The sequence below is a fragment of the Triturus cristatus genome, chromosome 6, assembly GCF_964204655.1.
Source record: "Triturus cristatus chromosome 6, aTriCri1.1, whole genome shotgun sequence".
Classification (NCBI taxonomy): domain Eukaryota; kingdom Metazoa; phylum Chordata; class Amphibia; order Caudata; family Salamandridae; genus Triturus; species Triturus cristatus.
Window position 1 is genome coordinate 1,847,936,567 of NC_140589.1, and position 60,948 is coordinate 1,847,997,514.

The window sequence follows — 60,948 nt, forward strand, 5'->3', positions numbered from 1 at the left end:
AATGTAGGGTGAGTACGCGTCATAGCAGGCACCGGCAGGCAGCCTCAGATGTACATGGCGCCACCACTGTTGTGGGCCTGAGCTACAGCCAGTGTCCCAAAGTAAGGAGAATAAATCTATGAAGACCAAAAGGGTGATGAGGGCAGGGGGAGGAGCTTCGACTCACGGGGGGGGGGGGGGGGCACACCCACCCTTGGAGGGAGGAAAACAGCTGCTCCTTCCCACTGTCTCACCTCTGGCTCCCCCTGCAGGTGTGCTGATCACAGAGGGTGGCTCTGCCTCTGCTACCACAGTGCTAGCCCCGCCCCTTCTTATCAGGAGGGGGAGTAGAGACCCAAGAGACCAACCAAACATAGAAAAACACAATAATGCGATTATGTCCATTTTTCTTCTGCTGTGTGGCACTTGGGGTTGCTTTCCCTCTCAGTGAAGGAAGAGGTGGGGCTGGCACACCAGGGCATCAAAGAGCGAGAGGAGTTTTTGTGATCTGAGCACCCACACGGGCATCTGGAGCTGCAAACATTAGAACAATGTTTTACTGCCAGCCTGGGTGTATTGAGGTCTTAGCTTCCATGCTGAAGGGGATACATTTATATGTAGGAATGTGTTGTGTACTTATACCGCGCAGACCTAGCCAAAAGGCAGCAAAGTACACTAGAGGGTCAAAGGCAAAGATACAGTCAACATGTGATGGGTGGGCAGCTGGTATGTGCAGTGTCACCACATCATGGTGCAGGGTTCTTTATAGAAGAGAGTCAGGGACAGGCCTGGACAGGTCAGATGAGTGCGGGGCATCATTCCACACCCTAGGAGGCCTGTGGCCTTGTTTTTATTCTTCTTTGCACTCCTTTCTCTCTGGTCTGGAGTTCTCATGGCTGCTGGTGTGCCGAGGGATGCTGGTCATTGTGAGTTTGTCAGCCAGGCAGGTAGGTGTGCCAGGCGTGATTAGGGGTGTGTCGAGTTTGTGTCATTGTTTTCTCATAATTATGTGAAATTCCAGGAAAGCTATAGGGTATTAGGCTTAATTACACGAAATGCAAACCGGTCATGCAGTGCTGTACTTTAGCTCAAAGTGAGTCACTGCGTCAGTTTTAGGAACAACTACACATCACAAACTAAAAATGCAGAGCGAAAAGCGCGCGTGCTGCGAGCAACAGCTGCTCTCACCCTGGTTGTTATTATTGTATGTCTTTTATGAGCTTTTCTCAATCCATAGCAGTAATCTGCAGCTCTAAAGCCGTCTCCCATTTGACTTTCAAAGCTGCTCTCATCCTGGTTCTTAATATTGTATGTCTTTTATGAGCTTTTCCCAATCCATAGCAGTAATCTGTAGCTCTAAAGCTGTCTCCCATGATACTTTCAAAGCTGCTCTCATCCTGGTTCTTAATATTGTATGTCTTTTATGAGCGTTTCTCAATCCATAGCAGTAATCTGTAGCTCTAAAGCCGTCTCCCATTTGACTTTCAAAGCTGCTCACATCCTGGTTGCTACTTTTCTTTCCACGCTGCTGTGCTATCATTGTGCTGCAAACTGTGCCAGTTACTCAACATGGCCTAATGGTTTCATTTCAGAGATGTTGCTGGTAAGCATTATGCAACATGCCCAAGATTACGCGAATGATGTCAGTATAATTTACATTTTGCTCGTGCGTAGCCATGATGGCTTTGTAGACGAAGTTTGGGAGATGTTGCAGGCCAGCATGGTGAGCCGGTGGAGTTCACCAGGGTGGGGGTGATGCGGTCATATTTCCACAGGCCCCGAATGAGGCCGCGTGGCACATGGGACACTGTTGAGAAGGGCCCTGCCTTCATCCAGATACAGCAGGAGGGGGACTTGAACCCAGTCCTGAAGTCACTTTCAAGGAGGAACGGTTTCCCTTTGGTAAGGAGAGCGATGGGACCCCGACACCGCGGTCAAGGGTGCGTCCGAGTGACTTGGCATAGGGTGAAAGTTGGGTTTGAATCCGTCCAGGTTCATTTCAGGGAGCCAGGCTTGGAATAGTTGCCACTTTCTGTTCTTGGCACATAGCAGGATTTCTGCTCTGGTGGGTTCAAGGTTCAGATGGGTGTGGAACATAAAGGTATGGATTAGATGCCTGCAGTGTTTGAGGAATAGGATGTCTGGAAGAGGAAACTTTCAAATACAGTTGTGTCACTGGCGTTTTGGTGAATTAGGGTGTTTTTATCTGTAACTAGAGCCCAACGGGCTCAAGAGAGGTTGTCAGAAAATGTGTTCCTAGTTGGGGAGGATGTGAGTCCTTCCCAAGCAATAAATCAAAATATCCTTGCAGAGTAGACAAGCTTAACTCGAGGAAAATGCATTATGTATTTAGTAGTATGAAAACAGTTAAAAGGTCACAAGACCACACAATAAAATCTCACAACCAGTTTCTAAAAAACAAAAAACACTGGCACTGAATGATTAAAATCCATCTGGGACCCGGAGGTAGGAATGTTTCTTCCTCCCCTCTCTGGGCATGCTCTGGCGATCAGTGCTCCTGGAAGCAGCTAGGCACGGCTCCTGTGGATAAGCTTGGGGAACAACCTTTACAACGCAACTTTTACAACGCACTACCATTACAACGAAACTGTTACAACGCGAGTGCATTGACAACGCAGGACATTACAACGCAAGTCTTTACATCGACTTGCACTAGATGGCGTGCTAACATTAAAAATAGTGTAGTTTACTATCCCAACACCTTCCATACTGTTACGTGGACTGGAGTTGGAATAGTAAATTACACTTTTTTAATGTTAGCACGCCATCTAGTGCAAGTCGATGTAAAGACTTGCGTTGTAATGTCCTGCGTTGTCAATGCACTCGCGTTGTAAAACTTTCGTTGTAACAGCATGCGTTGTAACAGCATGCGTTGTAACTAGGGTGACCAACTGGCATTGGTGCAAATTCAGGACGGTGAGTGTAAAAATTCAGGACAAAGGGTCAAAATTCAGGACACAAATTCTAGACAGGAGGTCAAAATTCAGGACAAAACTTCAGGACAATAGGTAAGTTTTACAGACACATCAGAGGAGGTCGCGCAATAGTATATAAGTAAGCCCAGCCATATCCAAACATATTCAACCATGCAAACCTATCCATCATGTATCCTTCCATCTGTCATTTCACTCATCCATCCTTTCACTCATCTATCCATTATCCATCCATCCACCCTTTCACCCTATCCATCTGTACACTCATCCATCCACTCTTCCACCCATCCATTCACTCATCCATCCAGCCATTTACTCTTTCACCCATCCAGCCATCCTTTCACTTACTCATCCATGCACTCAGTCACTCATCCTTCCACCCTTTCAGTCATCCATCCATCCACCCTTTCTCTCTCCATCGACCCTTTCACTTAGCCATCCTTCCTTCCATCCACCCACCCATCCATCTACTCATCCACTCATGAATCCATCCATTGACCCTATCACTCATCCATCCTTTCTCTCATACATTTATCCTTTCACTCCTTCACTCATCTATTCATCCTTTTGTCCATCTACCCTCCCTTTCACTCACTCATCCACCCTTACAGCCAACCTTTCACTCATCCGTCCATCCATTCACTCTTGCACTTATCAATTCATCAATCCATCCATCATTTCACTCATCCATCCACCCACCCACTCACTCACTCATCATCCACCTTTTCACTCATCCACCTTTTCACTCATCCATCCTTTCATCCATCCACCCTTTTACCCATCCAGCTACCCTTCCACCAATACATCCAGCTATTTACCTTTTCTCTCATCCATCCTTCCATTCACTCATCCATCCATCCTCTCATTATCCATCTATTCAATCTTTCATTCATCCATTCACCATTACACTAATTCATCCAGCCATCCACCCACCCATCCCTTCACTTACTCACTCACCCACCTTTTCATATTAATTTGGAGCTGAGCCTTTTTGAGAAGAGGCCCATCAAGAACTTCACCCTCGCTGCAGGAGCCATTCCAGGACTGGGACAGAAGCCACCCAGGGCAGAGACAGGATCCACCAGGGGGGGGGGGGGGGCAGGAGCCATCACAGGCGAGTGGGGGGGCAGGAGCCGTCACAGGAGGGGCAACAGGATCCACCAGGGTGGGCAGAGGGGTGGGCATGTAGTATTCTAGTATCATCTTGGTCTCTTCCAGGGTGGGGTAGGGCTCCTCACCCCCTCCTGGACATGACACCGAGAGGACAGGCTCTCTTTCTAAAATGTTAGTTTTGTCATCCCCCACTGTGATGTACAGTACTTAAAGGAGATACTCCAAGAGAACTGATTTAACTGATTGTCCTCCATACTTTGTTAATCAGTGTGGGTGCGATTCTGCCATTTCTTTATTTTATTACATTATAGACTGCATGTTTGAAGAACCGAGGTTTGCTTACAATTTAGTGACAGTAATTAAGCTCTGTGAAGAGAACCACAGTGCTGCCTCGGGGTAATCAGGGCCGGTTCTAGGGTGTTTGGGGCCCTGGGCAGAAAGGGAATGTGTGAGGCTCCTCTAAATTACAGAGACATGAGGCATTCAGGGCTGTTTGCATCTGAAGCTGCACCTACCTCTCAGTCACCTTCAAGCACCTCTTAACAGCTCATCAAGGGCTGAAGGTGTGAGGGTGGCCATCCCGCTGTGCCTCTCCAATGCTGCCGGGTATCTGAGCGTTGGTGCTGCATCGGAGTCTGTTACACCCGACCTCAGCAGCATCGGAGTCCAGCAGGGAGGTGGGTGGAAGCTGTGCCGGCTTTAGGGTGGTGCGACCGGTGCCCGGTTAAAATTACGGACAAATGGTGTCCGTTAAAGAATCCTTCACGGACTACGGACAGACGGACGAAATTACGGACTGTCCGTGAAATTTACGGACGGTTGGTCACCCTAGTTGTAACGTCATACATCCATAAGCTTTCTTGGTCTGTGGAGGGCCTGTTTAGACTCACACAGAAACTAGGCCATAAACCCCCAAAAGAGGTTTTGACCATATAGAAAGTCAAATGTTTGTCAGTAGCCGCTAATGGCGCCGGAGTCTGGGGGACTCAAGACTTGAAAGCTGAGCAGGTGGGTGAGAACCACTGTCTGGAGAGAGTGTTGGGGGCTGCAGTAGCTCTGCGGGTGATCCGCGCCACGCAGGACTTTGCCTGGATGGTTTCTGACCTCATTGGAACGCGCGCTCTTGTGCTGTGCTTGGCACCCTGGGGCAAGCTGACGTACACTTCAGTCGCCGTCTGATCGGCGGTTGTATGACCCTTAGTAAGGTAGGTCACATTCCTTGGTTCAAGTCTATTAATAACTGGGCTTCCCTGACTTTTATATGCGCCTTGAGTCCCTCCCGCCAGCTCCCCAGCAGAAAATGAAGGACCTTTTCTGGAACTGGACAAGGAACCGCAGAGCTTGCACCGAATCAGATAAAAGCAGAGTCCGTTTGCACTGTCGTCTGGACACAGGTCCGGGGGTTGAACCCTGTCCTATCTGGACCTTACTGACCCGGTTGAAACTCCGTTCTCTGCATGATCTGGTGGCTTTCCCGGTCTCTGCAGAGCATCCCCTGGCTCTCGCTCTGTGTCCTTGGGACACTTCATCTCTGCAGTCAGCGCCGCCTCTAATGTTCTTCCGCAAAATGTGATGCTTTTATAAGAAGACGTTTTTGCTCCCTCTCTTTAAGGAGAATAACATTTCTGGCCTCAAGACAGCTATATTTTAGTTACAATGCTTGCCTACTTTCAGTGCCTGTTTCTGCGTTGTTCGTTTCATTCAAGGTGTTTTTAGATTCAGGAGAGCTGGCATGTGAAACCATTTTTTTTTTAAACACAGCTTAGCTTACCTGCTGGGGCATGCGTTGAATTAATGCTTTTCTCCTTATGATGAACTGACATGTTATATACCTGTGTTTTTACACTCGGATGGTGATTTTCTAAGGATTAACTTTTATCTGTATTTACTTTGTATGTCTTTTTTATCCATCGTATATGGCTTTTTCAGCCAAATAAAGTGTATTGGGACTTTTGACTTCGAATGTTTAATGTTGTTTGGTAAAAAGAGGTAAGAAACGGCCCATCGTCTATGGTTGTGGTAGACAGAGGCGAGGCAGAAGTCAAGGCCAACCCGATGCACCAGAGGCCAGATAAGCCTACTGGGTAGACCTGGTCAAAGATTTTACCTTCCGATTTACACTTCGTCATGAAAGAAGAAATCCTCAAGCGGCGCAAGGTGGACACATGTATCCGACAAGGTCCATTCTAAGTCAGATACTCGATGGGCGAGGTCCCCCTAGCGTCATTGGTTTTGGCGGGTTAAGCTCCGAGTGGGTAAATTCAAATATCACACCTGCTTAAGTCCCCTCGCTGGCACAATAGTTTTCAATCCTTTGTCTGACTAAGATTTCTTCATTGGGACTTAGGGCTGCATTTGGAGTTTGGCGGAATGGAAACTCAGTCACAAACATGTCCCGTGTGCGGCATTACTAGAGCATTATAGCCTATGACACCTGTAATATGGAAGGTCAGACAATAGTCATGTTTGTGACAGAGAATTCACCTACCCAACTCTAAATTAAGCCCTGGGTCTCTGTTTTGGAATTCAAAAACCTCTATTAGAGAGAAGCCTGGCAGCTGTGTTATGTTTCATATAGGACCCCCGATATAGGCTCAGGTAGCAACTTCACCTTTCACCCATTTTCTACCCTACCATTACACTACATAACGGTTCTTGGAACTGACCTTTTACACAGTTACGTTACTGAATACAGGATGTGGGGTTTTCCCTGAAAACTGGCCTTCCATCCCTTGCGGGGTGTCCATCTCGAGACCAAGACGGGGTCCCACAGTCTCTCACTTCAGGTAATGGGGTTGACTTTATCCTAAAGGGATTCTTGGTTTTACACCCACGTACATGCTTGGTACACTTAGGAGCATCTAGTTAGGGCCGCATCTTAGGAGTACACATTCTACTGTCATGTATTTTATATATTTGCCTGTATTCATTGTTTTAGCGCAATGGTAGAAATCTACCATCCTTTTACTCTGTTAGTGCTTATAATCATTTCTATATGTTACTGTCTTAAGGTTGTCTCAGCACACCTATTTTACACTAGAATGACGCTGGTTCAATAAATGCTTATTGAAAAACGTCCCCACCGTTTATTCTGTGGATCTCTCTGAGACGAAGTAAGCACGAGTGACTGAGCGAAAAGTATCGCACTGTTTTCATGATCCTGAGGGATCAGGGTTGTCATGTTGATAGTTGCCAAGAACTATTCTCTCCTTGGTAAGAGGGGTTTCTAGTGGCACTGTGAGCTAGCTGGTACACAAGCTAACATATCCAGGAATCAGTCCAGACACCAATCATACAGTGTATGTTGTCTAAACACGCAGATCCTATATAGGTTTATAGGAACTACACAACAGCAGTAGCTGGCAGGTTGCCCCAAAGTCAGACATCTTAACTGCAAGGGTCTGATGAAATCTTCTTTCGGGTGTAAAAGGTTCAGAGCGGAATCCGGATTTTCTTAACCACTGAGGTCGCGCTTTGGGCAAATAGCATTGGGTGGGGCTCCGGGTACTCCAGGGGTCAAATGTTTTCCAGGTTCAAGCCTCTTCTTCTTTTTGGAGCAGTTCCTTTTGGTCGGTCCAAAGGCTCCTGGGACCTCAGAAACATTACTCAGGGCCTGATTGACAAAGGTAAACGTACAAGTTTGTCTAAGTTAACTTTTTTTGCGATTCACACACTCCGAGCTCATAGGAGGTTTACAACTGTGGAAACAGTCTCCAGCATAAAGAGATAGAGCTGTCTTAGATTTTTATGTGAGGAGTTCTCCAGTCGTGAACTTACTATTAACTTTGAGTCTGTGAACAGCAAAATTATAGTAAACGTACAAAAACGTGTACGTTCACCTTTGTGAATCAGGCCCTTTGAGTCCAGGACCCACTCAATCAGAGGGCACCTGCAGAGTCCCGGGCTCACCATGCAACTTGATTCAAGCTATGCTGGCTCATGAGCGGTGATACCCTGAAACCGGTCCCAGGCAGTGGGGAAACAATAACTCCCTTAGCCCTCGCGGTCCGGGGCAGAGCTCTAGGGGGCGCGCGGCATTATACACCAGTGGTGGGGCCCCTGGCCTGAAAGCTCCGGGCTGAGTCCATAGTGGAGGCCCCCCCTCCGTGAACTTTGCAGGGGGCCCCCTCAAGTTTTGTTATGCCTCTGGTCCCTGGATGCTTGTTTCTGGTCCAGAGAAGTCCTCGTCTGACAGTTCGCACTGGACTTTACCCATGGGAAGCCGGGTCAAAATTGATTTGCATATGGCTGGGTCCAAACTGGGGATGCATATTGAGCCAAACAACAATGGATTTAGGACCAGATATCTGTCCTAGGGGTGAGTGTTTGACATTGTTCAGCATTACGTCTACCAATTTATTTTTTGCACCTTTACAGTCCAGTCGAGGATCATTTGCTGCTGGTTAAATGGTCCCTCCAAGAAAAGGCCTCTTGCAATGTTTGATACCCCTGTAACCACACAGAAGATAAACCAACTAACTCTTGGAGTCCTCTTCTCAGTCGTGGCTACACGTGAGTGCAGGTCCAGCCCCTCAGGCCTAAACACAGGCCACAGTAAGCACGCTTCTTCCTCTTCGGATCAGTCACTTGTCCAGTTGTGTTCTGTGAAGCTGGGAGTGAGGGGGCACTTTTGAACAATTTAATAGGCAATGGGTGGTGGTGAATCCTAAACACTCCCGAATCAATGGGCACAATGATCAGAAGAACAACCCCTTCCTCATTTGCAGCACATCCTTCTTGTGTTACAGTAAATTATCTCACAGATCATCATGCCTAGCCAAATCCAACATGGCGGAACGTTCATGCCCCCAGAAGAGTCCGGGTGCCCACCCAGAGGTGTGTCTAGGGAAATGACCACACTAAACTGGTTCTGGAACAGGCTCCCTGTCCTACTGGGATGGAGCCAAGATGTCTACAGTATGCCCTGGGAACAAAAGGCCTCTCTTTCCCAGATCTCCCTTTACACTTAACCATGAAAGAGTAGGATACACCCTTTCAAGGCAATGAAGTTTCCCAAACTTTCCTCAACTGCCCTACCTGACAGAGGATGAGTCACAAACCTCACACCCAGATCTTCCTACCAAAAGTCCCAAGCCATTGTCTCTGCTCTGAGAGCACATTTTACTGGCCTATTAGAGCTTCAGGCAGAAAAAAAAGTAGTCTCTATAAAAGTTTCTTATCTTATAGATTCACAAAAATCCAACTTCACCATTAAACTGGATCTTTAATAAATAATGAAAAAGTTGTTCAATAGACTAAAACTTATTCTAAATCAAATTTACAAAAATAGCATTTTAATGTATTTTAGTTTGCTATAGAAACAGCTACAGCTTGATACAGTCAAAATAGCTTTTTTGGTAGTCACTGTATCCTAAATACTTAATACATATCTATATCTATTTCTATATTTAGATATATATAGAGATATAGATATATATTTGATATATTATTAACTTTTTAAAAAAATCTGTAAATTATAATATAAATTAAAATTAGTATTTTAGTTATAGTTTTAAATTACATATATCTAAATGTTTTTTGGTAAATAAGTATTACAGTTATATATATTTTTAAATTGATGAAATATATTTACTTTACATTATATTACTGCTACTATTTAATTAATTTTATTACTGTTACTTTTTAATATAGTTAATATTTACTATTTATATATATATTAAAAAATATATTTTTATTGCGATATTAGTGACAGCTATATTTGTTCCCGATATTTTTGTTATTTACATTATAAGTATAGGAAAACTATATTTTTATGTTCGATATTTTTGTCAACATTTTTTTGGATCATACTATTTTTGTTGTCAATATTATGTCAGTGATCCACCTTGTGGGCTACAAGGCCTCTTTACTGGTGACTTGCTTAACACCTTGACCACGGCGCAAATTCCGCCGCGGTGCTGGTGATTTATGGAGTGGGTGGGGTTCGGACGCCCCCCTGCCATCGTCCGCATACGCCCACTGTGACGTCGGATGGCTGGGGGCCGTCAGAGGCATGGAAGGGGTTAATATTTAAAATTAGGTTTGCATGCAGGTTTAGAATCTGCAGCAATCAGGCAACGCATGTAGGCCTGGAGCCATGTTTTCCTAATCAGCTTGGTGGATGGCACAACATGTGCTACAGTCCACAAGTGACATTTAACTTTCACCTTATCAATCAATCATTCAATCAGGTGGTTTGCAAAGCGTGACAACTCACTTGTAACGGTCTCATGGCACTGGAAGTGGAGCTGTTAGTCCGTTGTGGTTCAGTGGAAGAGCCAGGTCTTGAGGTCCTTCCTCAAGTGAAGAGGGAGGGTGTTCTTGGTCTTTGCTGCGAGGTAGGAAAAAGATCTTCCTCCAGCAGCAGTTTTGCGAATATGTGGGACAGTAGCCAGAGCCAGTTGGGTGGAGTGGAGGTCTCTGGTGGGTGCGTGGAATTCGAGGAGGTGGTTGAGGTTTGCAGGTCCTCCATCATGTAGAGCTTTGTAGGCGTGTGTGAGGAGCTTGAAGGTGATTCTTTTTTTGACCGGGAGCCAGTGGAGGTCTCTCAGGTGGCCGGCGATGTGGCTGATGCAGGGGATATTGAGGATGAGTCTGGCGAAGGCGTTATGAAAGTTCTGCAGTATCTTGAGGAGGTTCTGGGGGATGGCGGTGTGGCGTGCGTTGTCATAGTTGATTCTGCTGCTGATGAGTGTGTGGGTGACCATGTTTCTGGACTTGGTGGGGATCCCCTTGAAAATCTTTCAGAGCAGGTGTAGCGCGTGGAAACAGAATGATGAGACAGCGTTGACCTGGCAACTCATGTTGGACGATTAGTCCAGGGTGATGCCCAGGTTCGTGCGTGGTCTGGGGGTGAGGGGGGTTCCTAGTGCTGCAGGCCACCTGGAATTGTCCCAGGCAGAGGGGGTGGAGTCCATGATGAGGACTTTGGTCTCCTCTGAGTTGAGTCTGAGGCAGCTGTTCTTCATCCAGGTGGTGACAGCCTTCATCCCATCATACAAGTTGTTCTTGGCGACTGTGGGTCCATTGGGGAGAGTATCCGCTAGGTGTCATCCGCAAAGGAGACTATGTTGAGTCTGTTGTTCCTGATGATGGCTGTGAGTAGGCCATGTAGATGTTGAAGAAAGTGGGGCTCATGGAGGAGCCCTGAGGCACTCTGAAGCAGATCTCTGTCGGTTCAGAATGGAATAGTGGTAGTCTGACTCTGCGTTCGGCCGGTGAGGAAAGAGCAGATCCATTTCAGGGCTTTGTCGTAGATGCTGGTGTTGTGGAGTCTTGTGCTTAGGGTGCGGTGAAAGATGGTATCAAAGGCATCTGTGAGGTCCAGGAGGATGAGGGCTGCAGTTTTGCCTCAGTCAAGGAGGGTGCAGACGTCGTCTGTGGTGGCGAGGAGGGCGGTCTCGGTGCTGTGGTTGCTTCAGAAGCCGGATTGGGAGAGGTCCAGGATGTTGTTCGATGAACTCTGAGAGTTGGGCGTTGATGACATTCTCAATGACCTTGGCTGGGAAGGGGAGAAGAGAGATGAGTCTGAAGTTCTTGAGGTCTGTCGGGTCACCAGAGGGTTTCTTCAGCAAGGGGTTGATCTCTAGGTGTTTCCAGTCTTCCAGGAAGGTGGCGGAGTTGATGGAGCAGTTAATGGTGCGGCAGAGCTCAGGGGCCATGGTGGTGCCAGCTCTGTTGAAGATGTGGTGTGGGCAGGGGTTGAGGGTGCTCCAGAGTGGATGCCCTTAATGAACTTAAGGGTGCCATCAGCGGTGAGGGGAGTCCTTCGGAGTAGGGTCTGTTGGCGTCTGGTGTTGTTGGGTGCAATGGTTGCAGGTGGGGTGGGAGGGTCTTAGGTATCGAGGCCGTAGAAGCTATTAATCTTGTGGTGGAAGAAGGTGCTGAGGTTGTTGCAGAGGTCTAGGGAGGGTGGGATGTCTGCTGTTTCTGTATTTGGCCTGGTGAATTCTTTGACCATGGCGAACAGGTCTTTAGTACTGAGTGCGTTGACGTTGATCCTTTCTTGTAGGGCCACTATCTTTGTTGTTCTAATGAGGTGGTGGTGTGCGGTGACAGTGGTATTGAAGGCTGAGTGGTCTTCTATGGTCTTGCTGCTCCTCCATCTCTTCTCGAACCATCTACTGGTGCATCTAGACTCATGAAGAGTGGGAGAGAATCAGCTGGCTTTCTTGGAGTGTCATTTGCCTGGGGCTTTCTTCAGGGAAGCCAGAGCGTCGGCACAGTTGGAGGTTGCCTGGTGAGGTATTAGCACCGCTGGATGTCAGTGGAGGGGTTTGGCTGAGGGAGGTGGTGAGCCGTTCTTCTATGACCTTGTTCCAACTTCTGCAAGGGTAGCAGTGGGTGTGGTGGTGTACGGTGGGTTTGCTGAAGGAGAAGTGGACGCTTCGGTGGTCGCTCCACGGGAGCTTGGTGGTGTGGCTGATGGTGACATTGTCGCTGGCGGAGAAGATGGGGTTGAGCGTGTGTCTTGGTGTGTGGGTTGGGGAGGTGACCAGTTGTATAGGCTATTTCTCACAGAAATGATGCATTCCAATTGCTACCGGAAAATCCCCTGGTTAGTGGATGCCAAGAAATTGTTATTCAGGCTAGACCTTGCAGCTCTGTGGAAATCTCCTGCTGACGCTACCTTGTGTCTAAGTCAGTGATTATAGAGAGAGGAAAGTCTATCTTCTGGGTTGAGGACCTGCATAGCTCTATGCTGGGCAGGTTGACAACTAGTTTTTAGAGCACAAAGCTATGCCATCTTTTGAACCCTTTTCTGAAAAGATTCAATGTCCCTTGGCTTAACAGCTGTATATAAAGTTTGGACATGGAATTTTAACCGTTTTTGTATTTTCTGGATTGGCAATTATTGCACGAGCACTTTATGTCCGTCATGCCATCAAGAGTCTAAATCCTTGAACCATTTCCTCTTCTTTTGCAATGCTCACAAAACACGCGGCAAGAAGTGGATAAAACTGGTTTGTCTTGTTTTAGGAGTCAGAAAATATGAAATTGCACTGAGAATCCTGAGGACTGATACGAATTAAATGATTTTTATCAGTGTTGTCAAATATTTATTTGCAGCTTGGATCATACGTAAGAAGTTTTTAGATTCCAACCCTAGTCAGCTACCTAATGATTTAGACATCTAGTTGTGGCTCTCTTCTGCACTGTGCACTTTATTGTTATTGCTTTATAGCACTTTATTATCCATGTGCAATATTCTTGCTGCTTCGTGGTGTTTTCAAGGGATACATACATTCTGTTTCTGCTGAGGTGTCCTTTTTTGCTATTCTGTTGCTTTTATGATCCGCCGCGCTGTTTTTATTGATTGTACTGTGTCACTGGATTGTCTATTTCATTTTCTTCTTTGTACAGTGCTGACTGTGAAGATTTCTAACTTGTATGTATGTTTTATGGATCTATAGATCCGAAATAAATTAAACAGTTCCTATAATTCTGAAAACTAAACCCACAAAGAACGAGAACCTCAAATGTTCACAAACAATTCTCCTTATGACACGTCTCCCTGTAACTCATAAGTACCTCAAGCTCCACCACTATGCACTCGCTGTGGAAGATGAGTTGTTGTTTCTATTTGATTCTTGTAGGACTGGGAGGTCGCCAACCATTGAGGGACTCTGTTGGTGCACAGTCTTGGCAACTTGTATGTTCATGGTAGAACTATCAAACCTTGACATTCATGCATAACAAGAACAGAGCCCAGCCTCAGAATCAATCGTGTTCTATCACAGAACTAATGTAACAGCCCCAGTCATAGAAGAATACATTTTCAAAAAGCAGCTCAAAGTTTGTTTCCACCAACAACATAACTTTCTGAACATGTCTCTGAATTGCCAATGCCCTTTAATATAAATCCTTAGGAAAGCAACGGATCTGGGAACGTAAACCTGAGATCCGTGTAGCAAGGTGCTGGCTGCAGAAACATGGAACCACAAATGCCAAACAAACACACCCTAGGCCAGGAGGGAAGTTATCCAAGATGGCTGCCATCTTTCCAGAAAATGCAAGAACTCATGGCCTGCTGGGAACTGAAGTTCATTGTTGCAAAGCTGCAGTGTAGCACATTCTTTGATGACTCTCTGTGATGACTGCCAGCTTTCCCCTCCCTCACAAGTGGGTTTGGAGTATCGCTCCAACATGCTCGTCCAGCGTCAACCGGTAAGCAAGACCTCCCACCCACTTCCTGTCACCATCACCCCTCTCTTTCTTGCCTCCTCTTCTCTACTTTCTCTCTCTAACTCCCTGTCTTGCTATTGACATCTGTCTCTATCTCATCAATAGCTAAACCATGTCTTTCTCTTTAACTTTATCTAGCCCTCTCCCTGTCTAGGTTAATGCCACCTCTTTCAACGACTCTTTACCTCCCTTTCTCTGCCTCAACTATCTTCACCCCACCTCTTCTACTACTCCCCTCTCTCTTTACCTCTCTCACTGTGCCAGTCTCTGGGACCTTATCCGCCTGTTCTCTGTTGTCTACATCAGTACTCCTTCAGAACTGTTGTCTCTGCCCACCTCTATCTACCTGTCTCTTTCAAACTCACCTCTCTATCACTCATCATACCTACCTCTGCAGTTCTACCCCCTCTCTATATCTCATCTCTTGGAACGTTGTGTCTCTCTCTCTCACACACTGTTCTGTATCCTTCTCACCTCCCTATATCTATCCCCATCTACTTCAGCTCTCAACCTCATCTCTGTTCACTTCACTTCTCTACATTTCTCCCCATTTTTCTATATCTTATCTCTATTTCAAACTTTCTCTCAACCTTCTCTACACGTCTCCACTCTTAACTCACTTCTCACTGTACCTAATTTCTCTCTTTCTATCCATTTCTCTCTCTCATGACCTAACCTGACATCTCCACACCTTCTCAATTCCTGCCTTTTCTCTTCTACCTCACCTTTCTCACTACTTTACATGTTAGCTCTCTTTCTCTAGTTCTCCTTATTGTTCTCTATCATAACCTTCTCTCTTATCACTCTCCTTACCTCCTTCCCTATTTTGGCTCACCCTCTCTTCTTCACATCTCTCTTTATGACTTTCTACATCTCTCTACCTTTTCCCTACCTCTCTCTCTGTATTTTCCTTACCTCCTCTCAAAACCATTGTATCAACCTCACCTCTTTCTCAACCTGTCTCTCCAAATCACTTCACTTTTCGCTCTCTCTCTAGTCTACCACATCTGTTTCTACCCTTCACACATCTTGCTCTACCTTTCTCTCTGTTTCTCTACTCTCTTGCCTTTATAGCCATCTTCTCATTTTGCCCCCTCCCTGCTTCATAATTCTCTTTCAACCTTACCTCTCTTGATACTTCTTTCACTACCTCACCTCTCTAGCTCTACCGCTCTTGTTCACTGTGTCTCTCTGACTCATCCCAGTTCTACCCTACTTTTCTCTCCACTTCATCTCTCCCTGTACTCGCATTCTCACTACCTCTAGGTCTGTCTACATTCCTACCTCGCTCTAAAACCACAGTTGTCAGTTTACATATTTTCTTTACCTATCTGTTTCTCTTCCTACCTCCCTGTATCTTTTCCATGGCTTCTTCACCTTTCTTAGCTTGTATCTGTCTCTGTTTCTCTTCTCCATCTACCGCCCCTCTCTTGCTATACCACTGTCCTTGCCTCTACATCCTTCTTCTGTCCCTGCCCCTTCAGTTTCTCTTACTCAGCAGGGCCAGAGGTCACTTTCTAGTCAGAGAAGTGTACACACAGACAGTGGAGAGGAGGCACAAGGCAGGGGAGGGATGTAAGGAGAAAGGTATCCTATTTCACCCTATGGGATGGTGAAAACTCTCATAGCAGTGTTTTATTTTTCTTATTGCAGTGTGAACACCAATTGTGATAGGGGATTTGTTTGTAATTACGAATATTCAGCGTTTAAAATAAAAATTTCAAGCGCTGTTTGCATAGATCTTACTGTAAAAGTATGCCCCAGTCCACTACTCATCCGCTAAGCCGCTCTTACCACGTATTTCCTCCGATGGGAGAAGCAGGCTGGTTCACACTGAATTTCATGTAAAATACCAAAAACACCTAGAGCCAAGAGCAAAAAGCAATGTGTTTCTCATTGCTCGCTCGGGGTTTCATTTGGTCCTATTCAGCTATAAAGCTACTTCATGGTCACCTCGATGCGTGATTGTCTGGCCCTGTTTGTGTTATTAAATGTACGCAAAGTGGACATTTTGGAATGCCTATCTTCACCATGATGCCAGAGTGAAGGCACATGATGTGAGATACTGGTTTCCATGGTAATGTACTGCACCTACTTGAAGATCTGGTGAGCATTGATTGGTGTCCTACAAACCTTCAAGTGTGTCCTTTAACCTGTCCTCTTACTTGTCCTGACACCAAATGCTGCAGTTTCTGGATACACATTGTCTCTGGTAGCCAGGTCTGCATGTCCACCCTGCACCAGCGATGGGTTTGCCCAAGCAGCGCTGTGTATCAACCCGCAGAGGAGGTGGCTGAACCGGGCAGCATATGTTTGACTCTCCACCGTGGTGGAGCATGGTCACTATCCAAGACCAAGGAACAAGTGTCTTAAAATTGAGGAAAAGGAAGACTGCCTGGTGAGGTTGGAAACATCTTCACCTACTTTAAAAAGCACCAGACTCAAATGATGTCAGCACTGCCGAGAAGACCCCTCCAGAGAAGGACATCTGATGAAGACCTTTGTTCCCTGCTGTTCACACCACCGTCCCTGCTACAGGTGACACCTGGGTGTACTCCACAGCTTGGGAATACTGTTGATTGTGGAAACAGGTCTGCAGAAAATGTTTTTCCAAAACAACTTCCCTTAAAAAAAATTATTTCCTCCAGAGCAGCATCAAACTATGCATTCATACCTTCACCCACACACAACCTCCCCATCAGTTCAACACTGCACCCACCCACTATTCATCAGTCCATCCATCCATCCTTCCATCCACCTTGTCAACCCGCCCACACGCCCATCTAGCTTTCCATAAATCTATTTGTATCCAACCTTTCTGTGATTGTATCAGTTCATCCATCTGCCCATCACTCATAGACGATTGACCAGGCTTTCCCAAACCTTCACCATGATTCATCAATGCAACAGTCACACCCACATTCACTTCACCACCACCCAGTTAACCATCGCTAACCCACCCGCCCATCAGCCAAGAATTCATCATCCATGGCAATTCAATCACCAACCCACATCTATCCATTTACATCCACTGACCACTGATTAACAATATATCACCTATTGATTTACCATCCGTCCATTAACCACTACATACGCAGCTTCCAACTATTGGCACAATACTCCCGATGACCCGGCTGGTACTGGACACAGTATGGCAGAAGTGCCTTCCTAGCTAGACACGTGACTCCAGATTTGCCCCTCCACCTACCCCCAGCACAACTGGACACAGTACAGCAGAGGCTGGCTGGAGAAGTGGACACTCCTCTCAAGCGGAGGCCGTCCACTGGAGGCATAATATGGAAATGTGGCCTCCAGTCTGGAGCACAATGTGCCAAAGTGAGCTATAAAGGTGAGGCATTGATACCTGCGTATGGTACTCCAGTTGGGACTTTAAGATCTTAGAACAACACACCACAGATAAGAACTGTAGAAAAGGTGACACCTCTCCAGATGTGGCCTTAAATCTGTGCACAAGATGCTGAAACTAGCCTCCAAAGCCAGCAGCATTTCAGGTGGTTAATCTAAATCTAAATATAATATACTAGCCAAGTACATCTATAGGGCTCCTGCTGACCCTTGAACAGTGAAGCGTCCCTTGAAAAATTGTTACCCAGCCTCCCTTTTCCACTGGTTTTCAATCTCTCCCTCAGCAACACAATAATTGTTTTGCTCTCCCTGTGTCTTGCCATATCCTTTACCGCCACTCAGTTCACCCAATATGAGAAGTTCGAGATGCTCAAGGACCTTTGCCCCGCTGCAGCCATTTATCTTGTAAATATTGTGTGCGGGAAGCTTGCACTGCTGCTGTCATCTAGCCTGTAATTATTTTGTGTAAGTGAGTAAAGTTTCACTGCGGCTGCAACCTATGCTGTAATTATTCTATGCATATGAAGGAAGCTTGCAAGGCTGCTGTCAGACCTGCCCGAATGCAGGCCCAGACCACTTGGGACCCCCTAAGAGGAGGAGCGCGCAGCTTTTAAGGCTACATGCTGCCCTGCAGAAAGTCGCTCGTCGTCAGAGTGACTTCCCGCTTAATTCTGCAACATACCTGATGTAGCGTTCTGGCCCGCGTCTCTTCACGGATTCTTCTGTGCTCCTGATTTTTGGGTGTTGTCGCATCTCCTGTCGTCTCGGCGTTCCTGTCGGGTGGGGACTCACGATGCGTGGTCTCTCCTGAAGCGTCTCCTGTCTTTCTTCATCTCGTGCTGGATGCCTGTAAACACAAGGAGATGATGGACGGAGCGCTGAAACTTTTCAGACACTCACCCCCAGTCACAGATCTGGGTTGAATCCATCGTTCTTTGCTCACTTCACCACCCCAATTCAGACCCAGCCATATGCAAATCAGTCTGACCCTGTGCCTCATGGGAACAGTCCAGCCCGAACTGCCACGCCAGGTCTTTCCTGGACCAGAAACACCCCTCATCAGCCAGGCTAGCTTGAATCCAGTGGCAAACACAAGGAGATGGACTGGGCTGGACTGTTTGGAATATGGCTTAGCGATTCCTTGGTTGTCAAATGTAAAGTGCACCTTGGAGGATTTGTGGTTGCCCAAATTGCTTCATACTCCTACCACCTGTTTGACAGTAAGTAAGGTTAGATTGAGGGAGGCATTTTTAGCTAAGGCTGCTCTTAAAAGAGGGGAAGCTAACAACCAGAAATATGCGGTGACTCACTATACTGTTCTTCCCTCTTCCCACTGTGTGCCGTCTTATTTGATGTTAATTCAGAGCTTGCGGCGTCGCATACTCACTAGATTCCATATGAATTATGTCCCGTTAATCCTCGGCTTTCCTGTAGCTTGTTATTTACTTAAGGAGCTCAGTTTGTGCCCAGCTGACGGTGTGTCAACGCAGTCCAGCCTGCACCTTATGTTCTTTTGTACTTTTTATCATTCCCAGAAGCAGAAATGTATTAATCCGCTTATGCGTATGTATTCTTTTAGGCAATATAAACCGGCCCTCTGTTTTATTCAACAGCTGGTTGGCCCACTGGTGTGCCAGGCGGTTGCACTTTACCTTTGGCAATGTCTGAAACTTAGACATTACCTGACACATTGAAAGGTTGAATTGTACAATTTGATGGTATTAAATGTTTTTACTGAATCTTATTTTTTTATAGGTATATACTGGTTGTCTAGGTTTTTACCTAATTGGTTCTTAAAAAGTTGTAATATCTATGAATTGTTTTTAGTGATTGTTGCAGGAAGGTAGGATCCTTCTGCATGGTTACCCCCACATTTTGCCTAGTGTTGTTATGGTTTCTGACTAGTCTGAATGGGATCCTGCTAATCAGGACCCCAGTCTCTGTGCTTTCTCCCTTAAATTGGTTATGGTGAGTACTCAGGTACAGCCCAGATTGGCTAGTGGTGTACCCATATATGTCCTTAGTATATGGTACTGAGGTACCCAGGGCATAGGTACACCAGGGTCTCTCATGGGCTGCAGCATGTATTATGCCACCCATGAGAGACCACTCAAATTGTGACTACTGGCCTGCCATTGCAGCCTGTGTAAGCTGGTGCTAGCACCACTTACGAAAGATATAGGTTTCTTATATCTGAGGTCACTGCACTTAAAACCTATGTCACCTCTAAGGCAGGCCTTTCAATCCTGAAGGCACGGTGCTCGGTTCTAAGTGTGAGGGTGCCTCTGCATGAGCAGAACACCCCAATGACCTTCGAAGTCCATTCTCCCGGGTTGTGAATGCATCAGCCATTATACTATATAGAGTGGTCTTGCGTCATTACGTGATGACCATCTCTAAACTGGCTGGAACAGACCCTGCCGTGTTTGGCATCAAACATGTTGGAATCATACCCTCACACCGTAAACGGTGTGGGAGGTATGATTCCATGCACTGTAAAGCTCCTCCGGGAGGTCCTCAGGGCTCCCGGTGCCAGTCTTCTAGACCCGGAAAACACAACATGGCTGCTGCCGACCAGAGACACGATTCTGCCATCCTGCTGCTGAGCCAAGCTCGAGCAGGGGAAGGCATGACGATAGGTATCCTGTCACAGGGAGGTGTGACCACCTCCCAGACAGGGCTTAGTGTATTAGGACAGGGGGGCACTTGCCAGCGCCACTCAGTCTGCTTGAGGGGCACATTTGGTGCCCTCTTTACATAGTCTACTTCAAACCAGCTCAGGGAGCCACTAGCTCCCCACTGTCCAAACCCCTCCGATGGGAGGGATCCCTGAATCGTCCCAACCCTTTCCTTAACCCCTTCGCTGCTAGGCCTCCCCCCGCCCCCACACATTTTCAAAAACTAGACCCCCAGGGGAATCCAGGATGGGTTGAATTGACTGGCTCTCACCAGGTTCTGTTACCTAGAATCCCTTGCAAACCTAAAAAATTGTCAAAAAAGCGAACTTTCCTCACATTTCTGTGGTGGAAAGTTTTGGAATCTGCGTGGATCCACCAAATTCCAACAACCCCCCATTCTCCAAAGTCTTCTGAGAAAAATGGTACCTCACTTGTGTGGGTAGATGTAGTGCCCGTGACAGGAAACGGCCCAAAACGCAACATGGAACACCACATTTTCACAGTGAAAACTGACCCTTTTTTGCAAAGTGCCTAGCTGTAGATTTTGAACCCTAGCTCTGCCGGCACCTAGGAAAACCTAGCGAACCTATAGATTTTTGAAAACTAGACACCCAGGGGAATCCAGGATGGGGTGACTCGTCTGGCTCTCACCAGGTTCTGTTACCCAGAATCCCTTGCAAACCTCAAAATCTGTAAAAAAAAAAAAAAAATCCTCACATTTCTGTAGTGCCATGAGCACGCTCGTCATTACAAGGAAATACAAAAATAGGCCTGGGGAGGTTGGAAAAGCTCTTTCCCAACCTCCCCAGGCAAAAAAAAGGGGAAATCCCTCTGCTGTCTGCAGCAGAAGGATTGTCTGAGCATGTGCTCATGAAGGAATGGTTCCGTCATGAGCACAGGAGCACTGGTGCTCATGACGGAACCATTCCGTCTTGAGCACCCACAGGGTTAAGGGCTTACCTGTGGGTGTGTCCCTAGATTTATCGTGGGACAAGATTCATATCAAGACCCCACTTCATCTTCGACCATCTGAGCACTTTGGACTTTGACCTGGGGATAGAGACTGCAACTGGGAAGACTCCTGCTGCTCTTGGTCTCATTGCCCTGCTCGTCTGCTGCAACGTCTGTGCCTGTGCTCCATACAGGATCCTTCCAAGGCCTGTGGGCATCCAAGACACCTGAAAGAATCTCTCTTGAAGTGAAGGAGTCACTTCCCTGCATCGGCAGGCACCGCAACAAAGCTGACCGTTCTGCTGATCCTGGGCTCCCACGGACTACGAATGGCTCAGCAACACAGGCGGTAGTTCTTCACTTCCCTCAAGGCCTGCCCTATCATCTCACCGAGTTTGAGGCCAGTATCCCTCGTCAGAGCCACAGGAACCAAACCCCTGTGCACTGCGTTGACTTGCCATTGAAAAGGCTTGTTGGCTCTCTTCCTCAGAGATCTTCAAGCTCCAAGTAGCCTACAACTCAAGCATCTCCTGTGACCAAGATCTTTGTCCTCACTGCATCTGTTGCACCGTGGGCCTGCCTCTTTGGTGAGTTGCTCGACGTCCTCTTGCGACTCCAGTGCCTCCAACCTGTGGGTCCTCTTGAGGGTCTTCTTTGCTTCCAGTGGACTCCCCTGATTGCTCGGGCCTGCTTTAACTCCCCTGCTTGTGGCGAGTCACCTGGTCCTTGCTGTTCCCAACGCTATACCTTTTTCACTTTTCACTTTGTTTGCAGTTGCCAAGGCTTGTTGGTGCTCCCGACGGACACCAACCCCTCAACTCCCGATATCCAAAGTGGGACAGCTCGTGAACGGCTACTGGTCTTCCACAGCATCGCCTGGTCTGCACAGCTACAGCTTTAAGGTCACCGTCAACTCTCCTGCAACACCCGAAATCGGTGGGTATTTATCTTCCGTGCCCCTGGTCACTCCCGAGTGGCATAGACTCTGTCCCCTCTGCTTGCAGATACTTCTCATCCTGAATCTGCCTTTGGATTCCACCGGATACTTTCCACTTCTTCAACAGCGGCATGTACCTGAAGTCTTTTTTGAGTTAGACGGCGTTTTCCAACGCCACTTCGCACCTATGCACCCTGCTTCCCTGGTGTAGGTATCCTGGTTCCTAGGGTATCCACGGGTGGGGTGGATCTACAAGCTTCTGTCTTGCGCAGGGTTTCTTCAGGGTCCACTTGGAAGGGTCCTTCTTCTTTAAAATTGCAACCGCGACTTACTCATTGATTTGAATTGTGCCCACGGTCGTGTTCCGACTCTGCACACGGCCTCCGTGGGGTTCCTGGTTACTTACCTCGGGTGGTTCCTTGGGTCCCCAGCATTTCTAGGTCTTCTAGGTATAGTCTTGACTTGAGTCTTGGTTCGCATCGTACTATTTTAGTATATGGTTTGGTCCCCCCCCGGTGACCACTGTGTATATGTTCTACTTACCTGTTTTCTTTGTAAAGTATTATGTGCATTGCGTATATCTCCTGGTAGGAGATATTTGTATGTGTTAGTAAGTGTCTTATAATAAATACATATTTTTATAAATACACTGTGTGGATCTTTTTCAATTAATCTATATCAACAAGATTATGTTCTGGCAAAACAAGTTACTTTACACTCCTTCTGGACTAAGCCTGAAGGCTGCTCTCCACAGCTACCACTTAGAGAGCTTTCTAAGGTTGTCTAAGAGGAAACAGCTATTACAATGCGGCTGTTTCCCTGCATGCCATTACATCGCAAGCGTTAAAACGCATGTGATGTAAAAATTAGCCATTACTATCCATTTTTTTACATCGTATGCGCATTTACAATGCATGCAATGAAAAAAATGGCAATCCACCTGGTTTTCAGGAAAGAGAGGGGCATATTCTCAAGGCGATATGGCTGCATTAGCGGCACTTTTCTGCTGCTAAAGCGGCGATATTTTTATCGCCTTATTCTCAAGCTGTCGCTAACAGCCGTTAGCGACAGTTTTTAGGCAAAATCGTCCATTTTAAAGATCACCACTTCTGTTAGCGATAATTATATGCAGGAGAGGCGTTCCCGTGCAAAAACGCATGCAAACACCACTACTCCATATTCACAAGGGGATCCTTGAACTTCTGAAGACCACAAAACTGGCTCCAACTGGAGTTAGAGCCAGTAACTTAAGACCAGAAAATAGCTTGTCTTAAAAATGGGGATAATACCACATCTCAGCAGGATTTGGTGCAGGACAGCGCTGCAAGCAATGTTGCGCTACCCTGCGACAAAACCACAGTGCAGGAATGCGCACCATCAATAAGATAGTGCGCATTCCTGGTCCCAAGTAATGAAAAGTGTTGCAGCCCTGCAACAACACAGCGTTGCAACACTTCTCACTACGCCTTTCTTGCGACAGCATGGATGCGCTGTTTTCACTGGACAGCGCTCCATGACACAAGTAATGACAGATCCGCCAGGAAACCTGACGTATCTATCTGCGCTAAAGTCACGCATTGCTGCAGTCGGGTCACAACCATGACGCAACTTCAGCAATGCATGGGGCCAGCCTATCCCTGTGACACTGCGTGACCCTCATGCCTGCCATCAGGCAGGCGGAAGGTACTGACGCAGTGCTGTTCCCGAATGTCAGCGCTGTTGGAGATCCATCGGTGGGGGTTGCGCACTGCGGTGTCATCATTTGGAAGCAATGGTGGGGTATTGGTGCAGAGGGAGTTGACGAGACGTTCTTCGGTGGCCTTGAACCAGCTGCGAGGGGGTGCGATGATGGCTGTGGCGTCCGGTGGGCAATGTGAAGACCTGATGTTACCAATGATGGTCGGTCGAGGAGAGTCCACTGTTGTGGCTGTAGTTGAAGTTCCTGCTGGTGGAGGTGACGTGCTCGACCGTGTGTCCTGCAAAGTGGCTTGTTGAGGTGACCTGCTTCTTGCGTCTGCTGTAGGGGACCTTTGCCAGGAGAGAGTGGTGTCCTGGTCACAGGGGTTGACCAGGTGGAACTTGAGTTCACCGAGTAGGATGTCGTTGATGGATGAGAGACACTGGGGTGCAATGAGGTCTACAATAGTATTGGAGAATGGGGGGGCCATTGCCCGGGGTGCCTGCACATGAGGGTGCTGCAGAGCATGTACTTGGGCTTGGTCCGGATCTGGGAGTTGAGGTGGTCCATTGTCACCCTTGGGTCATTAGAGTGCGTGGTCAGTCGGAGTGTGCTACTGTAGGTGATGGCAATGCATCTTCCTTGATGGTCGGGATGCTGCTTGCGGGTGATACTGCAGTTGTTAGTGATGGCGATAAAGATGTCCGGTCCGGAGTGGAGGTTGGTCCTGGCAGGCTAGGGGGCGTCCAGGGTTGATGGCGAGAAGGGTGCTGGTGTCGTAGCGGTGGAGTGTCCAAGAGGAAGGCTCCTTGGTACTGAGCGCGGTCCAGGGGCAGACGGACGCAAACGGCGTAGTCTATGGGTTGCCTTTGACACTGGAGACGACCATTACAACACAGGCAGTACATCGTTAACAATGCAACTCCGACAACGCAGGTGCCTTTACATCGTATTTGATTACAACGCATTGTGAGGTCAGTAATGGGGTGATTTAAAGTTTTTTGGGTGGTTATGGGTTTTGGATGTAAATTATGAAAATTGGGGTTTGTTTTGGGGTAAAATATGAAAATTGGGGTGTGCATTTGGGTCAAATTTGATTTTTGGGTGTGTTATTGGGACTCAAAAAGGAATTCCAGGGTTCACGTTGGGTTTAGGGTGCAAAGGTTAGTTTTGGGTTGCACTCAGTGAAGTGGGAATAGTGATATCAATGTCTCTGCTATGCAACACCTACACTACTGTTGCAATGTGCCTAGTATTAGTATGCATTGGAATGGAATGAAATGTTATGGCATGCGTTGCAACCACGTCTGTGCCTTTGGCACATGAGTGGTACACCCACTGTGCATGGGTGCACAGCGGCCGCCATTGAGAAGTGCTGGGGGGGCTGGACAGCTGTGAGGTGGTAAACGCTGGAAAGAACACTGGATGTGGCGTGGATGCGGGGATGTGTGTGTGAGCGGGTGTTGTAAATATTTTGAGAAGGGATTTCTTACCTCAAAGCCAGGTCCCGTGTCTTCGTTGCTCCTGCTCTCCTGCATCTGATTCCAGGAATAGGAAGTAGGCATCCAAGCTCCCTCCCCTGAGCCAATCACAACGCTGCGATGCGGCAGTGGGATTGGTAATTGGCAACGGGACAAGGCATGCAACCAGGGGCTGGAGGGGTGGGCATGTTCTCCATGCAGGCTGTAATGTAGCCTACCCGCAGTGTTTTAGAGTAGGGAGAGGATTGGGGGTCAGGGGAGGGTCCTGCTGGGGGTAGTGTTTTAGGGTTTAGGGTAGTGTCAGGGGGTCATGCAGGGTAGTGTTTTAGGGTAGGAAGAGAACTGGGGGTTGGGGAGGGTTGTGCAGGGGTATTAAAGTAGGGTTTAGGGTAGAGCAGGGTAGTGTAACTTACCTTTCATACTTTTACCATGAGTATACCTTTACCACGCATGCCTTTGCGTTGTAATGGCATCCGTGGTAAAGGCATATTCGTGGTTAAAGTATGCAATGTAATGGTCGATCGTTGTAATTGAAAACACTAGTAATACCCGCGTTGTAATGGCACGCGTGGTATTAGTACGCGTTGTAATGAGTCATATTCTGTCTAAGACCACTAAAATCACCATAAGGGTTGTCTGGATTAGTGCAGGGTGCTTCAATTAAATAAGTGAGCACCATATACTAAGCCAGCCTCCTACAATTGTTGTTTTAAATGTCTATTTATGACTGTTTTTATATGTGTTCTTTTATAATTCAGAAGCGAAGTGAAATAAAGATTGATTGAGAGAAATACTTACCTGTTTGTGCTTTGTGGGTGGAGTTCGTTTTCTATTATGCATGAAGGAATACTTAAATGTTTACAGATATTTAAGAATACATGTACTGTACCTGCAAGTTCCGAGGAAAAGCATCTTCTGAAGCTCTACAGACTGCAGGATAAGTGAGATATTGCACAGTAATGATATATTTCTGACAAGTTAGTGAAATTTGAGGAATTACTATATGTTCTTTTCTTTTCAGTAACTAGAAAGTCTATTCAGAAGGGCAGCACTAATTAATATTCAGACGGAAGGGGGAATCAACAGGTATTTTCTCCACATGCACCCACTTTCAGTTGAGTGTAGGGAAAAGCGATATTTGCTACAGAACTCAAAACAAATATTTGTTTGATTACAGGAGGCTCGAGAGAGGAAATTCAAGGCGACACAGAAAAATAACGCGTCCCCTCTGTCGGGATGAGCAGGATAGGCTTTGACATAGTTGGGACTTTCTACTTGACCCGTAGGTTGGGAGTATTCTTTGTGACTGACCATTTCACTCCTGCGGAATAGCTTACCACCTGAGATCCCGATAGCTTCTGCCCCCTATGCTGTAATAACTCTATATACGTGATGGAAGCTTGCACCACTGCTACCAACTATCCTGTAATTATTTTGTTTATGTGAGGAAAGCTTGAACTGCTGCTGCCACCTATGTGGTAATTATTTTGTGCATATGAGGAAAGTTTGCACTGCTGCTCCACCTATGCTGTAATTACCCTGTACATGATGGAAGCTTGCACTGCTGCTGCCACTTATGCTGTAATTATTTTGTGCATGAATGATGGAAGCTTGCACTGCTGCTGCCACGTGTGCTCTAATTACTCTGTACATGATGGAATCTTACACTGCTGCTGCCACGTATGCTGTAATTATTTTGTGCATATAAGGATAGTTTGCCCTGCTGCTCCCCCTATACTATAATTACTCTGTATATGATGGAAGCCTAGACTGCTGCTGCCGCTTCTGCTGTAATTACTCTGTACATGATGGAAGCTTGCACTGCTGCGGTCACTTATACTGTAATTCCTCTTTACATGATTGCAGCTTGGACTGCTGCTGCCACTCTTGTATTGTATTGTATTGCACACTTATATAGCGCAGACTATCACCCTACGGGTATCCTATGCTGTACTTATTTTATGCATATGAGGAAAGCTTCCACTGCTACTTCACCTATGCTATATTTCCTCTGTACATGATGGAAGCTTGGACTGCTGCTACCACCTATGCTGTAATTAATTTGCGCATGAGAGGAAAGCTTCCACTGCTGCTCCGCCTATGCTATAATTACTCTGTACATGATGGAAGCTTACACTGCTGCTGCCACCTATCCTGTAATTATTTTGTGCATATGAGGAAAGCTTCCACTGCTGCTCCACCTATGCTATAATTACTCTGTACATGATGGAAGCTTGCACTGCTGCTGCCACCTATCCGGTAATTATTTTGTGTGTAAGAGGAAAGCTTCCACTGCTGCTCCACCTATGCTATAATTACTCTGTACATGATGGAAGCTTGCACTGCTGCTGCCACCTATCCGGTAATTATTTTGTGCATATGAGGAAAGCTTCCACTGCTACTCCACCTATGCTATATTTCCTCTGTACATGATGGAAGCTTGGACTGCTGCTACCACCTATCCTGTAATTAATTTGCGCATAAGAGGAAAGCTTCCACTGCTGCTCCGCCTATGCTATAATTACTCTGTACATGATGGAAGCTTGCACTGCTGCTGCCACCTATCCGGTAATTATTGTGTGTGTAAGAGGAAAGCTTCCACTGCTGCTCCACCTATGCTATATTTCCTCTGTACATGATGGAAGCTTGGACTGCTGCTACCACCTATGCTGTAATTATTTTGTGCATATGAGGAAAGCTTCCACTGCTGCTCCACCTATGCTATAATTACTCTGTACATGATGGAAGCTTGCACTGCTGCTGCCACCTATCCTGTAATTATTTTGTGCATATGAGGAAAGCTTCAACTGCTGCTCCACCTATGCTATAATTACTCTGTACATGATGGAAGCTTGCACTGCTGCTGCCACCTATCCTGTAATTATTTTGTGCATATGAGGAAAGCTTCCACTGCTACTCCACCTATGCTATATTTCCTCTGTACATGATGGAAGCTTGGACTGCTGCTACCACCTATGCTGTAATTATTTTGTGCATATGAGGAAAGCTTCCACTGCTGCTCCACCTATGCTATAATTACTCTGTACATGATGGAAGCTTGCACTGCTGCTGCCACCTATCCTGTAATTATTTTGTGCATATGAGGAAAGCTTCCACTGCTGCTCCACCTATGCTATAATTACTCTGTACATGATGGAAGCTTGCACTGCTGCTGCCACCTATCCTGTAATTATTTTGTGCATATGAGGAAAGCTTCCACTGCTGCTCCACCTATGCTATAATTACTCTGTACATGATGGAAGCTTCCACTGCTGCTACCACCTATCCTGTAATTATTTTGTGCATATGAGGAAAGCTTCCACTGCTGCTCCACCTATGCTATAATTACTCTGCACATGATGGAAGCTTGCACTGCTGCTGTGACTTATGCAGTAATCAGCTTGCACTGCTGCTCCACCCATGTTGTAGTTACTCTGTACATGAAGGGAGCTTGCACTGCTGCTCCACCTATGCTATAATTACTCTGTACATGTGAGGAAAGCTTTTAGCTGCTGCTGCCACCTATGCTGTAATTATGTTGTCTATGTGAGGAAAGCTTTAACTGCTGCTGCCACCTATGCTGTAATACTTTTGTACATGTGAGGGAAGCTTGCACTGCTGCTCCAGCTGCTGCTGTGCTGTGTTCTGTTCTTTGTGTTATGGGAGGTTGTGCAGTTTGTAGGTCCAGACCTCGAGGGGTCCCTAACGTCGAGGCCTTGGATGCACCATGTAGCTGATCTCTGTGATCTTATCCTCACCTCCATCCTTCGCCTTTAAGTGGCCTCACCATAGCCCCTTCCCCAACACTTCCTGGCACACAGTCCTTTTCTTTGCCATAGAGGAGCAGAGACATCATAGTGACATTAACACACCAGCCTGTCACACCATTCTGGAGTAAAGGGCAGTGGACATGCCCCCACCTCCTGGAGGTATCACTTATCTGTGGTGGGCATCATACAACCTAGCCCATGGTTAGTGCCAGATACCTGAGGCCTGAGGGCCTAGTTCTAGTCCCTCTGGAGGGCTCAGGAACTTAAAACATATCCTACAGCATCCTTCTTCAGACGCACAGGCTCCCACTCACCAGGGTGGCGCTTCATCATCGGGCCGTGCTCCTTGCTGGGCTGGCACTGCAATGTCTAACGGGCCCTGCGAAGGAGCTCTTTGCCAGAGATCTTTTCTCCGTCTATGCATATGAAAACATTCAGCCACCTGATGTATACCCCTAAGTACTCTATGGGCAGAGTGATAGTAGATCGAAAAGAAAGATAACTGGATAATATGTAACTGAGGCTATCTAAATTATTGTTATTATGAATAGATATTCTTGTTTAGGATAAAAACAATAAGGTGGAACCCTTGGTGGGTGAGGGCCTGTGCATCCTAAGAATGATGCTCTAGGTGGATCTGATAAGATCCTGAGACCTGAGTTTGGTCTTTTAGGAACCTTTTCTCAGTATTGGACAATGTTTGCTCTATTACATACCGGTCTGGGAGGACGTGAGCTGGACTGTCATTTCTTCTCTATCCCTCTGTAAGAAGTTGGATTGCTTGCTGAGCGGGATAAACCCCTACGCAAGCACAAACCAGTATTCTTGTCAGGGTGAAGTCACAAGCAAACCCTAAATTAATCTGTGCCCAGCCCTTGGTAGCTTGGTACAGGCTGAACTTAGAGGCAACGTGTAAAGTATTTGTGCAACACTTCAAACAGTAACACAGAGAAAACACACCACAAAAGGAACCCACACCCAATTTAGAAAAATCGATTTTTCTTTAATAAATAAAACAAGACCCAAAAGACAAACATCCAAGCAGTAGAACCGGAGACATGCAGGTTTGAGGTTTTCAGTGAAAATAGCGTTAAAAGCATAAGCGCCAAGGTGGATACCTGGTCATGCCAGCCCAGGAACAAAGTCATAAGTTCAGGTTAACTGCAATGGACCACGGGTCAGCTACAGGGACAGTGGCAGCTCTTCCGCTAAGGTGGAGGAGCGTCACCCCACTGCTCTGCAACCGTGAAATAAAAGAAACATAAAATGATAATAACTCGAGGTTATCATCATTTTATGTTTCCTTCTGCATGGCGGGTGGGCTGCTCCGATAACAGAGGAGCAGGGAAGGTGTGGTTTGCCCACTCCTAATTGCACATGAGTCTTTGGCCGGCCCTTTTAGGCAGGCCAAACTGTCATGCGCACTTTGCATGTTCTCAACCTAGACTGCACTAAAGCCTGGGTGGATAACATGCTCAGGCTCCCATTCCCTGGCTTAGCACCAAGCCACGACACTCAGACCAATCACAGCGCTGCATTGCAGCATTGTGATTGGTCAGGGAAGCCTGGGTGTGCTTCCTGATTCCTGTTCGGCTCGGAGAGAAGACGGAGGAGAGACACGGCGAAAAAGCTGCTGCTCCAGTAGAAAATCTACTTGTGTGGCAGCAAAACCAACTCCTGAAGCAGCACCCTCTGGCGCACAGTGTGGTGCCGTTCACGCTGATTTTTCAGCATGGAACAAGCTCCTGGCGCTACAAATCAGCATGAGCAGTGAGATGTGATGATTTCAGTCCATTCGCGGAACTACACAGAATCGCAGAGTTTTCATGAAACTCCACGGAGTGTTTGTCAGGTTAAAATGGCATTTTAAAAACTGCACACTCAGGTTGCAATTGCACACTTGAGACAAGTTTTAAGGCCTACTTAAGTGGGTGGCACAATCAATGCTGCGGGCACACAAGTGGCACTGAATTCACAGACCCTGGGTATATGTTGTGCCACTTTACTAGGGACTTCCAAGTAAATTAAATATGCCAATTGGATATAAGCCAATGTTACCATGTTTTAAGGAGTGAGCACATGCACTTTAGCACAGGTTAGCAGTGGTAAAGTGCGCAGAGTCCTACGGCCACAAAAATGAGATCAGCAAAAACAAAGGAGGAAGGCAAAAGGTTTAGGGGACGCCCACCCTAAGTCTGCCAGGTCAGAGCCCTAATGTTCAAATGTATCCCATACGATGGCTCGCGGATGGCCAGCCACAGGCAGTGTGAGAGAGCAGTTCAACGGAAAGAGACAGTTGCCCATGCAAGTAGCCCAGGGCTGCACTCACTCTCGGCCATGCCAAGTGTCTACAGGGCCCGAGGTCCTCTGGTCTCCAGAAGCTCCAGTGATGGCCTTTCTGGGCTGTGTGGATTAGTGATGGGTGAATGGTCCATTCGGGGGCTGGGCGCTGCCCACAGAAGGCTGGCGTTTGCCAGTATTTTGCAGTCATGGCTCTACAGCTCTGTAGATCTGGGCTCTGTCGTCAGAGTTCCATTGCTCTTGTCTACCATGGTGATGCTGTCATAGAATGCTCTTGTGGCTGTCTGTGGAACGCATGGACGTCATCACTGGGTTCTGATCTTGGTGCAGCTGGAGATGGATGTGAGCTGATAACAACATACTCCTGGTGGGTTGAATGTGAGTGAATAACAACATACTCCTCGTGGGGTGAATGTGAGGCTGATAACAACATACTCCTGGTGGGGTGGTTGTGAGGCTGATAATAACATGCTCCTGGTGGGGTGAATGTGAAGCTGATGACAACATACTCCTGGTGGGGTGAATGTGAGTGAATAATAACATACTCCTGGTGGGGTGGATGTGAGTGAATAACAACATACTCCTGGTGGGGTGAATGTGAGGCTGATGATAACATGCTCCTGGTGGGGTGAATGTGAGGCGGATAATAACATACTCCTGGTGGGGTGACTGTGAGGCGGATAATAACATACTCCTGGTGGGGTGAATGTGAGGCGGATAATAACATACTCCTGGTGGGGTGACTGTGAGGCGGATAATAACATACTCCTGGTGGGGTGACTGTGAGGCTGATAATAACATACTCCTGGTGGGGTGAATGTGAGCTGATAACATACTCCTGGTGGGTGAATGTGAGCTGATAACATACTCCTGGGGGGGTCCTCCTACGTCCCACGCTGTAGAGCTCCTTCACACTCGTGTGTGCTGCTCACCATTAACACTCTTACGCACCCCTCCGATTCTTGTTAGCAAGGAAGTGTAGTGTCCCCCGATGCCTCTGTGCAGCGGGAGCAGACGTGTCAGTGGCCCCCGTCTGCAGTGCACGCGTGCACACGCCGCCCCACACCACTGCTGTGCTACAGTAAGAGCCCGGGCGGGGGGAGTTAGTGAGCGGGCGGCCTGTTGTCACTGCACGCTTTACTCCCACAGGGCTTGTGCCACTCCGTGAAGGATCTCCCTAAACTGGGAGAGAGCCAAGGGCGGACAGAGGCCCCGCCCACCCTGGAGTCAGGCGCTCTGTGAGGTGTGACTGTCTGGAGAGTGAGCGCTTCCTGTTCAGACCCGCGTTACAGGTGCGTGAGGAACGCACCAGGTACACGCGGACCCCGGGGCCGTCAGCCGCGCCTGCCCTGACCCCAGGATGAGGGTCGCCCTGCTCCTCCTCCTTGCCACGGCCGTGCTCAGCATCTCGGAAGGTGAGTGCCGCGCTCCAGGGGTCTCTAGAGAGACAGGCAGCGGCGATGGACCGGGTGAGCGGACCCACCCTCTGGTCCTATCAGGACGGGCTGGTGGGGGCGGTGCTCATGCTCTGTGTCCGAGAACACCCCTCCCCACCTCATAAACACTTACTTATACGGGGTCTTCAAAACCTCCCTGGTCGAACATCCTGGCACGTAAACAATATTGTGGGACCCCAGCAGGCACGTGAGTCTGGCAGGTTTAGATCCAGGTACACCAAGGGTCCCAACGGAGACGATCTGTTCTTATCGGCCCTTTTTGGCACAATCACGCGGCGGAAGCACTAATCCTTAAACAAGAGAAGTGGGGGACTAACCAATGCTAGACAGTATGCAGATGACTTCACTGCGCGTGACATCACGGTGCGTGACATTCATTGCACATGGCATCACAGGAAGTGACATCACAAGCCACAACTTTACAGGAAGTGACATCAGATCCGGAGACCTCACACATGTTTAGGGGGTCTATCATGAGTACATGTGAGCGCATTACGAGAATAACACAAACACTCCTGATGTAGGCAGAAGACTCACACCTTTGTAAGCCGCATAACACAATATTACGATATGGCATTTTGTGAGAGGAAAGCAAGGATTGACCAAGCTAACTCTGCCGCCAGCCTTCCCCAGAAGGAGTCCTATTCCATGTGCAGCACTCTCCAGAAGTGAGACCGCTCCCTGTACAAAGTATGCTTGGTCAGCCCTGCCCACCACCTAATGTGTCTGTGGTGGGCACCTGCACTCATTCTAAGAGATTGGGGCTCATTTTTCACCCACAGACCTTGACCCAGAGCAAGAGAGAGAGACAGAAAGGTAGAAAGGAGAAACAGAGATAAAAAAACAATGCTGAAGGCAGAAAATTGGATGAAAAAAGAACCAGCAAGAATAAGAAAGTGTAGAAATGAAAGAAAGGGGTTATGGCTACCGTGGCTTTCAGCAATTGAGCCCTAAGAAAAAGTTTAGGGCTCTGCATTTATGTTTTTACACATTATACACTGCCCCTCCCCCACCAAATGTCACCTCCACATTTAGCAGCAGACATCTGGCATGTTCTTAATGTTGGCAGAACTATATCTAAACCACCCTCAAGTTCACCAGCACAACCTGACAGCTCACCCTGGAACCAGCGCCACCAGAACGCCCACACCAAGAATGGACCGTACATTTCACAGTAAGAGGCGTCAGCTCCACGTGAAAATAAGTGTAAGGCGCCCAGTGTCCACGGAAAGAAGGAAATAGTGATCAGGCTAACTCACAAGAAAAGGACACTCGCGATTCCAGTCCCAACTGGCACTTTTGGGAAAAGATTGGCCTTTGCGGGGAAATATTGCTAGTTTTATAGAAAAGCTATTCAAGTGGGGAGATGTAGGAACATCGGGCGATACCACAAACTATCGCCAGTAATCAGAATCTAGTCTAGACTACGCTCGCTAATAAGAACTTTGCCGAGCCTACACATGTTACACGGCCAACATGGTGCCCAGGAGATGGCCTGCTTGACCGACTTGTTTACATGAACACTGGCCAGTGGGCTCGTCTATTCGCTGTAAACTCATCCTGCAGAAGCCAGCCCTAGGTAAGCACACATGATTTTTCATTTCATACATGGCATAACTCGGAATGAAATCCGTTTCTCAGACCTCAGGGCATCATAACAACAAAGCTACCCTGTGTTATTGTCTTATAATCAGTGGTCAAAGTGGTCAGGATCTGAGGGGCACACAGGCCCATACTTTTTACATTTTAGACAAACCGGTCCCCTACTATTTATGAAAAGACAACGGTCCGGGACAGTTAAATCTGACAGTTGAAATGCTCCAGCTGAAGTGCAAGGTAGGGATTCTTTATGGTTTGAAACCAATGGAACGGCAGTCAGCTAAACAAGCCTTCTTGCCAGGGTGCCTGCTTGTCTGCAAGAATTGTAAATGTGCGCAACTGGTCAATGTGCGAATGAAAAGCTTGTTTAGAAGCCAGTATTGACTTTAATTGATGAAATCACTTGATACTTTGTGATAACACAGATTTATTCTTTTGAAGTGGTATTGCAAGGGAGTTAGCAGCCGAGCTGTGAAGTGTGTGCTTTTAAAAGAGTTATAAAAATAATTTGCACTGCGTACAGTCTGAGTATTACTAAAATCTATATTTTAGAAACACTTTTTTTTATCTACACCTTTTTGTGCATTTTGTAGCAGCCTATCTTATACTGTGTCTAATGCAAGTTTAAAATAATGACTTACATGTTCACAGCGCTTTCTGTCACAGACTGGGACCTCGCAGCACTAAACATACACAAGTCACTAGCCTCCACTGCACCAACCAGGTTACAATTCTGCGGCTCTCTGGTTACAGACACAGACCCCTGCAGTGCATTCATCGAGGTTTCATACTGTACGATCGTGCATTTACCACTGCTTGACCTAACTTGCATTTATTTTTCATTTCATGTGCTTTATTATATATGTAGTTACCTGAAGGTGAGAAACTGAAAAAGTTACAGAATATTTCGTTTTTTAGCCACACCTTTGACCCCACGCCCGTGCTCACTCACCCCACCCCCATTGCGTGCAGTATCAGAGTCCCCATACTTTTTCAATGCACTTTGACCACTGCTTGTAATACAGGACATCGCAAACTTTGCAGCATCGCTGCAAAAGTTACGTGTGAGAATGGCAAAAAACAAGACCACCCAAACCCTGGCAGGGTAACAAACAACCTGGCAACATTTACCACAGCCATACCCAGCGCTCTTGTATTTCCAGAGCTACACAAAAGCAACTTGTATTCGTTTCAAGGAAGACAGTTCTTCAACATTTAGTAATTGGAAATGGTAAATAAAACATATCATTTCAAATGTTTGGAAATCATCTTTTGTTGTGGTGTGACGGATTTAGATACTTCTGGAGGAGCAAGCAGGATTATGCAAGGCAGTCCTTATTTAAAGTGAAAAATTCAGTTGTAGCATCTGCCTGCCACCCGCGCTCCAACCTCATCTGCCAAGAGTTAAAGACATAGCAGTAACCTTTGAAGTAAAACAGGAGAAATAAAGAGATGTTAATCTAATGGCTGAAATGAACAATGTGAAAGCAGAAAACCTGTCATCAATCCCAGATTCCCAGCTTAACCAAATTGTGTGATCCTAGGCAACTCTTTCTCCTGTTTGATTTGATAGGCTGTAATGTTGCACCATGTGTATCAAGAACCTAGGCCACATATAGGATGCACTTGACACCACCTTCATGTGGCTTCTGCCGCCCAGCCACACTTACCACATGCACCGAGAATTTAAGACAAATATTGACCTTTGCTGTGAAATAGGAGAAAATAAGAGATGCCAATTTAGTGGCTGAATTGTACAAAGTGAATGCAGAAACCCTCTGTGCTGCCCATGACCTCGTATGCCAGGTGGGGTCCACGGTGATGATTGAGGGCTGTCGCCCTGGAGGATTACTCTTTCGAGAAGAGGGTTGTTGCCCTGTACACTGCTGTGACCTGAAGTGGTGTTTGCCTGTGTGCGCTGTTATGGACCCCATATTCCGGGAGGGTACGGTGGTGAAGTGAGAGGGCTGTCGCCCTGGAGCAGCCTGCAGTTGTGAAGGAAAAGCAAGCCATTACCCATGGATGAAAAGCAATGATTCAACCACCCAACAATCCAGGAGCACCCATGACCTGCCAACAGATTCAGGGAGGTTTACTGTAGGCGGAGCAGCGCCTCTACTGTAGCATCGAGACTCCTGCTTACCGCCGGGCCTTAGACATGTGCCAGGGCATTCCAAGCCGCCACACCAACAAGAGTGGGTAAGACTAAATACCAGGCCGCCAGGCCTCGGGGGCATCTTGCTTTGACTGACATGTTGTGGACGAAGACACTTTGACTTTCAAAGACTTCTTCTTTTTAAGGCTCACTAGCGGGGCCTGGCTGGAATGTCACCTCATGTAAATGGGGAGTAACCGTGACCTTTTGGCATGGAATTAGGATTTAAGAGCTGACCCAGGGAAAGCAAGTGTCCCTGCCTTAAGAAGATTGTGTATATTACTTATACACAAAATACATGGATGGCTGTACGGAAATGCATATGCACCACCCATATAATCCCTTCCTGGCACACAGTAACACAAGGCAGCGCAAAGCGCTGCATTGTATTTTTTTTTTACAAAGCTACGCAAAACTATCCTATTAGGTCATTTTCCCTTTGCATGTGTGCTGAAGTATACATGCAAAGAGGAAATAATGAGGAGAAATAAAAATATTACTCCTTGTTTCGCCAGCCTCAAGTTTGGTGCAAACCCATGTTTACAAGTAAATATGGGTTTGCATCAAAGTACGTGGGTGGATGCATGGGAACGCCCAAGCACCCCCCAGGTAATGCCTACATTTTACAAAGCCGCATAAACAGGTTTTGTGTAGCACTGTCGATCCCAAAATAGATTTTGCTTTAAAGTTGTGTCATAATAATGACGCATCCCTGACGCAAAATCTGGGCCTCAACTTATACATTTCTTTTTTAAACTCTGCCCAAGAGAAACTGACAACAAGGAGAATGTGACAGTAAAGTTGTTCTGCTGTATTGGTTACAAAGTCTGAATTACTGGGATTTAAATTGTTATTTGTAGTGGGCCAGAGCAGCACATCTGACATCCGGCATTCTTACGGTGCGTGCATATCTCATATGTACGATCACGCCTCTCTTGTGCCTGTGAAGTGCAAACCAGCTGTGCGCTTTTGTTTCCCTTCCACTGCAATTACATCTGGATGGGAGGCTACAGGCAGCTCCCAGCCTGGATACTCGCATAAAGGGAGGCCAAATGGCCACTTAAGTTCAGCCTTTGCTATGGCCCAGCTGAAGTCTGAAATACCAAAGGCCCCTGCCCGTCTGCCTGTTGCTGCTGGGAGCGAAAGCAGACAATGAGCAGGCGCTGCTGAATGTGTCCTGGTGTTTGGAAATTACACCGGGAGGAGTTCGGCATATTTTTGGGTGGAGCCCTCATAGCTGCCAAGCTTTCAGATTGCTTATGTGTGACATTTTCCTAATTTCATTGTAATTATTAGTGAACTTCAATGACTATGAGTGACATTCAAATCAAGAAATGAAGACAAGGAAAACCTATAAATATCGGAAATCACACCCATTTGAGCAATGAGAAACTCCAACAAGATATTAAAAATGCTTTAAAGCACCAGAAATGGATGGGCACTGACCTAATAAAAGCAGTAACTGTCTGTAAACAAATCGCTGGTCTTGTTCAAGCACTCCATTATTCACATGAGTGATCTTGACATTTTTATTGTTGCATGAAAACTCTTGTTCACAGAGACAATTCAGCCCCAGATTTGACGCACTTGTAGAAGTGCGATGGTCAGCAGTTCCGTTGCTACTATTATTGGCAGCATAGAAGGAGCAGTGTGCGGTGCACGCTGCTGTGGCCTCCTGATGAGAGCCCTCACACAACTTTTTTTTTTAAAGCAAAAAAAAGTCACTTTTAGAGAATAGAGGGGCATTTTATCAAGAAAGGCTGTTAAAATTATCGCCACTTTAGCGGCAGAAAATTGCCGCTAAAGCGGCGATAATGGGCTTCATAATATGCCCTTGAGAATTCCCATAGAAGCCCATGTTCTGGTGTCAACATGGGCTTCTATTGGAATTCTCTGCGGCATATTATCAAGCCCATTATCGCCATTTTAGCTGCAGTTTTCTGCCGCTAAAGCAGCGATAATTTTAACTCCGGACCTTGATAATATGCCCAGTTACGCTGCCTGCCTGTTGTTTTTGGCACTGTAACTGGACTTCGTAGCATGGGCTTAACACAGGCCCCAGCATCCCCCGCAGTGCGGGGGGGGCCCCAGCTGCTGGGGCCGCCCTCAGCACTGTACTCACACCAGAGAGCTCCGGATTAAATTGGGAGCGGGGGCGCCTCTGTGTACCTTGCAGGGGGGCCCCTTCAACTTTCGTTACGCCACTGCTTCGTAGAGCCGTTCAGACGGTTCGTGTCAGAGGCAGGGACGGGTTCACACGATGCTGGGCGAACGGTCACTCTTGTTGAGCCCCATCACGCCAACCGATCATCTCTCACTTACACCGGCCTAGTTTTTCCCAGACCGGCTCAATCGCTGCTGAATCCTAGTAAAACGCAGGTAGTCGGACAGGCACCACTGGGCATGCTAGCATTATTAATAAAATGTAAAAGCACATGATTTTGTAGCGAGATACCTCACAAGGCACTACTTACTAACTTTGCAACGCGACTCTTCTTCATCTGGGCCGCACCTCGCTGCACAGACTCCAGCCGCAACAAACAGCGGCCCATGATTGTGTGGCTCAGCAGCAGCTACACAGGAGAGGATGGTGGGCTGAGGAACAAGTCCAGCAGCCGCCGCGGTCTGTGCTGGGGTTCGCGGAGCCAACAGATGGATCCATCCTGTATTTGATTAAATAACCTCGGCACAACTTGGTGATGGTGCGAGCAGCGCTGCCACTGCCACTGCCTGCAGCCTGCCACTAGTTTATTCCAACTACAGCCACGAGCCGCCTGCTCACCACTCCTGCCTCAGTGTCATAACGTATAGTCATTAATCGTGCTGCGGCACAGGTCGGTGAATTCTGTTAGATTGTAGGACCCGCCCCTAAGCCTGCTGGAAGCAGCACGCATGGCGCACTGCCACTCTGGACCAGACTGGGAGACCAGCTTTACTTTTTCAGTGTTGGTACATGATTTACTTAGCGCTGTGGAGGCACTATTATGCGTGACTTCGCATTTCAGTGCGGTGATGCGGATCACCACACTGAAATGCGTTAGTCTAACGCCTGATGTGTGGTACTTGGAATGGCTGGGCCTAGCTTCTTGGCAGGGAGGACGGCCTCCGCCCTGTGAGGATAGTGGGTGGATGCTATCCACCCCTGGGTACCCCCGACTTATGCCCTGCCGAAGTCCCTGTACAAAGGTCCTTGTCATTCCAGAGTGACCAACCCCCGTCGGGGAGCTTGAAATCGGCCCTGTTGGGAGGTCAAGGATGGAGCATTAGTACCTCCCTGGGTTTCCGACACTGCACACACGGTCACATGACCTAACTCATGAATATTAATTAGTATGCCCAATCTTTTTGTGCTCACTGCTAGCTTTGTGCATTCATCACTCTGCAAGCAGCATTGCAAGGCATAGTTTGGTGTAGTATTATTACTTGAGGCACACCAGGGGTATACCAGGAGCACACCAGGGGTATACCAGGAGCACACCAGGGGTATACCAGGGGCACACCAGGGGTATACCAGGGGCACACCAGGGGTATACCAGGGGCACAGCAGGGGTATACCAGGAGCACAGCAGGGCACCAGTCCTAAATAAAAGAAGTGGGGGGACTAACCAAGCTCGGAAGTATACAAGTGACATAGTATGTGACATGAAGGGGCATCACAATCCATGACATCACAAGAAGTGACATCAGATTTTTGTTTTTTTTATAACCGAATTTTATTACATTTTGTATTAAACAGCATCATTCACATATAAGTAGAACCCAAAAATATATTTTCACTCGATTCAATCTTTGAACACCGATAATACTCACAATCTTTCAACCAAATGATAATCTTACTGAGGCAGACCATGGTGGATGCACCACCCCCCCCATATTTCTTGTGCTTCTGAAGGCGGCTAGAGGCCTCATAAATTGGTAGTCCTTGGCGCGCACACCAATCAACGCCCTTCTGACATACCTCAAGGGAGGGGGGCCTCCGGGCACCTCCAGCAGTGAGCAATGCCCTTCTTGGCCACCAAGGGCACCACCCAATAAATATCCTCTCAGCACGGGACTGGCCAATCCCCTCCAATAACAACAGTAATGCGTCCTGGGACCCCACTCAGTATTGTGACCTAGAACCTGAGAAATCTCCCGTTACACTCCACTCCAGAAAGGTGTCAGGAGCGGACAGGACCATGCCATATGAACAAAACTGCACTCGGGGCTTGGCAGCGTGCACAGTTTGCCTCCTCCCACCCATCCGCTGCAGTCGCCGTGCAGACGCGTATGTGGCATGGAGATAGTTGACTTGACCCATCCGCAATCTTGAGGAAACAGCTGGTTCCCATGGGGCTAGACAAGCATTTCTCCAGTCCTCGTCATCTAGTTCAAACACCCAGCCCTCCCATTTGCCGCGTAGGTGTGGGATGAGATCCGGGGTATTGATTATTAGAGATCGATAGATCACAGAGATCGCACCTCTGTCCAGGGGGGCTGTCAGAAGCTTTGCTTCAAGAGGGCTGTACTCAGGGATCTGCTCGTCTGCCGGGATGTGAGTCAAGAGGACATGACGCGGCTGTAAGTAACAAAAAACATTACACACAGGATAAGTTATATTGTTCTTGCGGTTCTTGGAAGGGCATCAGTAGCCCCCTCCCACCCCCCTTTATGAATGTCACCTAAATAGGTAATGCCAATGTGGTCCCATTGAGAGGACCTCACAAGGCCAGCCACCTGGTTTGGCCAGATGCCCCGCCACGGGGTGTCATATCTGTGAGGTGGCGCATCCAGGGGGTGAGGCACAAGGCCGTCCTCCATAGATCACTGTCACCGAGTGCAGGACGGAACCATGGAGGACAGAGGGGGGCCATAAAGGAGACAGTAGGCAGGGTCCTCCCATCCCCCCGGGAGCCACTCATTCACCTGGACCAGGTGAGCTGCGAGATAGCAGGCATAGAGGGCAGTGGCACCAAGGCCAAATGGTGATTTCCGGGCCGACGAAAAGGCCACTCAGTGGCGCCCACCCACCCAGATGAAAAAGGTCATCTTCGAAGTGAGGGAGCGGAATCACACAGGGGGAACAGGGTAGGGATAGTTCGCCAGGACATATAGGTATCGGGGCAGGCACATCATTGTTAATAAAGCAATTTGTTCCATCAGATTAAATGGGAGACGGACCCACTTATGCAAATCTCAATCCAATGTCAATTGAAGAGGACGAAAAGAGACCAAGCCATGTCCGGAAGGCACAAAATGTGGCCCCCAAAGTACATAAAGGACTTCTGTCTAGTAGAAATATCCGGGCTCCAGATTTGTCCCAGTGCGTCACCAGTAACTGGCACGAGGACAGATGTGCCGGCCTTCACCCGTAGGCCTGACGCCTCGGCGTATAACTGAAGGATCTCAAGGCGCCTGGTACCCGTTGTCTGAGGACTGCTGAGAAAAGCAGGATATTGTCCGCATATAGAGCAATGCGGTCTGCCATATCTCCCCTTGGTGCCAGCCCCGGGCCTGCGCATCGCATCGTATCAGGCGGGCCAGCGGCTCTATGGCAAGAGTGAAGAGCAGCAGGGCCAAGGGGCAGCCCTGACGCATACTCCTACAATTCGGAAATGGTGGAGAGAGAATCCCATTGACCTAGACCTGCGCAGAAGGCGCAGTATACAATTTCACAAGCTTACAGAAAACAGGGCCGAAACCAGCCCCCTGAAGCACCGCTGAAAGCACCAAGAGACCGTATCAAAGGCCATTTGAAAGTCAATCAGGAGGAGAGCCAGTTCTTCACCCCGGGAGAAGACTTGATGTACCCTTCAAAGACAATGAAGGGTGCTCCTGCCCAGCATAAAGCCACCCAGGTCTGGGTATACCAGATATGAGGGAGTTCGGCTAATCCTGGTCGCCAACATCTTTAAAAAAATCTTAATATCAGTGTTGATGAAGGAGATCAGGTGGTACGATAAACAGTGCTATGACCGGCTCACGAGCTTTGGGTTAGGACCACAATGCTGGCTGTTAGAAATGAGATTTCTGGTTGGCTGGGGCTTGCGCCTAAGTCAGGCACAAACCACCACTCTAGTCAGGGCAAGGAAGTTACACACTGAAGGTAACCCCTGCTCAGCCCCTTGGTATCTTGGCAGAGCAGTCAGGCTTATCCCAGAGGCAATGTGTAAAGTGTTTTGCGCAACACTCACTCACAGCAGCGACACACTAGGCACACCACAAAAGAAACTCTACACAAGGTTATATAAAAATAGCCTTTGTGTTATCCATAAAACACATTAGAACATATCACATATATACAATGTGCCACAAGGCACTTGTCATGAATTTACAGGGATTATATACACCAATAGGCCAATCGGACCACTGTCATAATCACCTAACTCACAGTTAGGTAGGGCAACCAGTAACTACTGGTAATAGTGCTTAGCACAAAGCATCAGGCACAAACCAAATAACGGCACTTATCATAGTACATTATGCATACACATATTTAGCAACAGTGCACCAAAGTAAACACTTGCAGTAATGTACGTTTCCTAAACACCTCATGCCCACCATACACCCGGTACACATTACTTGCACATTAGCCCACAGACCTCCTGTAGCAACTCAGGGCTTAACGCATTAGATATGCAAGTAATCCATAGTCATCCTTAGTAACCACTTGTAGGGGGTGCTAACATCATGGCCCTAAGCACATCAGGACCCTCTTAGGCATGGGGCGAACATCTACTCACAAAGGCTCCTGGTAGTGGACTGTAGCTGCCCACAAACCTGTGGCGCAGCTGCTGTGGCCAAATGCTGAGGTGGGGCCCGTCGAGGCCTCACTCTGCCTTGGAGCCCAACACTGCAATACAAGGGGGGCAGGGGTGCAACTCACCCTGTCTCCTTTACTGGAGAATGCCCCCGGTGATGTAGAAGGAACGCAGCTGCCCGGGGCCCTCGGCACAGCTGTGATAATACCAGGCAAACAGTGTTCCTCGCAGGCCCTACTCACAGGGGCCTCTCCAGTCTCCTCGGGACTCTCCAGTCTCCTCAGGGACGGCGTCACGGGGCCCGTGAGGCTCTTTGCTCACCCCACGCCTCTGGCAGCTCACTCTGTGCAGCCGAACTGCCCTCGCTGGGGAAACAGGACTGGCCTTTCTCTACAGAGCAAAGTCTCCGTCTGCCTGACTCCTCTGGCGGCCGTGGGACCCACCCAGAGCGAGGCGTAGACTTTGCCTGACTTCGGGCAGCCTTCCTTAGCAGCTGGTCTGGGAATCCTCGTCCTTCTCACGCTTTTGGGCAGCACGGGCAACGTAGCAGAGCCCTGGCTGCACCGCTGCACAGAGCGCTCTTTCCTGGCTGTCCTCCCTCACAACCAGGTGCCAGTTTCAGGACAACGGATGTCACTCTCGGCTCCTGCTACCCAGCGCTGAGCAGGCAACCCACACTGCCACTCCTTCTGATTCGCGATGGCAGCACTCTGCCTCATGCTGGTCAAGGAGCAGAGCAAAAAGAGCTCCAAAAATAGCATGGGGGCATGGGGTAGAAAGCACAGTGCTCACCATGCGCTGCTTCAATTTACCAAGGGCAAGCCACACAGCACAGGAAAATTACTGGGGGTGCCAACAACTGGGCACAGGTAAGCCAGCACACCGGGCCACTGCAGCAGAGTGGAAGTCCTTTCAGCAACCCAGTGGGCAGCAGGTCATTCTCAAGTTGTGGTTCCTCCAGGCACACTGCAGTCCACGCAGTGTGCTCTCCCAAGTTCCAGAAGTTCCAAGTAAGCACAGCTCAACAGCCATGGGGTCACAGCCCCAATATTTACATAACACAAAGTCTTTGTTCTTCCCTGGTACAGGGCCCTCAACCCAGTCCATACCAGTTTTGGGGGGCACTTGTCAAGTGCACACCACTCCTCGTTGTAATTGTAGGCCATTGCCCCAGACACACCACAGGGGGCGGAGCTGTCATTGTGGAAGGCAGGCACAGCCCTATTCAGGTGCAGGTGCTCCTCCTCCCACCACTCCAAATGCAGATCAGGCCTATTCAGCCTAGCACTGACTCACCCAGGCTCTCTGGAGCCACTGCACCTCCACAGCCCCTGTCACTCCAAGGCCAGACAGTCAATACACAACAGGCAGACACAAAGACACATAGCACACAGAAATGTCCACTTCTACAAGTGGCATTTCTAAAATAGTAAAAATAAATCTGCAAACACCAGTACGCAGCATTTATCACCACTATTCCAAACATACCAAACTTGATTGCGCTACTCCTCGCATGTCAGGAATTACCACTGAAGCACATATCTGAGAATCCCCAATGCATCCTTATGAGAGGGCAGCCTCACAGCATTGAGAAACCAAATAAGCTGTTTGTCACTACCAGGACATGCCACACTGTTAAGGCACATGTCCTTCCTTTTACCTACACCGCACCCTGCCCATAAGGCTAGATAAGGCCTACCTCAGGGGTGACCGATATGTAGTAAAAGGGGAGTTACAGACGTGGCAACCACTTTATGTGCCACGTCACAGCTGCAGTAAACTGCTCACGCAGGCCTTGCAGTGACAGGGGCCTGAGACAGGTTTGAAAGGCTACTTTGGTGTGTGGCGAAATCAGCGCTGCAAGCCCACCAGTAGCATTTAATTTACTGGTCCTGGGCATATGAGATACCACTGTGCAAGGGTCTGATAGTTAAATTAAATATGCCAAGCAGGTGTAGACCAATCTTAACATGTTTTACCATAGAGAGCACATGCACTTTAGCACTGAACAGCTGTTCACCCTGCCAACAAGTTGGGCCCCACTAAAATATGCTGAACTCATCCGTGTGTAATTTTCAGGCACTGGGACACATTCAGGAGGTCCTGCACATGATCTGCTTTCATATAGGCCACGAGGGGGCTTTGTTGTTTTAAATTCCAGCTGGGCACAAAACAAAGCCAAAGTTAACAGGCCATCAGGCCACCATTTGTTTGAGTGTCCTTGCTGGAAGCAATCTAGAGACTCATCCCTAACAGCAAATGCAATGTAGGGGCAACAAAGGCGCACAGCTTGTTACTTCACAAGTCCTTGCGAGAGGCATGGTTTTGACGGCGTCCACCCTCTAAAAATAATGGGTGGACGCCGTTTACTGATTCGTGCCCTGGGGCACACTGTGGACTCTGGAAGGAAGACGGGCCCGGCTCATCTGTTTTATGTGTTTTTGGTACTTTGGGTTAGGGGCACAACTAGACCTGAACTTAGGGAGAGAGGGGCAGGGTGCTCTAACACTTCAAGCATATGTGCGGGACTACACTTCTAGCAAGGTGTGGAGCTAACACTTTAAACAATGAGGCAGTGCTAGCTCTAAGCCAATGTGACAAAATAAACTGTGTGTTGTAAACATAGTGGATAAACTTGGAAAGATCACAAGTGTGTTTTTGTGGATTTGCCCTCTCATAGACTATTGTCAGTGATCATTGGAATCAGACTGAGTGCAATGAAAACTAAAAAGCACCCTCTACGGAGCATATTAAAACTATTTCAAGATGATGACACTTTTTGCCAATTCTCCCACAATTCCTTCTGGGGCTGGACAACATTCTGGTGAAATATTTTTCATTTCCGGTCCAGGAAGACGCTCCTGCCTGATTGTTGACCAAAGGCATGTTTTCAGTCTGCTCATAAGGACATTCAGCATCTTTATGTTTGAGGCTGCACACCCGTGTTCATGTCACCAAAAATTGAGCTTATGTCTGATTTCAAGGAGTGTGACCAGCAAATCACCAGTTTGATTTTTAATGCACCTTTCCTTCCTTCTGAGACTGAGTGACTGCCAATGAGTTGTCTGTATTACTGCTTGTTGGTTGCCCTGCCATGAATCTGTGCTATACTAAATGCACACAAAATAGGTGTTGTTAGCACCTCACATTAAGCAGGTCTCATAAACTTGTGATACTCATCCTCAAGACATCTTACTCTACCTTCAAATAAGCTACATAAAGGTTTTTCCAGTTGTTTTGAACAGGAAGGAACATCTTCCTCTTGGGCAAAAACATAGCTTTCCTCACTGTGCCAGAACTGGCTCCGTCAGGCCAACTGGAGGTCAGATACAGCATTTCAGGGAGAGCTGTGAAAATCAACTTCAGATGCTTGAGTTCTGGAGGCAATGAGCACCAGATATCAAATCAAGGTTTTCTATAGTCCTTGAGATTATTGGACCATATACACTCCATAACCCCATTCTCGTTCCAAGAGACTTGCCACACTTCAAGCCGTCTGTCACTTTAGAAAAGCAAGCGATAGTTCATTTACCCAGAGAGGAACAAGGGACCATAAAATACTGATAGTCTCTCTGGTTCCCAAGCCATCAGGGAGATTCCAGATGATCATTGGTCTCAGGGGAGTCAATTTATGGCTGCAAATGATTCCCTTCAAAGTGAAGACCCCACAGACAATAATTTCACTGGTTTTGAAGGGAGCTTTCATGTTAACGATCAATCTCCTGGATTCTTACGTTCATATTTATAGCTGTATGTCACCAAAAGTACTGGGTCTTGCCATCTGGACTTTGTTCTGTTTCAAGAGTCTTTACTAGTGGCCCCCATTGTTGCCCTTCCCCATCTTCAGGGTTGGAATCTGTTCTCTTTTCTGAATGACTGGCTTCCAAATGCCTCTTCTACAGAAGAGACTTTGAAAGGAATAGAAGATCTTTGCTCTTGTCTGACGCTCCAAGGATTTCTCTTGAATCTGCCAAAATGCTAGACAGAGCCATCTCGAAACAGAGCTTTCATTGGAGCCCATCTCTGCACAGATGTGTTTTATCTGCCTGCAGTCAGAGCAGAAAGATTATGGACCACGGTAGCATCTCTCGGTCAGTCTTCAGCCAGACTGTTCTTGAAGGTTCAGGGACGTATAGCCTCATGCAGATATTCAGTACCTTGGGTACATCTGCATCTTCACTCTCTTCTGCTGCATACTCTACATCATTGGAATCCGGCGCCTCAGAGCTACGACCTGGTGAATCCTATGTCAAGTGCTCTGCGTCCTCAGCTGTGCTGGGGATGATCCCAGAATCCTTAATGAGAGATTTTCCACTTCATGCAGGGTTCCCGATGGAGCCAACAAAGGAAGTCAGCTGCTTTGGATGTGGTGCCACCTTGAAGGCACTGTCGGCTTAAGGAAGCTGGTCACTACCCGGCCGCAGACACTCTTCAAACTGAAGGGATCTGTCTACAGTATATCGATTTCTGTCAATTTCAGCATAAAATGAAGGGACAACATGTTCGAGTACAAACATACAACACAGTGACTGGGCTCCTGTGAGCTGATAAGGAAGACCACAGCCAAGTTCTCTCTGTCTAGAAGCCCTACAGTCAGAGGCTTGGGAGCAATTGCATCTTCTCTTGTAAATGCTTCTCACATTGGGAGTAAGACAGATGAACGGATTAAGCAGGAGATTTCTGTACTCTCAAGATCTGTCCATATGTTCATCCATATTCAGGAGATTATGCCAAAGATTCAGGAGACCTTTTGTAGACTTGATTGTCTTCTCTAAAAATGTCCAACTACCCAGCTCCTGCTCCCACCACCCTTGGGTCAGTTTGGTTCTGGTTTTTAAATGTCATCAAAGGTTTTTTCTTGTCGTGTTCTATGTCGAGGCTTTCTTCTCCTTGGGTCTTGCCTCTGGTCTGAGAATCACTTCAGGCCTCCCCTTTCAAACCTTTATCTGCTGATGATCTTAAATTTCTGACAACGAAGTTTGTTTTTCTGGATTCCAATCTCTTCAGGCCGTGGAATTGGTGAGCTGGGGTTTTTAAATTGTTCAGACCTCCCTTTCTGAAAACCCTTGAGGATGGTAGTGTGTTTTATTCATCTCTTGAAGTTCTCCCCAAGGTACCATGGTCCATCTTTTTCCCTTCCCCATCCTCCCTGGATGGGGAAGTCTTACATTCCATGGTTGTGAATAAGGCAATTTGGTTTATTTTGAAGAATTGTACTTGAAATTTATATTGAATTATTAATTAACTGTGTAATCATCATCATCATAAAACTTTATTTCGGCAGACAGTGCCATAAAAGCATCATTAAAAGCACCCAATATAATACATTAAATTCATTAAAAAATATACACAGTTTAAAAATTTTGTATAAAAATTTGGTATAAAAATAATCGATTATCCAGTTTCTGGCGTAGCCCCTCCCACAACCCAGATTATGTCCAGAGAAGTACAATATTTGAGTCGGTCATACCATTTCTACAATGCCATTCTGCTGGTCCATCTTTTTTAGGATGGCCCTTCGGGTGCACCACATGGTAAATAAGAACCGTGAAGTGGTAAAGACAATAGGCATTTGTGTGTCAGAATTCAATAGCCTATACACTTCGCTACAGTGCTTTGACCCCTAGGTTCCTACAAAGTTGGATTAACCAGCGTGACCTAGCCCTCCTATAACCCTTAGAAAAAAAAATAGCACGTGAAGTTCCGTTTCGTCAGGGGTGTTACATGCCGGACACCCCCGTTAATGGCCCCCTCCCATTTACTAGTAAAGGAGCGCAGTGGGAGGACTCCGTATCTAAACTGTACGTAAAGCTTTTTGGCAAGGAGTGGCTGGATATCGTCCAGCACCAGTTCTAGGCTGTACCTATTTTTTACTGCCGGGAATTCGGCCGTCAAGCGGCCGGCGGTGGATCACCTTTCGAGCTCATTGAGCTTGAGCTCTCTATAGCTCTGTACCAAAGTCCTTCTAGCAGTTATTTGGGAGGTTTCTTCTGCATTGCTCCATAGATTACTCCTACCCAAACCCTCGCAAATACTTTTAATATAAACCAACCAAGGTATCCTCCCTGAACCTCGCAGACCCATAACATCAATCAGTTCGTCCCTATATGCAGCTATTTCTGGGGTACTCCAAAGACGATGCCAATAGAGAAGAGGTCTGAGTGCAACCTCGTCCACAATGGTTCTAACCCCAAGGTCCAAGCAGAGTGGTGTTAGGGGTGTACTAATAGGGAGGCCTATAAGGTGTCTGATAAAGGAGTTCTCAGTGCAGACTAACGAGCCCGATGCACAATGTCCCCAAAGTTCTGCTCCATAAAGAGCAGCACTCTTAGCCTGGACTTTATAGATTTCTACCACTGGGCTGACCAGTTTTTCAGTGCAGCTCCTATGTAGTTTTAAAATACCCCCGTTGTTTGAGTTAATTTGAACCCTGCTGTGTTCATTTGGGCACCCCAATCCATTCTTTCAGTCAGCGTCAATCCCAGATACTCAAAGATGGTTACTCTCACCGGGGGTCTACCATCCAAGCAAGGATTGGGGCGGGTGGAGTTGCCTACATTAAAGGCCATGTACTTAGTTTGGTGCAGGTTAATCTCCAGACCCCGATGTTTGCAGAATGCACTGAAGTTGTCGAGAGTCCTCTGAATTCCCATAGGGGATTTTGCAAGCAGGAGCGTATCATCCGCAAACATCAGGGCTGGGATTTTACGCTGCGCCAACCTGGGGGCATAGATGTTCTTCCCTGCAATCAAAGTGTCTATTAGGCCATTAATGAAGAGGGAAAAGAGTGTGGGTGCCAGGACACAGCTATGGCGAACACCTCTCTCTATGTGCAAAGGGGCTGTGAGTTCGTCGTTCTTGCCATATCTAATTTGAGCAAAATTACTCTCATGTAGACGTTTTAGCTGCTGGCACAGGTATTCTGGTACTCCCATGTCTATTAAAATTTCCCATAATTTATCCCTCGGTACCAGGTCGAAAGCAGATTATAAGTCTACAAAAATAAGATAGAGGCTGCCCCCCTCAGTGTAGACAGATCTCCAATACATCAGCTGTAGCCTGAATATTTGATCAATCGTTGATGTTCTAACTCTAAACCCAGCTTGTAGGGGGGTAAGAATATTATGTTCCTCCATCCAGACTTGGAGACGCCCCAGTAGGACTCGGGCAAACATTTTCTGGCCAACATCTATGAGGCTAATCGGACTATAATTGACAGGCAAGAGCGGGGAACCCTTTTTCAAAATTGGTATTATTTTGGCCCCTGCCCAAGTGGTGGGGATTGCCATGCCATGTAATATGACATTAAACAGAATGGCCAGATAAGGGGCCCAGATGGTAGGTTCGGAGCGGAAGAGGTGACCAGGGATCTTGTCCAAGCCTGCCGCTTTGGCAGGTGTTATCTTTCCTAAGGCATCGGTAACTTCTCTTACCAAGATTGGGGGAACATCGTCAGGGTTTGAGCCCGGGTGCAGTGGCACTCCTGCCACGCTTACTTCCCCATCCTTGGCTTTGGTATGGAGGGTTTCATAATGTGCCTTCCAGACTTCTTCATCTATATTAGGTTCAATGGCCGGTTTACCAGCCCGAGAACCAGTGTTTATGATGTTCCAGAAGGACATCAGGTCGTGTGAGATTAATGCGTTTCTAGCGTCCTCCCACTTTTGGGCTTCCCAGTATTTTTTAGCTTTAGCCGTGGCACCCTTATAAGAAGCTCTTGCTTCTTTGATCGTTGCCTTGTCACTACTTTTAATGGTGGTGATGAGGTCGGATTTGGCAACTCGGCAACTAGCATTAAACCATTGATTCTTAGGCTTATTAGGCGCCCTAGACTTTTTGTTTTGATAGAAAAAAGCAGCCTGAGAGGCAACCAGATCTTGGTGATTTTTAGATATCCTTAAAAGGGGATTAAGGGCTCCTTTGCTCTCTATTATTTGGGATGTGGTCAAAAGGTATGGAATTACTTGGTGGTAGAGCTCGGCCAGTTCATCCTGTGATTGGGAGATGTCAGCCCAGTGGACTCTCCTCCCTCCATTAGTCTGGATCAGACTTTGGGCTGGTGTTAGGGATTTATCCGGTGCCTTCCTGGCACATGGCAATGCTATTTCCAAAATGAGGGCATCATGGTCGCTATTGTGGCAGGGACTGATTTTAAAATCTATCACCCTATAATTAACTGTTGTTGTTGTTATCTCTAAATTAGTCAGACAGTCACAAGTGCCGGTGTTTAACATCAAGGGCCATATGTAGGTGGCCTAACATTTACCACTTCATAAATACCGATTTTTACCGATTCGGTATTTATGAAGTGGTAAATGCTATGTAGGTAATCCATCGGTAATATTTACCGATTCGGAATGGGTCGGTAATTTAGAATCGGTATTTACCGATTTGGTAATGGTAACTGGCTTCCCATTGATTCCTATGGGCCAGGAGGCCCATAGGAATCAATGGGAAGCCAGTTACCATTACCGAATCGGTAAATACCGATTCGGTAATGGGGGGAGCACAATCAAGGGTGGCAGGGTGTCACAGTGACACCCTGTTGCACCCCTGATTCCTGCATGTGTGCACATGTGGCACACATACATGTCTGCCACATTGCACACTTCAAAGTGCAAAGGAATGCTTTTTTACAGCTATTCGTCATTTACCACCAACTTTTAGTTGGTGGTAAATAACGAATCCCCACAACAACCACACACTCCCCCTACATATCATTTCAGGATTCGGTATTTACCGAATTGGTAAAATTACCGATTCGGTAATTTTACCGATTCTGTAAATTACCGAATCCTGAAATGTGCCCCCTACATACCAAAAGCCTGAATACCGGTCGGTAACGGTATATTTACCGAAAATCGGCCGTTACCGACCGGTATTGGGCTTCCTACATATGGCCCCAAGTACTGGTGCCGAGCACCAGAAAGCACTGGCTCAAATTAAGCACTGGTTCTGTGAATTGTATTTGTGATGTTATGAAGTCGGTCACTTCATGGTCTTTTTATTCCTGATTAACATGAAATCATCTGCTTGCCAAAGACTTGTATAATTATTCGGCTGCCACAGTATAATGAGTGACAGCCTCTTATCATAACCAGATTAGCTGTAGCCCCGCAGTGTGAAAATAGACTACACTGCACCTGGGTCAGGTGGGGAAACATAGCTGGAATCACCATAACAAAAGAGGGGCACCTTTACCTGCGAGATGTTACGTATATTCCCAGCATTTGCGTAGTGTAGGTGCTGCATTTGTATGGTCTCATGGTGTTTTGAAATCTGATGCGTGTGGACATAGAGGTTTGTGAATTGCTGACTGTAACATTTGATAGGTTTTGAATACTTCAGCCCTGGTTCTCTCCTTCTGACCTCTATTTGATGCCCCTGAACTACACCCATCCTGCCCTGCTCACTCATAACCCTCCTTTGCTGTACATAAGACAATTTATTGGCAGGAGGACAGGTTAAGAAGGGCCAGGGTGCTGAGATTCAGTAGTATGCAGAAAAACTATGCGCTGTATACAGGTCCACAGCAGCCATAATACACATTGCTTGTGTCCACAATTACATGGGCAGGCCCATTCATTGGGGTTCAGTGGAGAAGACGAGCTGGGAGTACAGGGGCTGTGCACGTAACAAGCTGTGTCCCCATGTGTGGATTATCAGGAGATGGCACACAAGAGGAACAGAGAATGAGGTAGAGAAAAGGCTGGAGAAGCAGAATCAATGAAAACATAGTAAAGTTCAGAGTTCACTCAATCACTCCAAAACACTTTCTGTAAAAGTAGAAAACTGTATGTATGGCACAGTGCAACAGGAACAACAGCACCCAAAATACACATTCATTAAGCCAGAAATTACCTGGGATGAAGGGAGTATTCAGGCTGAGAAGAAAGAAGCATTTATTAGAATCATCATTGGAACTTAGGGGTAGATTTACTATCATGGAACGCTGCAAAGCTGCTACACTAACACTATGTTGCGTGAAAGTCAGAGAGCATGACAGCGCCATAGCTACAAAAATAATTGAATAGGCAGTGAGAGCTGGGGGAGGGGTGCTAATGCTCTATTAGCCCAATGGGTGTTGCACGCCTGCTTTGGGCACACTATGGAGTCTGGTAGGAGGGGCAGGGACCAGCTTATCTGTTTTGGGTGTCTTTTGGTACTTTGGCCACACTGTGGAGTATGGGAGGAGGGCCGTGGCCCCACTCATCTGGTCTGCATTTGTTTTGTGCTTCGGGCACACCGTGCAGTCTTGAAGGAGGGCAGGCCTAGCTCACCTGTTTTGTGTTTTTTTGGTACTTCTAGCACATGTGGAGTGTGGAAGGAGGGGCAAGGCGTAACTCACCTTTTGTTGGACCTGACCCTGTCTACAGGGTTATCCACAAACATTTTGCCTTCCTCCGCCTATTTTTCTGACCCTCTTTTTGTTGGTTTTAGGACTCTGGGCACTTTACCACTGCTAACCAGTGCTAAAGTGCATGTGCTCTCTCCACTAAACATGGTATATTTGGATTACACCTGTATGGCATATTTGATTTACTTGTAAGTCCCTTTCAAGCGGTATACTCATACCTGGGCCTGTAAATTAAATGCTACTAGTGGGCCTGCAGCACTGCTTGTGCTACCCATGAACGTAGCCTCTCAAACCTGTCTCAGGCCTGGCACCGCAGGGCCTGTGTGCGCAGTTTACTGCCACTATAACATGGTATTTAAAACTACTTGGCAAGCCTTACAACTCCCCTTTTATTACAAATAGGGCACCCCTAAGGTAGGCCCTAGGTAGTCATATGGGCAGGGTATTGTGTAAGTTAAAGGTCGGACATGCCCCTTTATGTGTGGCATATCTGAGTAGTGACAAACAGCCTATTTCGTTTTTCACTGCTGTGAGGGCAACTCCTCTCATAGGCTAGCATTGGGAATTCCCTTGTATATATTTAAGTGTTAATTTCAGATAAGAAAGGAGTGGCGTTACCATGTTTGATATATTTAGAATGATGGTGATAAATCCTGCTCACCGGTGTAGGTGGATTTTACATTACTATTTTAGAAATGCCACTTTTAGAAAGTGGGCATTTCTGTGTGCTTATGACTCTTTGCGCTTTGCAGCCTGTCTCCAATACACGTCTGGGTGATAGCTACGATTGGGGCATACTTTCTAAACAGCCACAACACAGGAAGGGCTGTGTCTGACAGGGAATACATCTGTATTCATCTGCATATTGATAGTCTTCCTGGACTGGGAGAGGGCGAGGTGGTTCACACTTTAATTTGTATAGGTCTGATCCTGCCCTCACACAATGGGCTGATTTACCCCCTACTGATCGCCTGGAGCCAGAGCTAGATTAAAAGGGATTGTTGCACACTTCTAAGGGTTCCTTTAAAGTCCCCACTTCATCAAAGACATTACAGAGTATAAGTACTGGGGCTCTCTCCCAATGTTGATAAACACTGCATGGTACTTGCTGCTGGCTCCACAATCTGCACATTGACAGAGGACTGCTGTGCCTCCAGGAGGAATTGCCATTTGGACTACTTGCTTGTTGTGCAGGCCTGCCGCCGCTTACTGGGCTGCAGGAGGGACTGCCACTTTGCAATCTGCCTTATTTGCTGGTCTGCTGCCTTTTTGACTGTGCCCCCACAAGTGATCTCCAACGGGCCTGCTGGTTACCCCCCCCCCCCTGTTTCCAAAAGCTAAGAGTTCTTAAAGACTTCCTCATTACCGTGGGACTCCAATCTGTGAGTCCAGCAGCCGTCATCGACAAGTGCTCTGCCTGAGAAGATCGAGCGCTTCTAACTTCACTCCGGCAGCGTGTGCCTGATGACCAAACATTTCGAGGGAAGATCGAGAGCTGTTTGCCTTCCCGAGCCTGAGTCTTGACAGTGCGTTCTAACGCCGCCGCATTGAAGGAAAACCCTTTCCATCATCCTTGCCTGTTTGCCATAGCAGCACCGAGGCTTCAGACGCTGCCAGCTGCTTGCCGCATACTGGAGGAAAGGTCACTGCATCTGTGCGCTGAGCCCCGACACCGGACCAGCACCGCACCACCCAGCCACCTCAGAGAGCTCAGGGAGAAAGATACTGTGATTGGACTTTGGACCCGCGGGGTCCGTGAACCTGCCTGCTCGTTCGCAGGCACCCTTTGCTGCACTGAACCTCCCGGTCCCAGGGGGGCCTGTGCAGCTTTCTCGACAAGGGCCGTTTGGGAGTGATTCGTGACCATACCTGCATAGCAGTCCTCTGCTTGGATCATTAATATTTCAGACGGAATTTGACCCAGTACTACCGGAAGGAATCTGATTGCCGCAGACATACCTTGGGTCACTTGTTCTTATGTTCTTGCATTGTGGGGTAGACCTCGAAGGAAACCTCCATTTTTTACCATGCATGTTTTTACCACGAACATGCTTTTACAATGCATGCCATTACCACGCATTGTTGTTATGTATAAAAACAATGCATTTGTGAGGGGGAGACCCCCCCACACACACCCAACTCACCTTAAATGCGTGGTAAAGGCTTATAAAGCTATGCAAATGGTAAAAATATGCATGCTAAAAATGGGTGGTAAAGGCACAACGAGGTAAAAACCTCATTGCAAAGGCTGTTTCCCATGTAGGAACTGGCCAGAATTATTGTATCATGGCAGTAGGTGCACAGGGACTCCTGTGAGCTACGGGTTTGACACAAATACCATATAAAGTTTAGGAGGAGTGCAGGTGCGCTGCGCCCTCTGGATTTTATGAAAAAGTTGTGATTCATGTGTTTGTTTGTTCCTAAGCTGGCTGACATCACTTGCAAAGCTTTCACTGATGTGTTTTTCCGCTGCATTACATGCCCTGTGTATTTACTCCTGTATGCCGTTCTTCGCCTTGCATTGTTCAGGATAATGAGTACTAGCTAAGTAATTGCATTGAATGCACAGTATTTATGAGTCATGCCATTTTAATCTTTTTTTTTTAGGCATAATATGCTATATATATTCTTTTATAATCCTGTGTGGTCTCTTTTGTGCTGTATTCATTGTGTTGCTGTGTGAGTGTGTTGTGCAAACGCTTTACACATTGCCTCTGATGATAAGCCTGATTGCTCTGCACCAAGCTACTAGAGGGTGAGCACAAGTTGTCGTTGGTGTGTAACTGACTTGCCCTGACTAGAGTGGTGGGTTCTGCCTGGCTTAAGCGCATATCCTAGCCAACCTGAAAATCGATTTCTAGCACGTGTTTTGTGTTTTTTGGGTACACCAGTTACACCTGAAGTCTGGGAAGAGGGGCGTGTCCTAGCTCTTGTGTTTTGTGTCAGTTCGGGCACACCATGTAGTCTCAGAGGAGGGCGAGGCCAGCTTACCTCTTTTGTGTTTTTTTTGGCAGGTGCCGCAGTACCGAACAAGGATAGGAACTGTACGCACTTCAATGGGCTCTGCCTGGAGACCTGCCCGAGCCCAATGGTCTCAATGGGTCGGAATGGATTGTGCCAGAAAGGCGTTTGCTGCAGCATCATACTTGGATGAAGAAAAAGCATGCTGTAGCACCTATTACAAAGAACCAAGACAGTACAAAAATATTGTGGTACCTTTATTTAATCAGTGCCTTAATCCGAGATCCTTCTAATGATTAAAGCCATGTGTTCCTCCACCACGTGTGACATGAGTTACAGAAACACCCATCATGCACTGGGCTCCAACTCAATACCTCCTTTTTCCCAACATGTGTCATTGGCCCTGCCTTTGTTACCCAAAGATCACTTGTGCAGCATGATTGTGACACGTACGCTGTCGGACCACCCAAGGATCAACGGTGGACAGGAGTCATAAAGAGGCTGCTCACTGGTGCAATGGCTTGTGTCTTGCTGCACACAGCCTCACCATTTGTGCAGAGGAGGATTCAGTAACCCTCCCTGTGCAAGGGGATGCACTCAGCGAGGCACACACCGCCCACCTCATTGATATGAATGAAGTGAGACTCACCTGTGTGCGCCATTACACACCGCTACAAACGCTGTGACAGAGCCATACATGCATCAGCAGACCTGCATCTCAGCCTCCAAGTTTAAACATGTGCCAACACTGCTACCCCTTTCCCTTAAAAGCATAGGGGTCATAATGCCACAGAAAATGGTAGATTGTGAGTAGTGGTGCAATGGACTCCCCCACTTATGCATGCTGCAGGCCAGCCATTAGGCGTCTGCCCCTAACATACATAGAATAAATAATTTTGGTACCTTCTGGCTGAATTTTCCACTCGGTGACTGAGTGTGTTATGTTGACAGCAGTTCGCATCGGTATCCTATCAGGAACATTGCCCGCTATTCCTTGGATCTCTTTTCCAGGTAGTGCTGTCCCCTAGGTGGGCACAGCTCAGGTGAGTCCAATGCAGGTGTACTCATATCTTGTCTTTGTCCCAGCTACAGAAATCACCTGGAGCCTACAGCTGGCATAGAGATTTATTCATTACATATACACCCTAAGATGTATACTTATGGCCTACTTCTTGTGAACCTGATCTTTACGCTTGTGTGCAGGTTCCCATCCTCTCATTGTCTGCCCTTATTTCCGGTCCTTCCCCACCCTCCAGAAAGTGGTGTCCAGCGTCCGGAGGAGTAACCTGTGCACAGGATGGCTACAGGGTGATATAGCCCTGCTTTCTACATCACATCTGCTCCTTCTGTAAAAAACAAACACAGGCCAAGCCAATAGGAATGGCCTCAAATCCTTACTAGATGTTCCTATAGAGTCAGATCCAACAGTTTGAAGTCTTCAGAGGGGTGCAATGCTTCATCATCACTAGAGGTCCCTCTAGAATCAGATCCGACAGCTTGAGGTCTTTACAGAGGTGTAGTGCTTCGTCATCACTAGATGTCCCTATAGAGTCAGATCCAATAGCTTGAAGTTTTCACAGAGGTGCAGTGCTTCATCATCGCTAAATGTCCCTCTAGAGTCAGATACAAAAGCTTGAGGTCTTCAGAGAGGTGCAGTGCTTCATCAACACCAGATGTCCCTCTAGAGTCAAATACAATAGTTTGAAGTCTTCAGAGAATTGCAGTGCCTCGCCTTCGTCATCGCTAGATGTCCCTCTAGAGTCAGATCCAACAGCTCATGGTCTTCAGAGAGGTCCAGTGCTTCGTCACCACTAGATGTCCCTCTAGAGTCAGATATAACAGCTTGGGGTCTTCACAGTGGTGCAGTGCTTCATCACTAGATGTCCCTCTACAATCAGATACGGCAGCTTGAAGTCTTCAGAGGGGTGCAGTGCTCCATCATCACCAAATGTCCCTCTAGAATCAAATCCAACAGCTTGAGGTCTCTAGAGTTGGGCAGTGCTTCTTCATTACTAGATGTTACTCTAGTGTCAGATCCGACAGCTTGAGGTCTTTACGGAGGTGCAGCGCTTCATCATCACCAGATGTCGCTCTAGAGACAGATCCAACAGCTTGAGGTCTTCAGAGAGGTGCAGTGCTTCATCATCACTAGATGATCCTCTAGCATCAGATCCAACATTTTGAGGTCTTCAGAGCGGTGCAGTGCTTCATCATCACTAGATGATCCTCTAGAGTCAGATCCGACAGCTTGAGGTCTTTACGGAGGTGCAGTGATTCGTCATCACTAGTTGTCCCTATAGAGCCAGATCTAATAGCTTGAAGTCTTCACAGAGGTGCAGTGCTTCATCATCGTTAGATGTCCCTCTAGAGTCAGATACAAAAGCTTGAGGTCTTCAGAGAGGTGCAGTGCTTCATCATCACTAGATGATCCTCTAGCGTCAGATGCAACATTTTGAGGTCTTCAGAGCGGTGCAGTGCTTCATCATCACTAGATGATCCTCTAGAGTCAGATCCAACATATTGAGGTCTTCAGAGAGGTTCAGTGCTTCATCATCGCTAGATGATCCTCTTGAGTCAGATCCGACAGCTTGAGGTCTTTACGGAGGTGCAGTGTTTCGTCATCACTAGATGTCCCTATAGAGCCAGATCCAATAGCTTGAAGTCTTCACAGAGGTGCAGTGCTTCATCATCGCTAGATGTCCCTCTAGAGTCAAATACAATAGTTTGAAGTCTTCAGAGAGCAGCAGTGCCTCACCTTCGTCATCGCTAGATGTCCCTCTAGAGTCAGATCCAACAGCTCATCGTCTTCAAAGAGGTCCAGTGCTTCATCATCACTAGATGTCCCTCTACAATCAAATCCAACAGCTGGAGGTCTCTAGAGAGGTGCAGTGCTTCATCATTACTAGATGTTCCTCTAGTGTCAGATCTGACCGCTTGAGGTCTTTATGGAGGTGCAGTGCTTCATCATCGCTAGATGTCCCTCTGGAATCAGATCCGACAGCTTGAGGTCTTCAGAGTGGTGCAGTGCTTCATCATCACTACTTGATCCTCTAGAGTCAGATCCAACATTTTGAGGTGTTCAGAGTGGTGCAGTGCTTCATCATCACTAGATGATCCTCTAGAGTCAGATCCAACATTTTGAGATCTTCAGAGAGGTGCAGTGCTTCATCATCGCTAGATGATCCTCTAGAGTCCGATCCGACAGCTTGAGGTGTTTACAGAGGTGTAGTGCTTCGTCATCACTAGATGTCCCTATAGAGTCAGATCCAATAGCGTGAAGTCTTCACAGAGGTGCAGTGCTTCATCATCGCTAGATGTCCCTCTAGAGTAAAATACAATAGTTTGAAGTCTTCAGAGAGTTACAGTGCCTCGCCTTTGTCATCGCTAGATGTCCCTCTAGAGTCAGATCCAACAGCTCATCGCCTTCAAAGAGGTCCAGTGCTTCATCATCACCAGATGTCCCTATAGCGTCAGATCCCACATTTTGAGGTCTTCAGAGTGGTGCAGTCCTTCGTCATCACTAGATGATCCTCTAGAGTCAGATCCAACAGTTTGAAGTCTTCAGAGCGGTCCAGTGCTTTGGGATCGTTAGATGTTCCTCTTGAGTCAGACTCAGCTGCTTCGAATGCCCTTCATAAGCTGACAGGGGGTATCTTCAACATACACATACTGTTGCTACTGACATGAATTGTGCTTATTTTCTATAGGAGAATAAATATGCTGAAGTCAATTTATGATGGTAAATCAGTATTACAACTGTCAATAAATGTTTTGATTACTGTGGAACACACCTGATGACACTGTTATACACGTTCGTACTACCAGCCAGTGGTAAAATAAATTGCTGTTAACCATGTTCTCAGCAAACTGTGTTTTGAGTGGCAGTATGCTTGAATGTAATTATTTGCAGTTTCTTGTATTAATGCCCACAGCTCTGTGCTGTAGTTGGATGAATCAAAATGTCAATGTAAGAGCAAAACAATAAAGATATTTATGACAGGTTATTTTATTTATGCATTTCTTGGTGTTATTTGTAGTATAAATAATATTTTCTTAATAATATGAACATTTGGAATTGAAACAACAATGAGCCCGATTCACAGAACTAACTTAATACAAAATCCGAAACTTGCTACCATTTTGGTATTCACAGAAGGCACATACTCATTTTGGTATTCACAGAACGCACTTACTCATCGATGAGTAAGTGCCTTCTGTGAATACCAAAATGGTGGTAAGTTTAGGATTTTGTCTTAAGTTAGTTCTGTGAATCGGGCCCAATACTG

General features: G+C 47.2%; 1 long non-coding RNA gene across 1 annotated transcript; it reads left to right on the forward strand.

Annotated features, from left to right (window-relative positions):
- The first annotated feature begins 32,640 nt into the window (after window positions 1-32,640).
- Window positions 32,641-60,671, forward strand: LOC146822175 (uncharacterized). Its single transcript, XR_014963243.1, has 2 exons — window positions 32,641-32,808; window positions 56,716-60,671. It is a non-coding gene; the product is annotated as an uncharacterized LOC146822175 (long non-coding RNA).
- Window positions 60,672-60,948: the final 277 nt, after the last annotated feature.